This window comes from Triturus cristatus, chromosome 4_2, assembly GCF_964204655.1.
Source record: "Triturus cristatus chromosome 4_2, aTriCri1.1, whole genome shotgun sequence".
NCBI lineage: Eukaryota > Metazoa > Chordata > Amphibia > Caudata > Salamandridae > Triturus > Triturus cristatus.
Window position 1 is genome coordinate 941093164 of NC_140586.1, and position 72089 is coordinate 941165252.

Genomic DNA, 72089 nt, shown 5'->3' on the forward strand with positions numbered 1-72089 from the left:
TGTGCAGTGGCGGCAGGAAGCAAACCCGCGCTATTCTGGTTTTTGCCCCAGCTCCTGTCACTCGAGTTACTGAAGGTTGACCTCAATGAGTTGTTTGAGGACATTGATCCATCATCAGACAGAGTGTCTGCATCTGTGGTCTGGTAGTCATCTTTGGTGTAGGGGTAGATTTTCTCACTATCAAATTTTTTCACGTCCTTTTGTAATTTGGATATTTTCTGCTGGAGCAGGTAGTCGCAATGGTCATTCATCTCAGTGTTGATCTCCATCAGGCGGGATTTAAATGCTGATATGCTAATCCCTGCTTTCAGGCCATCTTCGGCTATCTTGATCTTGATGATTAGTGCCTCGGAGAGGCGCTTCGCCGTGCTAATGATCGGGATGAGCCAGACCCGGGTACATTTCCACGCGATCTGGCTCCATTCTCTACTGAACACTGGGTCATTAAGGAAGATGCGTGGCACAGTCCGGATTATCAGGCCATTAGGTGCCCCATTGGCTCTGAGATATTCCGTCATCACCTGGCCATGTAAAGCCACTTTGACTTGGGCTTTCTTTAGAGAGGCCAAGGAATTCCAATCCCCCTGGAGGCTGTTACCCACCATATTCCCATCTGTGTCTAAAAGTGATGGGGTTTTGAGGATCTAGCTGTGAGACAATCCAATCACCTTATCCATGTCATAGTCCGTGATAGTACTGTCGGCTTCGCGGGTCATCAAAATAATTCCAGCTCTGTCTATGGGGTTATGCATCCCCTGACTGCATCTCCCCTCGGCCTCGTCCTCCTCTTCCACGTCCTCTATACCCTCGGCCCCTCTCCGTTTTTCTCAGGACACTCATCCCGCCAATGTCTCTCCTTTTTACAATATACATATTGGTTAATCCCAAGGGGTGCACTGGAAGGGCCACCCCTATTGGACCGGGGTAGCCGCTGGTCTGACCCAACCCTCTTCTTCTGCCCCTCACAACCTGCTGCAACAACACTCTCGTCTTCAGATCCTTTGCCTTTTTCTCCACCTTCTCTTTCTCTTCATTTTCTCTATGCTCATAATACTGAGCCATACTCAAAATCACGGACGGGGATGATGTCGTCCAAGTACTTTCCGACGCCCGCAACCGTGATGCGATCTCGGGAAGCAAATTAGTGATGAATCTGTTAACAAACAAACGAATGCGACCCTTCTGGGACAAGTCCTGACCACTAAAATCTAGGAACACCCCTTCGAATCTAGTAAAGAAATCCGACACACTCTCCTCCTTTTTCTGGCGGCACACAGTCAACTTATCCCAATCCACCTTCTTCGGCAGGATAAGGGAGTGCATGTAAGTTATAATACGACCCGGTAAGGCCAGTAGCTCCACCTTCAGCTTGTCGCCGGGCTTGTGCTCCTTATCCCATGTCCTGATCTCATCCCATGTTCCCCCCAACTCCAGAGTATGATCCTGCGTATAGACCTGCTGCCATATATCTACCAGCACCAGCAGGCCGAAAAATAACTCTATGTCCGTCCATCACCACCCCCTTTTGTACCGCTTTGTTCGCCATAAGTTGGCAGGGTATGCTCAGACGTGAGTCCCTTGCTCACTTTGCCACTGGATTTAAGCAAGCCTGGCTGAAGACGGCTGAAATGCCAGAAACCGGTCCTAGGAAGCTTGTTTCCGGTCCAGGGAAGGCATGGCTCGGCAGTTCGGGCTGGACTGTTCCCATGAGGCACAGGGTCAGACTGATTTGCATATGGCCATGTCTGAACTGGGTGGCAGAGTGGGCTAAAGAACGGTGATGGATCAAACCCAGATCTGTGGACTGGGTGTGAGTGTTTGATTGGTTCTGATGCTCCGTCCATCACCACCCCCTTTTGTACCGCTTTGTTCGCCATAAGTTGGCAGGGTATGCTCAGACGTGAGTCCCTTGCTCACTTTGCCACTGGATTTAAGCAAGCCTGGCTGAAGACGGCTGAAATGCCAGAAACCGGTCCTAGGAAGCTTGTTTCCGGTCCAGGGAAGGCATGGCTTGGCAGTTCGGGCTGGACTGTTCCCATGAGGCACAGGGTCAGACTGATTTGCATATGGCCATGTCTGAACTGGGTGGCAGAGTGGGCTAAAGAACGGTGATGGATCAAACCCAGATCTGTGGACTGGGTGTGAGTGTTTGATTGGTTCTGATGCTCCGTCCATCACCACCCCCTTTTGTATCACAGTGGAGGAGGCCGCCTCCGTCAACTCTTTATAATACGTGGTGGGGCTTTTACAGGGATCTGGCAACTGGCTTTTTAAAGATAGGACCTCACTCCTCTTCCAAGGAGTATAGATCCACTGTTCCTGGAACCGAGCATCCACCAGTGGCCTAATTATTGTGTGCGTGGAGTTGTGCAGTTCTGGAATTTCAGGATGGTAAATGGAATGGACTTCCCTCATAGGGTGCTGCGCCCCTATCGGCGGAACCTTCTGGAGCAGTCTGCTTCAGTACCCCACTAATGTTGTCACATCGCTAAAGACTTAATTCGGAGCCATACCTGTCTCATACACCCTGTCTCTTATGTCATAAATAATCTGCGGTGCAACACCTTGAAAGCGCTGCTCCCACAACCCTATCAGTGTGGCCGACATGTGCTTGAGAGCCAGCTGCTTTACAAACGGCTCATAATCTTTCATCACACTCCACACATCTTCCACGGTATAAATCACATTCTGAGCCCACTGGGTGGCTTGATTCTCCACCATTGTCTTTTCCTCATCACCCACCGCAGAACCCACCAGAACTCTCTCCATGCGGTCCCTTCAAGCATCCCCCTCTCAGGCGTTTCCACATGCGGCAGAGTTGGGGGCATCGTACCCAAAGGGGAGGGGACGGAAGCAGAAACAGGCATCATGGAGGGGGCAGTGCTGTAGGGGTAAAAGGGAGTGCAGGAACGCTGGAGCTGATAGGCAGGACAGGAGTGTGAACGGCTCCCAACCCCGTCACTTGCAGATGCGTAGGAGCGTTAAGGGGGGGTCGGGCCGTGGCAGTGGAGCCAGACACCGAGGCATCAGAGGGGGCGACACTAGGTGCCGAAGACTGGGACGAAGGGACTGTGGGGTATATCCGCTGAGGGGCATAGGGGGCGGAGGGCGAGCATCCAATAACTCCTCAACAAAATCATCCCCTTCCTGTCGCAACATAGCATTTATCAATCTGTAAGCGGAACTTCCTGTCTGCACAGTCTATTCCTTTCTCTACTCTCTCCCTCTTTTAGACCACTGCTTTCTGCGTAATAGTCTGCGTCTGCCTCCTCTGGGCCTCGTTCTCTGTTTTCATACGTCGCTGCTTCGCTTCCTTCTGCCACACTCTCAGAGAAACAAACATCGACTGCCTGCTCTTCTTAGCGAACAATTTGTCTTGCAAGAAATTAAATTTTTGTTCATCAAACGAACCAGTAAGTGGCCATTGTAGCTTGGCATTGTCCCTCGTATATTTATGCCACAATGTGCAAAACATTATAGGGCCAATACCATGCTTGACGTATACGTCAAAATTGGAGATCCCTCCGGAGGTGCAGGTTGTCTCTCTTCCAGTCGAGCATCAGTGGAACAACATTGACACCCAAAACACCCAAACTTACTCAAACAAGGCATCTTAATACCGTTCATTCTCGATTGTGCCAGACTTGCAATGACTGAAAATTTCTTTAGATTTCAAGATAATATTTATCTTCAAATCTCGGGCAGTATTTTTGCTCCTTCGTTAGCTAATCTGTATGTGCATCTTTTTGAACAGAATCACGTGGCTTGTCCACCATAACCCATACAGAGAACGGATATTGCTGTGGAAGCGATACATAGACGATATCCTGGTGGTCTTCCGTGGCACTACACCAGATATCACAGCTTTCCATCAGTGGTTAAATCAACAACATACTTTTCTCAAATTCACAGTGGAATACAGTAAGAAATGTTTACCTTTTCTGGATATCTCTATATATCCATGTAACGGCCACCTTGGTAGTGAACTATACAAGAAACCAATGGCCAGAAACTCACTTTTGACCTTTGAAAGTCATCATCCAAAGGCTCTGCGAGAAAACTTGCCAGTCGGACAGTTTCTCCGTATCCGGAGAAATTGTTCCGAACTGACAAATTTTAAAAGACATGCGAGAAATCTGTCAACACAACTAAAAGCACGTGGTTACCCTCAACATCTGGTTAAAAAAGCATGGAAGAGAGCCTCCAACAATAACCGAGAGGCCCTTCTAGATTTGCCAACAAAGAAACCCACATTGACTAGACTTACTTTTGTTCACACTTTTTGTACCTATACTAATCAGGTACAGAAAACAATACGCAAACATTGGCGTATTTTACAAATTGGATCAGAGGCGGTGCCATCTCCACTCTTTTCTTTTAAAAGAGGCAATAGCATACGTGGCAGCCTGGTACACACGAGACCCAAGAAAACAACAACAAGAGCCCACACTTTGTGGAATTTACCTGCAGCGCAGGGCCATTTTGCCTGTGGATCTTGCTCGGTATGTGCACAAACTCAACAGACTAAACAAGTGGATATAGGCACTGGGAGACCATGGCTCCTAAAAAAGCACACAAATTGCAATTCAGAGAAGGTCATTTGCATGATCACATGTCCCTGTCATCTTCGATATGTAGGGATGACGACGCGCAAAATCAAACTGTGCATCAATGAACATAAAAGCACCATTCGGTGCAAAAAACAATCCACAAAATTGACCAATCATTTCCTTATAAATAGACATGTGACAGAAGACCTGAAGTGGGTAGTGCTGGAACAACCGTATATCCCTTCACACATTACTGACATTACACGTTTCCTTTTTCAGAAAGAACAAAAATGGATTTACAAACTCAAGAGTGATACACAGGGATTGAATGATGATATACTCTGGGTAGCATTATAGGTTCATACTAATGCATTTTGTTTTGCATAGAGAATTCAGTGGTGGGGACAAGATAAATCACTAGGAGGGCTAGGACTGTTCCATAAAGGGGCCCATTACATACAAGAAAGTGAGGCTCTTACAAACGAACCACAGAGGATGGTATTTTGGCCCCCCTAGGTGTCCTGACTGTTGTTTGTATTTTTGTCTGAGTCAGAACGCTTAGGACGCGTGCGAACCATTTCGTTCATCTACAACATGAGGTGTCACCTTGCAAATACAAAGAAGCCCTTAACATATGCAGAACAGCGCCTGAGTTTCACTCGAGATACTCAACACTGATAACAATAAGTGGCACTATAAATGAAAAAGTCAGCCCCCATTATTTGTACATTAGTGAGCTGAGTTAGAACCCCTCTTTTTGCCCACTATCTTTAGCCCACACTGAAATTCAGTGGAAAACACTACAACTCCCATGATGCTCGGGCGCTCGGTTATGACTTAAGGAATTGAACGCGACAGAGCGTGTGTATTTAGACCATCGCGCTATGCGCGTCGGCGCCTCCCCATCCTGCCGAGTTAAGTACCGGGGTACCGACGGACAGGTTACTGTACTAATGTACTAATGTTAATGAGAGGCTTAATAGAATTCTGTTATCACTAAGTAGCGTGTAACCTTCGAACTGCTTGACAAACAAGTAAGGAAGACGGTGCTGTAGACTACGTATAGTGCCGGTACTCGACCGTTGTAAAGGACTGGTTGAATTTTATGTGTCTGGTAATAGGCATTTTCCTGTTTAGCGATCACTAAATGCCTACTATTATGCGGCTTTTCAATACCAGTCGGAGCAATAAAAGTAGCGATCTCTCTTAACTTCCGAGTTTTGGGCTTTAAAATCTGTCAATGTGTGCCTAGTGATATATACAAGCAAAGTATTGGTGTGCTAAGACGTCTTCAGCCCTAATAAAAGGCAGAGAAAACTGATTTCTTGTGTATAGATTTAGAAGGAAATTGGTTCACATGAAGAATTGGCAAACATTGAATTGAGAGCTCGCGCAATTGGATTTCATTAATCCACATGTGCAAGCGGATGGTGCAAGATATGTACGATATTTATCTATTTGTTATCCATTTTAAAGACATATAATATGTTTTATACCCGTTCGTTTTCACATAGAGCGGGGCCTCATTTCCTCCGAGCGGATGCCGAGTGAGGCGAGGAGAGCTCCCGTACATTGACGGGTATGCGTTTTTTTCCCCTTGTGTTTCTGTTTTCTCATGGGTTTTTTCATTGAACATGGAACACTGATATAAATCATAAGAGTTACATTTAGACCCATGGTGATAGACAGTAAGTAAAGATGAAGTAGAGTGATGCTTATGTTTGGGCACTGATTGTTTCCCCTTTCCCCTTCTCTGTAGGGAATGGACTAACACTACTGATAAAATTGTCAGAGCGGTGTGTGAAAAAGTCAGCAACCCAAGTAGGTTGTATAATTTCATTTCTAGTTGTGTTTTTTACTTTTTGGATTACACATATGTATAGCAGTAGCATAAATTCATAGGTCCTGACGAAAGCCAGATTAGCATATAATCACATGGCTGAAACATGTAGACCCTCCTTGAGCTGGACTTGAGCGGTTATTCTTTCAAAACTGCTCCTGCACTGGTTTTAGTTTCGTCACCTGAACAGAACCAATAAAGTACCATTTCTGTTCCGGTAGATGATTTTAAGATTCACTTTTTTGTTTGTTGCACTCCTTCCCTCGCTACTACCCACATTATCAAGAACCTTGGTTGATACAACATCTCAAAGTGAAGATACGGTTCACGTCGGTCCTTTCATTGTGTGGCCCTGTTCTAATAGAGGGCACGTGTAAGGCTACTAAATCCCAAATGATGTCGGTGGCTACCTAAGTGGCTGATGGGATTTATTTTCACTTGTTGTAGTATCTAACTACTTCATCCTGATTTTGTTGGTCTGACCCTAGGTTTCCCGTTTTGTGGTTATAATCTTAATATAAGACACATGCAGTGTCCCCAATGGACAGAAAAAGTCCCGACCAACAAAACGGTCTGAATACCAAACCAAAGCTGTCCGAAAACCACATTCCACAGTCCAGAAACTGCACCAGATTCGGAAAGACAGGCCCCACTAGCCCCAGACCTTTTCAAAGAGTCAGCCAAATTTCTGATTGGTCTGGCAGAGTGTTTGGAAACACCCTGTGTCTTTTAAGGGTCCGCAAATCCACCAGGTTCAAGCAAGACAGTCCAAAGACAATACCAGCACTCAGCCCCACCGGCTAGTGTCGTTCAGACAATACCAGGACACAGCCCCACCGGCTAGTGTCGCTCAGACAATACCAGGACACAGCCCCACCCTTGGCTAGTGTCGTTCAGACAATACCAGGAATTAGCCCCACTGACTAGTGTCGTTTAGACAGAATCAGGACACAGCCCCACTGGACACTATTGTTCCGGTCATTACACATGTCTGTAATACTATATTGACCTCCGGGAGCTACCCTGATTGCCTCAAAAATACGCTGGTTACACCCCTGTTAAAGAAACCTAGTTTAGACAAGGAGGAGCTTAAGAACTATAGGCCCATAGCTAGTCTTCCTTTCCTAGCTAAAGTGGCAGAAAAAGCTATGAACCAGCAGCTCTCGGAGCACATAGAGAAACATCAGCTACTGGACGATACACAGTACGGCTTCCGTAAATACAATGGTACGGAAACCGCCCTCATCAAGGCAGCCGATGACATCAGAATCCTCCGTGACCAGGGTGGGATAGCATTATTAGTACTGCTCGACCTCTCGGCAGCCTTCGACACGGTCGACCATAAGATCCTGGTGGACCGTGTCGGGAGGATGGGCATTCACCATACGGCGAGAGATCTGCTCTCCTCATTCCTGGCCGATAGAACACAGGTGGTTACATTGGGGCCATATCAATCAGCCAAGCTGTCACTTCCGTGTGGGGTTCCTCAAGGCTCATCCTCGAGTCCGACACTATTTAACATCTATGTGTCGGACCTTGCTGGCATAATCAAAGCATTCGGGATGAGCCTAACCTCATACGCAGATGACACGCAACTGGTGTTGGCCATCAAGGGTGAAGGGATGGAAGTAGCAGAGCGCTTCCAAAATGCTATGAGCACGATCGGAGAGTGGATGGCAGGTAACTGCCTTAAGCTTAACTCCGATAAAACGGAGGTGGTCATTTTTGGATCCCTTTCTCCAACTTGGCCCGCCCCTTGGTGGCCCCCAGCCTTCGGCACCCCACCCAGCCCGTCTCCCAAGGTCAGGAATTTGGGTGTCATTTTTGATGACCATCTTAACTTCATGGCACATGCACATAAAGTAGCAGCCACAGCCCACTACAAACTGAAAATGATAAGGAAGATTATCCCATTCCTCCCAGATTCTGCTGCCAAAACTCTGGTCAGCTCCTTGGTTCTCTCATCCCTGGATTACTGTAATGCACTTTTCCTAAATGCTCAAACTAGAGTTACAAAAAAATTACAAACAATACAGAATGCGGCAGCACGTATCCTGTCTAGAACACCCAAGTTTGCACCCATTTCTAATACCATCAGGACATATCATTGGCTGACGATTAATAACAGGATCAAGTTCAAATCCCTTTGTATAGTCTATAAGGTACTCCACGATCAAGGTCCTCGCCCTCTTAAGGACCAGCTTATATTCTATCGACCGACCAGACAACTCAGATCTACGACTCTCAACCAACTAGTGGTCCCCCGATCAAAAACAGTTTCCTGGGGTGATCGTCGCTTCTCAGTTGCGGCACCCAAGATCTGGAATATGTTGCCACAACAGATTAGAACTAGCCCTTCACTTTTTCAGTTTCGTAAGAATCTGAAAACCTGGCTGTTTAACCAGTAAAATTTGTCCTGGTCCTTCCTCTGATGGGGAGAGTCAGCTGCTTAGTCAAGCGCCGAGACGTCCACGGGTATTCGTTCGCGCTCAATAAATGTCAAAAATAAATAAATAAATAGTGTCGTTCAGAAGTGGCGCCACATTGTACCGATAATCAAATCACTAACCTGGTGCACTCAGGTTGATTCAGATTATTCTCCACTGCTGACTCTTCAGACCAAACAGTCAGTCTCCAAGGTTTTTGCCTTCTCAGGACCCCAGCCGGTGGCCACTAGCCGAGGATCCGCCCAATCGGAAGGGCGGGGCAGCTGCGAGAACTAAGCTCGGTCTTATGTATGTGGCCCTGATCCGCCCAACCGACCAGACACCACCCTGGCCCCTGTGACCCGGTTATGGATGAGGGGGCCACTGTTTCTGGGGGTCCCTGTTCGGTCACCAACTGAAAGAAGTGGCCCTTAGGGGCCACCCGGGTTACTAAGAACCACCTGCTATGCCTTCCCAGGAATGAAGAGTTAGTCTGACAGTAGAGAATATAAACAGGCTTTATTATCAGTTCTCTGCAAAGAGAGCCCCAGTCAGACCTGCACCCTAAGATGGACACTGAGGGGACTGCTTCCCAACGGGTTACAGTAGGTAAAGAACCTTCCCAGCCATTTCCAACCCTGCCCACCGTGGAAAAGTACTGGCTCGAGCTGGACCTGAAGAATAGGGGCACAGAGAGATGTGCTACTACTTGCCGGATGGGTACACCTTATTGGCGACTCAAGGTTACCGTGCTGGGCCTCAGCGTCTTTAAACATGGGAGCAGAGCTACACGCGCAGATTGGTATTTGAAGGAAGAACAACTTATTCATTAGCAAGTCGAGAAACAACCTTAGGCAGAAAAAAGTGAAATACAGTGTTCTGCTGAGGCAAGCAATTCTGGATACATGGGCCTAATGCGGGTGCAGCCTAGGCAGTCTAATAAGGATTACAAAATGGAGTCACACTTGCTAACTGAGACCTGCACATTACGGGGATAACTCAGCGGGTTGCATACAAACGTGGCAGAGGCTACTAACTTAGCTACATAATGCTAATCTAATGTAGCACAGTGCAAGGATATCACAGCTAAGGAATTTTTCAGACTAACAGAGCCCAAACAATGCATTAACAATGAGGCTTTCCTCTCTGCACTTAAGGAAGTGCCACAGAAACGAGCATAATGTGTGAAAACCTTCTTCCACTTCAGCCACGAGAGAGGAGGAACTCCTGGAGATGTCAAAAAGAAGGGAGGCCATTAAAGATAATGGGGTAACCCAGTAACCCTCAGAACCTGGGTAAGTATGCTAAAGAAAAACAGTGGTCTCCGATTACAGGATTAATAATTAGCAAAAACAACTGTCCTAAAGGAAATAACAGATACTGTTAGTCATGTACTCTAAACCAAATAAAAAGGTAAATGAATACAATAGTACCTGACCTCACTAGCCATGCTCGAGGGGGCAAAGGTAAGTTTAGTCTCCGGTGATGATTAACACTGGAATTTGATGCAAGGTGTTTTGCTGAATCAGTCTCAGAAGGTGACCAGATGCACAGAAGTGGCTTGAAGTGCAAAATGCCCACAATGTAGAGTTAGGTACCGCTCTACTCTCTGCGGACAGAGCTGCATCCCACTCGACTGTCTGTGGACAGAGCTGTGTCCCACTCTACTGTCTGTGGACAGAGACATGTCCCACTCTACTCTCTGCCGAAGGAGCTGCATCCCACTCTACTCTCTGCCGACGGAGCTGCGTCCCACTCTACTCTCTGCGGATAGAGCTGCAACCCATTCTACTCTCTGCGGACAGAGCTGCGTCCCACTCTACTCTCTGCGGACAGAGCTGCATCCCACTCTACTCTCTACAGACAGAGCTGCATCCCGCTCTACTCACTGCGGACAGAGCTGTGTCCCACTCTACTCTCTGCGGACGGAGCTGCCTCCCACTCTACTCTCTGCGGACAGAGCTGTGTACCACTTTACTCTCTGCGAACAGAGCTGCATCCCACTCTACTCTCTGCGGACAGAGCTGTGTCCCACGGGAAACAGGGTTTACTACACAACAGACACAACGCGTTACTTTACAACGTGGTCGTTACAACAACCATGTTGTTACCACGCGTGTCATTACAACGCAAGTTGTTACAACGACCTGCTCTTGGGGGCGTGCAACACCAGGGAATGTGTTGGATTCTAAATCCAACACCTTACCTGCTGTTGTGCAAACTGGAGTAGGAATGGTAATTAATACTATTCCTAAGTCCAGCACGCCCCCTAGAGCAACAACTTGCGTTGTAATGACACACGAGGTTACAACGCGGTCGTTGTAACGACCGCATTGTAAAGTACTGCGTTGTAAAGGCACGCATTGTAACGTGCTATATTCGTGTCCCACTCTACTGTCTGCGGAGAGAGCTGTGTACCACTCTACTCTCTGCGGATAGAGTTCTGTCCCATTCACCTCTGGGAAAAGTCCCTTTTACTGCAGCACATTGTATAACTATATGTTATTGCCCAGTGTAGCATGTGTTCCATCTATATTCTGTATGTTTCCCGTGTTAATCATCATAACCTAATACACAGGTTGTTATCAGTGCTTAATTTGAGTTAGTCGTTGCAGGTAAGGCACATCACACTAATGTTTGTTGGAATTAAACTTCTTTTTCCTCATTATAGTCTGCCCCACATCAAGACGGTGAAAGACACACAGGGGATAGAAAGAAAAAAAAGCCTAGAGAAAAACCCAGAAAATATGAGGTAGAAAGCAGAAACCTGCTAGAGTAGGATAAAGAGGCCGAGAGTGTCTGGTGGTGGATTAAAGAGGCATCGGGTGGAATCAAGAGTAAGATAGAGAGGCGGAGAGTGTCTGGTGGTGGATTAAAGAGGCATCGGGTGGAATCAAGAGTAAGATAAAGAGGCCGAGAGTGTCTGGTGGTGGATTGAAGAGGCATCGGGTGGAATCAAGATTAAGATAAAGAGGCGGAGAGTGTCAGGTGGTGGATTAAAGAGGCATCAGGTGGAATCAAGACTACACTGTGTTGGTATTCAGCACCCGATACTCAGTAGTGTCGGCTGCACCACTTTTACAAAGTAAGCACTAGTTCTTGTTAACGAAACCCAGGTTATTATCAAGCCTGCTGCTTATTTTACCATGCCCCTCTTTTCTCTCTCTGCTTTTCATTTCAAATCTCCCACAGTGCTCCCTCTCATTTCTCTCCCTTGCTACTTCCTTCTTGTCTCGTGTCTTTTTTTCCTTTTTTTATATATATATCCTGCACCTCGCACTCTTCTCCTCTTTCTCTCATTTCAAATCATCGTAAATTACTCAAATTCACTATTGCTTTATCAGCACGGCACAAGTCGGGGGTCGGCAGAGTTTGATGGGGTCCCCCCACTGTTATCTAGAAAAGGGACTCAGTTCCACCTAGCTTCTTAGCCTGCGACTGGGAATTGTTACTTTGTGCCCCAGCACTGCAGACACAGGCCTCAGAGTGTTTGTAACTATCCTTCCCACTAGCAGCGTCCCCTTTATTTATTTGTGTGAGCGGCGCAAGGGAGGAACAGAGAACTTGACAAAATTAGCCCTTCTATTGCTTAATACACTGTAAATGTGAAACACTTTGGGGTTTAGGGGCTGCATAAAGAACAACGTCAGGAAACAAACGCAAATTAAAAGCACATTTTATTTATTCGCTGAAAACGGTTTAAAAATGTAATTTCCAAGTTCCACATATCTGTTTAAAAATATTTACACTTTCAGTCATTTCTGAGTTTAGTTACAAACTGATAGTGGGAAAAACACATGATGTATAAAAACTGAATCCAAAAACTTCTTACATTATTTTATGTTTCTTGTTTTTAAAACAGGCCATCGACCTTTCATGTGAAAATTATTATAAGGGCCTGACATCACTTCTTGTGGCGTCACTACATGTGACGTCATTGTGATTTGCATGTGATAATGGGCTCATTCACTATTTTCCTTACTTGTGCCCCGTTTATTGACATGACATGGGTCTATAGCAATTAAAAATAAATATATAAATTCACAGGTGTTCAGCCCGTTTCGCTGGTGATGTCATACATCGACATGTATTCGGCTGCTTCTTCTATTTTTAGGTGAATACAAATCACCTGCCGTTCCCCCTCCTTCCATTTCTCTTTCTTTTTTCTCCCCATTTCTTTGTCTCTCTCGCTTTATCTCTCCTCCTCTCTATCTCCCACACACTCCTGTTAGCTTTAGCTTCATGAATCTCACTGCCACTTCTGGCATTCATACGACAAATCCTTCAGAACATTTGAGACCAAGGGACAATCAGTGTGGAAGACGAGTTGCTGGTAGTGCAACGGATTGTCCTGGCACATATTTTGATGTGGGATTTTGCTATTTCACCACATTCTTTAACCAGAGTCTGCTGCTTACAGTCGCTCAATTCTGGTAAAAAGTAGAGTTTGGCAAGTCACAAAATGAATAGGGAGAGCCAAGTCGGAGAGGAGCCACGAGTCACACTTAGTTATATGGCCCGAGCCACAAGCTGATCCATCAACCGAAAACGGTGTGTAAAAAAATGCAGCACACGTTACTTAAAAACAAGGTATATGCTCTTTTATATCTAAACATAGGTTATTTCTTGAACACCTGTGCTTCGCTTTAGTTCATTACATATACTGCAGTGGCATTTGTTAATAGTAATACATACATTTTACCAATGAAGCTTCCATCTCCAGAGCCCTGACAACATGCCCACTCTGGGTGTGTTGGGTTTATAGGTTTTATCACTAATCCGACAAGTTAGCTGAAAATACCGTTGTTAGTCCCAGTATTGTTCAGTGTTGCTTTTACAGGAAGTGCGATCAGGTGCGATTGAATTTTTTTCTTTGTATCTCTTCTTCATCAAATAAAAATCTTTTCTTTTAATCCACATTGTGCTCGCCTCCCACTGTGTATCCTGGTGCATCATGTTGCTTTGCTTTGTGTACGGAAGTGAACAATCTCTGGAAACAAACACTTTTATAACTCTGCAAATACTGTTATCTGTTTTTCTTCTTTACTGCTAGTCGGGTCTTCTATCAAAAGCCCTTCACACTTTCAGCGCCCTTCTATGTTTTCTCCTTGTGTGTTTGCTGATGACTTTGTAGCTCTGATAATCGACTAAAGATCTTCCCACATTCATTGCACTTGAATGGTTTCTCTCCTGTGTGAGTTCGCCGATGATACCTTAATGCTGAAAAGAAGCGAAAACTACTGTCACATTCACTACAATGATAGGGTTTTTCCCCCGTGTGTGTTCGCTGATGACTCTGAAGTTGTGATAACCGACTAAAGCACTTTGTACATTCACTGCACTTGAATGGTTTTTCTCCTGTGTGAGTTCGCTGATGACACCTTAATGCAGAAGAGCTGTGAAAACTACTGTCACATTCGCTACAATGATAGGGTTTTTCCCCTGTGTGTATTCGCTGATGAATTTGTAGGTATGATAACTGACTAAAGCTCTTCACACATTCACTGCACTTGAATGGTTTTTCCCCTGTGTGTGTTCGCTGATGAATTTGTAGGTATGATAACTGACTAAAGCACTTTGCACATTCAGTGCACTTGGCTGTTTTTTCCCTTGTGTGTGTTTGATTATGTGTTCGAAGTTGTGATAACTGACTAAAGCACTTTGCACAATCACTGCACTTGAATGGTTTTTCCCCTGTGTGTATTCGCTGATGTGCTTGGAGGTTTGATAAGCGACTAAAGCACTTTGCACATTCACTGCACTTGAATGGTTTTTCCGCTGTGTGTGTTCGCTGATGACTTTGTAGGCTTGATAAATGACTAAAGCACTTTTCACATTCACTGCACTTGAATGGTTTTTCCGCTGTGTGTGTTCGCTGATGACTTTGTAGGCTTGATAACTGACTAAAGCACTTTGCACATTCACTGCACTGGTATGGTTTTTCCCCTGTGTGTGTTCGCTGATGACTTTGTAGGTTTTGTAATAGACTAAAGCTCTTCCCACATTCACTGCATTTAAATGGCTTTTCTCCTGTGTGTGTTCGCATATGATTTTGCAGGAGTGATGGCGTTCTAAAGCACTTTGCACATTCACTGCACTTGAATTGCTTTTCCCCCGTGTGTATTTGCTGATGACTTTTTAGGTCTGATAACTGACTAAAGCACTTTGCACATTCACTGCACTTGAATGGCTTTTCCCCTGTGTGTCTTCTCTGGTGTCTTTGAAGGCTTGATAACTGACAAAAGCTCTTCACACATTCATAGCAATGATAGGGTTTTTCCCCCGTGTGTGTTCGCTGATGACTTAGTAGGTCTGATAATCGACTATAGCTCTTCACACATTCACTGCATTTAAATGGCTTTTCCCCCGTGTGTGTTCGCTGATGACTCTGAAGACATGATAACTGACTAAAGCACTTTGCACATTCACTGCACTTGAATGGCTTTTCTCCTGTGTGTGTTCGCTGATGTCTTCGAAGGCTCGATAACACACTAAAGCACTTTGCACATTCAGTGCACTTGAATGGTTTTTCCCCCGTGTGTGTTCGCTGATGACATTGAAGCACATATAATAGACTAAAGCTCTTTACACATTCATTGCACTTGAATGGTTTTTCCCCTGTGTGTATTCGCTGATGAATTTGGAGGTTTGATAAGTGACTAAAGCTCTTTACACATTCACTGCACTTGAATGGCTTTTCTCCTGTGTGAGATTGCTGATGACTTTGAAGGCTTGATAACTGACTAAAGCTCTTCACACATTCACTGCACTTGAATGGCTTTTCCCCTGTGTGTGTTCGCTGGTGTCTTTGTAGTTGTGATAAGTGACTAAAGCTCTTCACACATTCACTGCACTTGAATGGCTTTTCCCCTGTGTGTGTTTGCTGATGTCTCCGAAGGCTTGATAACTCACTAAAGTACTTTGCACATTCAGTGCACTTGAATGTTTTTACCCCCATGTGTGTTCGCTGATGACTTTGAAGCACTGATAATCGACTAAAGCTCTTTACACATTCATTCCACTTGAATGTTTTTTCCCCTGTGTGTGTTCGCTGATGAATTTGGAGGTTTGATAAGTGACTAAGGCTCTTTACACATCCACTGCACTTGTAAGGTTTTTGTCCTGTGTTCGTGTGCTGATGAAGCTTGAGTAGTGATGACAAACTAAAGCTCTCGCTGCAGGTGTATGATTCTTCTTTCTTGGTTAGTGTCTGTGGGTCGGGTATATATTTGTCTACATCCCATGTGGCATTTTACACATTTGATTTCAGTTTTAACAATAGCCACCAAATATTTGCCACACTCCTAATACGTAGAAGGTGTCTTTGTAGGCGATTGTGCCTTTAGATTGGATTATGGCTATGCGCGCTTGTGGGTAAAGATGTATCTTCCTTCTGGCCGGTGCAAATTGGGACAGTCTATTGTATTGTAGATAGAAGAACTCCTCTTTCCTTTACCCGTCAGTTGTCCGGATCCGCTCTGTTGTGCTCTTCTCTAGTTACTGTGGTTTGGCCAGAAAGAGTTTACAATTCACCTAGAGCACGGAATGATGGCTTGTCATCATATTAGAAAACAGAGCACTGCGGTAATCATATCATACCAATCCCATGATCAAAGTTGGTATGTGACACTTGTTTATACAGGAGGCGGTTTGTTATTGTTGTTGCCTTAATTTTTCTAAGGTCATTTCTTCATCTTGTGGTATGGAGGTGCACAGCTCAGCCTCTTACAATCACTGAACTGCCCTTGATGCTTCATACGGGATCTGTCAGTTTGTGTGCGGGTTCCTCTGTCGCCGACTGCACTGATGTTTCGCTGAATACTGTAGCTTATTATTTCTGCTATTGTTGAAGATTTACAGCATAAGCTTCTTCATTGATGGTCATTTCATACATTCAAGGATGGTTTTCTGTTGGATGTAAAGATACTTAACATTACTTCCTTGAAACATAATGGAATGAGAATTCACAATGTTTAACTGGTTGTAAAAGACATTTCGGGGGAGATTTACCAAATCTCCGCGCAATGCAGCGCAGCATCTCCCCGTGCGAGGCTGTGCTGCGTTGCGCGACTGGGAGGGAGCAGGAGAGCACTATATTTTCAGAGATATGGCTCTCTCCTTCCCTTTCCCTTGCGCCGGCACTGATTACAGCGGCCCTGGCCATACACACACAGCACCAGAGCGCTCGGGTGTGTGTGTGTGCGAGTCCAGCATACGTTTTGTACAGGAAGGACACCCTTCCTGTACAAAATACTATGCCTAGACACAATGGAACACTTTTCCCATTTTGTATACGTGTTGCACAGTGCAGTACGCATGCAAAGTTAGAAAAGGAAGGAGAAATGAAAGCATTTCTCCTTCCTTGCGCCTAGTTTAAAAGGGCGCAGTTTTCTCACGCTAAACCCAATCTACTGTATGTGGTAAATTGGGTTTAGCGTGAGAAACCTTGGGTGGTTGCACGGGAACGCCCATGCGCCCCCCTTGGCAGGCCCCCATGGTGTGAAGTAATGCGCAGCAGTGCTATGCGCAGTGTCACATTACTTTTACGTTATTTGCTGGAAAGAAAATTAGGAAAAAAGGATTTTGTGCTGTTTTATGCCACTTTTGTGATGCAAACACAGCGCAAAATCTTCGTAAATCTCCCCCTTCTTCTTTACCGCCTTTAAAACTTAGCAAGGAATATTTCATCATACACAGATATTTAACCAAAAGTTCTGTTGATCAGGTGACATCTTATTAATGTCTGAAAAGGAGGTGATTTACCAGTGTTTACAGAGTAACTTAGCAAAGTAAGGGCGCTCACGGAGCACCCAAGTGCTAGAGGTATAGCTTAAGATAGACGCGTATGGTCAAGATTTCATTTAAACAACAATAGATTTTAGAAAAAGAGAAAGATCAGGCTGGGCTGCAAAATGTCCAGTAACTCTTTACGAAGTATACAACAAAAGTAACTCCAGTCACACACTTCTTCTCGTTCCTTTCCTATTCACTTAAGATCATCTCAAATACCAAACTCCTGTCTTTACCTTGCTGTTCATAAGCCACCTTTGACACTGTCAATAGCTACCTTGATTCAAGCATTTCTGGTTTCTTCCAACCTGGAAGACTGGAATATTATTGTGAGTTGAGGGGGGTTTCCTATCGCCATAACATCTGTCCATCTCCCTGAAACTGGTGAAGCTTACAGCACCCGGTTCTGGCCCTGAAAGACAACTTTAAAAAGCAAGTCTTTAGTTCTTCCTACAGTAGCTATAGTTCTGTAAGATGCAGCTCCTTCCGGGGCTTTTGTGTAAAACAGAACAAGGGGTTCACTGTAAGGCTCATCCTTTACATTATGAGCACAGATAAGGCAAACAAACGTTGATTCATATAATATAATATTCAACAATATCAGTCATTTAGTACTTATAGAGAATCCATCACAACCAATAATTTACCTGACATATCCCCGCAGCAGATGTGTGCATATTACTCTTTTTTCCCCCCTTTTCCACCATTACATAGCATCAGGCATGATGTTGTCCGTTTGGGGCCCAGGATGCCACTTTGTGACTGGATAGGCATTTGGCCGAGCGGGAGGAGGTGTGAGTTATCCACAGGTGATGCAGCAGTTCTACCTTTTAGGAATTTGTCCAACAGATTATTGCCTCAAAACTAGGGGTGGTTGAAGAATTCCGCTCTGCCGGCAGACGTCGTAAAGTTTTGCCCACTCCGTTACAAAAAACTCCACAAAGTGATGCAGAACGGAGTTTTTTTTCCTCAAGCGGTTCGCCAACGGTAAGGTGATGAGCGCTTGTGAGAAAATATAACGCACTAGACCTCCTCCTGGCGAGATTTCTCATTGCGGCAAGTTGCGGCAGGTCGCGACCACTCGAGTGTAGAAATCTGCCATCCTCGTTGATGAAGCTGCCACTTGATTAGAGTGTCAATTAGAGCGGCAGAAAGCAGCAGCACCCTCTGGCGTGACGTGTAGTGCCGTTCGTGCTGATTTTACAGTGCGTGAAAAACTCCTGGCACAAAAAATCAGTGAGAGTAGTGCAACTTAGAAACTCTGACACTAGCGTAAGTCCGCAGAGTGCGGCAGGGTTTCCTTGGCACTTCATGGAGTTCAGCGGAGTAAAACTCTGCGAACTACACCAAGGCCTAATCAAAATGTGACAGATATCCTGTCTGTCTTATTATAATTGCCACAGGATGTAATGCATTTTTAATGGGGCGGGCAGGATACCTGTCACATGTGTGATGGAGTAAACCATTTGCTGAAATCTAAATCAGGCCTTTGGTGTACATTGTGTCCAGTGTGGCTAGCTGGGCTTGAAGGATCTTGTGGTTTGTGGGTCTCTCACTGCTTTGAAGTCACCGCCAGGCAGGACTTCTGACAGCCGCACCTTTTGCAGATCTTCCTTCCTAGGCAGGACTTCTGTCAGCTGCGCCTTGTGCAGATCTTTCTTCCAGGCATGACTTCTGTCAGCTGTGCCTTGTGTGGATCTTCCTTCCAGACAGCGACTTCTGTCAGCTGTGCCTTGTGTGGATCTTCCTTCCAGGGAGGGGCTTCTGCCAGCTGCGCCTTGTGCAGATCTTCCTTCCAGGCTGCGGCTTCTGCCAGCTGCGCCGTGTGCAGATCTTCCTTCCAGGCTGCGGCTTCTGTCAGCTGCGCCTTGTGCAGATCTTCCTTTCAGGCTGCGGCTTCTGTCAGCTGCGCCGTGTGCAGATCTTCCTTCCCGGCAGGGGCTTCTGCCAGCTGTGCCTTGTGAACATCTTCCTTCCAGGCAGGACTTCTGTCAGCTGTGCTTTGTGCAGATCTTCCTTCCCGGCAGGGGCTTCTGCCAGCTGTGCCTTGTGCAGATCTTCATTCCAGGCAGGGGCTTCTGTCAGCTGTGCCTTGTGCAGATCTTCATTCCAGGCAGGGGCTTCTGTCAGCTGTGCCTTGTGCAGATCTTCATTCCAGGCAGGGGCTTCTGTCAGCTGTGGCTTGTGCAGATCTTCATTCCAGGCAGGGGCTTCTGTCAGCTGCGCCTTGTGCAGATCTTCCTTCTAGACAGGACGTCTGTCAGCTGCGCCTTGTGCAGATCTTCCTTCCAGGCAGGACTTCTGTCAGCTGTACCCTGTGCAGATCTTCCTCCCAGGCCGGACCTCTGTCAGCTGCGCCTTGTGCAGATCTTCCTCCCAGGCCGGACCTCTGTCAGCTGTGCCTTGTGCAGATCTTCCTTCCAGGCAGGACTTCTGTCAGCTGCGCCTTGTGCAGATCTTTCTTCCAGGCAGGACTTCTCTCAGCTTTGCCCTGTGCAGATCTTTCTTCTGGACAGGGATTCTGTCAGCGGTGCCTTGTGCAGATCTTCCTTCCAGGCAAGGCTTCCGTCAGCTGTGCATTGTGCAAATCTTCCTTCCGGACATGGCTAGTGTCGCTTGCACCTTGTGCAGATCTTCCTTCCAGGCAGGACTTCTGTCAACTGTGCCTTGTGCAGATTTTCCTTCCAGGCAGGACTTCTGTCTGCTGCGCCTTGTGCAGATCTTCATTCCAGGCAGGGGCTTCTGCCAGCTGCGCCTTGTGCAGATCTTCATTCCAGGCAGGGACTTCTGCCAGCTGTGCCTTGTGCAGATCTTCCTTCGATGCAGGGGCTTCTGTCAGCTGCGCCTTGTGCAGATCTTCATTCCAGAGGAGGGGCTTCTGTCAGCTGTGCCTTGTGCAGATCTTCCTTTCAGACAGGGGTTCTGTCAGCTGCGCCTTGTACAGATCTTCCTTCTAGGCAGGACTTCTGTCAGTCGTGCCTTGTACAGATCTTCCTTCCAGGCAGGACTTCTGTCAGTCGTGCCTTGTACAGATCTTCCTTCCAGGCAGGACGTCTCTCAGCTGCGCCTTGTGCAGATCTTCCTTCCAGGCAGGACGTCTGTCAGCCGTGCCTTGTGCAGATCTTCATTCCAGGGAGGGGCTTCTGTCAGCTGCGCCTTGTGCAGATCTTCATTCCAGGGAGGGGCTTCTGTCAGCTGTGCCTTGTGCAGATCTTCCTTTCAGACAGGGGCTTCTGTCAGCTGTGCCTTGTACAGATCTTCCTTCTAGGCAGGACTTCCGTCAGTCGTGCCTTGTACAGATCTTCCTTCTAGGCAGGACTTCTGTCAGTCGTGCCTTGTACAGATCTTCCTTCAAGGGAGGACGTCTCTCAGCTGTGCCTTGTACAGATCTTCCTTCTAGGCAGGACTTCTGTCAGTCGTGCCTTGTGCAGATCTTCCTTCCAGGCAGGACGTCTGTCAGCTGCGCCTTGTGCAGATCTTCATTCCAGGGAGGGGCTTCAGTCAGCTGTGCCTTGTGCAGATCTTCCTTCTAGACAGGACGTCTGTCAGCTGTGCCATGTGCAGATCTTCCTTTCAGACAGGGGCTTCTGTCAGCTGTGCCTTGTGTAGATCTTCCCTCCCGGCAGGACTTCAGTCAGCTGCTCCTTGTGCAGATCTTCTTTCCAGGCAAAACTTCTGTCAACTGTGCCTTGTGCTGATCTTCCATCCGGGCAGGACTTCTGTCAGCTGCGCCTTGTGCAGATCTTCCTTTGATGCAGGGGCTTCTGTCAGCTGTGCCTCGTGCAGATCTTCCTTCGATGCAGGGGCTTCTTTCAGCTGTGCCCTGTGCAGATCTTCCTTCCAGGGAGGGGCTTCAGTCAGCTGTGCCTTGTGCAGATCTTCCTTCCAGGGAGGGGCTTCAGTCAGCTGCGCCTTGTGCAGATCTTCATTCCAGACAGGACTTCTGTCAGCTGCGCCTTGTGCAGATCTTCATTCCAGACAGGACTTCAGTCAGCTGTGCCTTGTGCAGATCTTCCTTCCAGGGAGGGGCTTCAGTCAGCTGTGCCTTGTACAGATCTTCATTCCAGACAGGACGTCTCTCAGCTGTGCCTTGTCCAGATCTTCCTTCCAGGCAGGACGTCTCTCAGCTGTGCCTTGTACAGATCTTCCTTCCAGGCAGGACGTCTCTCAGCTGTGCCTTGTACAGATCTTCCTTCCAGGCAGGACGTCTCTCAGCTGTGCCTTGTACAGATCTTCCTTCCAGGGAGGACGTCTCTCAGCTGTGCCTTGTACAGATCTTCCTTCCGGGCAGGACTTCTGTCAGTCGTGCCTTGTACAGATCTTCCTTCCAGGCAGGACCTCTGTCAGCTGTGCCTTGTGCAGATTTTTGATTTCCCTGTATTACACAAGCATGTAGTTTTGGGATGTATCTGGCTCCCCTGCCGCCACACTGAAATGGTGGATTGTTATGACTTTTGTTTAAGTGTTGTTCGCTTTTGACACCATTTCTTTTGTTTGTCTCTGTTACCAGTAGCTGATACTTCACCAGGGAGCGTGTGAAGGTCGTATGGGTTGCTGGACCCTAATTAGGTTTATATGTTGCCCTCACATTATTTTTTAAACTTGCTAATATTGTGCAGAGTAGTACTTTCGTTTCGTACATGCCTCTCCAGCACCCCCCGGAGGTTGTGCTACAAAGACAGATCTAGGGCGCACCGAAGTTGCGCCTAAGGCAAGCTCGTCCAAGCCCGTACAGGCTTAGACTGTGCTTAGCGCCGGCTTTTCTGTTGGTTTCACCCCCCATCCAGCTGTTCATATCCGCTACTCATGGGATGAGCTGCTCGCTTTTAAACCTTTAGGTAAGCCTGGTTTAGACCCTACTTTCATTCAGTCTAATACTATCGGCGAGAATAGTTGCCTAGATTGTAAGATCACTCTGAGCACCTCCAGAATTGTCGCACTTAGCTCTCCTACACCGCATGTTTTTAGGTTACCCACTCCTCAAATGAAAATCAGAGGCATGTTTATTAATGCATGGTCTCTAACAGAGAGTGCATTCTATTTTGCGGACTGTCTAGAAGCTTGTGCACTGGATTTTGCTTTCATCACTGAGAGATGCTTCATCCGACCCAGATCTAATTGTTGCGACACCTCCGGTTTTTCCAATTTCAGGCTTGATCATTTGGGGAAAGGGGCGGTGGGTTAACAATCATTTACAGGGATAACCTCAATGCCTCTTTTGAGACATTACCGGCCGCATCGGATTATGAAGCACTTGCATATAAATTTGCTCTTTCTAATCGTTACTCCTTAAATGGGGTACTTATTTACCGACCCACAGACCCTAGGACAGCCTTCTTAAATAGTAACAATCAGCTCTAGGACATTAAATCAAATTCCCTCGATTTCACTCTACTCGGTGACTTCAATTTCCATCTTGAAAATTCTACGGATAAAGATAGTATCGATCTCTCAGACCCTGGGGCAAGTCTCAGTCTCACCCCATTAGTGACGGCTCGGACACACTCAGCCGGTCACTCATTAGATGGTATTTTCTCAGACAATCCCTCTCTTCAAGTCTCTACTGCGGTCCACTTCTCTGGTCAGACCATCGTGCAGTTATGCTTCAACTGAATTTGGAACCGAATGTTCTCACTGTTCATCCTCAGCCTCTGCGGTCTTTATGCTGCTCGTGGCATAAAATGACCCCTGAACTATTGATGGCACAGCTCACTCAATCTATGCCTGAGATTACTGAAGATTTAGATGCAGTCACGAAATGTATATCGTCAGTGGATTGACTCCAGTCTCCATTCGCTTGCTCCATTTAAAAATCAGAAAAATAATAGATTTTTTCCCTCCGAACCTTGGTTGGACGAGAACCTTAGAGCTCACAAACAAGCCTGCAGAAGGCTAGAAAGGAAACTGCGCATCCACTATGATCCCTGTGATAAAATCCCATACAAGCAGGCCATTCAGGCCTACCAGGATATAATCTTTTAAGCAAAATCCAGCTACTGTGTCGTCAAAATTAAATCTTCTTTAAACATCCCCAAAGAACTGTTTGTGACAGTGGTAAAACCGAGCAAGCTTCCTGAACCTAAAAACATTACAGCCGACCAATCCTTCTGCAATTTGTTAGCAACTTTTTTTGAAGATAAGGTCAAAGCTACCTATAATACGTATTCGCACAAGCATCCTCCCTGTGGTGTAACCAATAAGAACGACACAGGCATAAAACTTGTACTGATGGCTACCACCCCCTCAGACCTCATCAGAACAACATGAAACAGGCCAGCAAAGGAGTTGGGATCAGGTAGTGTCTGGTACTGGTGGATACCACCTCCCCGACTCGATCAGAACAACAGAAAATACGGCTGACCCCCACCTCACTCTATGACACGGGGAGCCCATCCCTCAGTCGGAGATACTTTTCTGCTATCTTTTAATCTTCTTTCGGAAGATCAAGTTCAATCATTATTTAGCCAAATTAAATGTGGCTCTCCCTTGGATCCCGGCCCTCCCAAAATTCTTCACTTTTTACCTGATGCCGTGTTTAGGCACCTCGGGGACATCCTCAAAAGGATGCTCACGTCTGGATATTTTCCTAAGGAATAGAGGACGGCCTCCGTTCTGCCTCTCCTAAAAAAGCCCAACGTAGTCAGTAGCGATAGAAATAATTACAGGCCTAGCTTGCGTCTTCCCTTCCCTGCAAAGGTGGTGGCGAAGGCTGCGAACTCTGAGGTTTCACATTTTATTAATAATAATTCACTTCTGGATGCCACCCAATTTGACTTTAGAAGCCAACACATGGGCTATCTCTGATTACTGCCTCAGAAGAGATACGGCAAACTCTTGACACTGGTGGAAATGCTGCCCTGATCCTATCGAACTCTCTGCAGCTTTCAACAGTTAACCAAAGCCTTCTTCACTTTAGGGATCAGGGGCAAGGCCCTCAAGCTCGTTAAATCTTTCCTTTCAGATAGAGAGCAATTTGTTGGTCTCAATGGCTTCAAGTCTCGCTCTTTCTGTTGACCGCGTGCGGTTCCGCAGGGCTCTGCCCTTAGTTCGACCCTTTATAACTTAAACATAACCCCTTTGGCTAACCGTATCGAATCAATGGGATCCTCTGCTGATGACACTCCCATTGTGGGGTCTGTGGCCAGCAGCCCGGATGACACTGCAGCGCGCTCCCATGAGTGTACGCTACAAGTCGGGAGCGGGATGTCAAAAACTGAACTCGGGTAAAATCCAGGTTCTGCTTTTTTTACCTTTATCCCTTCTGACTTACGGAAATCTCTGATCTCTACACTTATTCTTGCTAAAATAGATTATCATAGCGGATTTATTCACCAACATTCAGAAAAGATTCTAAAATAAAGTTCAGATCGTCCAAAATGCAGCCACTCTGCTGCTTATGGCAATACCCAAACGCCAATCAGTTTCTCATGTTCTTCCTTTACTTCACTGGCTTCCTATAAACAAGCATTTACAATGCAATAGGTCTCGCAATGACATTGTTTTGAGCTATTGGCATTGTTGTTATTATTATTTTTTACTTCCCTTCGTGAAGCATTAATCAAGTAATGGCGTTTGTAAATGACAATGTCTTTTACCCCCTGTTGACCCCCGCAAAGCTCATCAGCAAGTGCCCGTCATAAAAAGGAATATCTGACAATCGCATCTTAAACATTATGCAACAATTCTATAGTTTCACCGCGGTTCTAAATTAAATTGTAAAATAAAATGTATATTCTCATAATATTAGCACATTGAATGCATTCAAATAAGATGTTATTCTTATATTTCTCAGATCGCTTTGAATATTTTTGTCTAGTCCACTATTTTCCTCTGAGATATAACCCTGATACATTGGTTGGGCTGGCACACACGAAGTGGGGGGGGATGGGGGCTGACGCCCTTTGATCCCAATGGGTAGACGAGACCTAAAAAGCAGGGTGACCTCGGCGAAGTGGGGCTGTGTGTCTGTTTCCTGTTCCGAGGGAGGAGGTGGGAAGCCTGCTTAGAATGTGAGAAGAGCTAGCGCTGCTTCAAGTACAGCAGCTGTGATCAGACCTGTGTGTGCCAGCGCGTGACATGACAGCAGCCTTCCTCCGAAGTACGGAGCCGTTGAACAGCAGGAAGGTAAAGGGGGACGTTCGGTTCCATGCCCATCCTATCCTTGCCCTCGATGCTGATCCTACCAACACATTTCATGGCCTCTGTGACAGGCTCTTAAATAACTATGCCGAATTAACTTTTTTTTAAACGTTTGACGATTGTAAAGTTGAAAATAGGCAATACTACGTGGTCTTTGGGCTTTTTTTGTTGCAGTTTTAATTAGCGCAAACTCAACCCGAAGATATTAGAGCACTTTACATTAGCACCAGTTGCGTTACAGACAAACACATTCATTTTTAGGCATGGAGTGATTTGCCCAAAATCACAGCCTAAGCATAAGCCTCCTGCCAGACTCGAACCCGGTTCACTCAGCTTCAAAGTCGGAGGTTCGTGGAAATCACACCCAACATATTATAAAGCGTCAGCGTGCCCTGCTCCACTTCGTCTAGAAATTACACTTCGTATTATCGCTCTTTTGGGCTGTGTTATGGTTACTCCGATATTTGGATTTATTTTAAGCAATGGTGCGGTCTTCAAGAGTGTGCTTCCCGCCATGTGTTCTTGCATAGCGCTCTAGGCGGGCTGTCTGTGAGAGAAACATGACATTCTTTGAGCGGCGGGAGGGGTGCGAGAGCCCTCATTGTCTGCCTTTAGACAGTTGGCTTGTTGTGTGTTCAGCCAGTGAGCCAGAGGGGTTTAAGTGCACTGTATACGAGCCACCCAAGTTACCCCCGGGCTAAAAGGAAGTGTGAGGGAAAAACCAGCAGCAGCTGAGGCATGTTACCGAGCAGTGAGTGCAGCGCGCAGCTGTAGCCATGTGGAGGATCATGTAATTTTTTTTTATTATTAGGGCATTAATTTAGATTTGATCTCAATGGCACGAAGCACCATTTTGTGATGTGACCGGAATGTGGTGAGATGCAATGCTTTTTGATGACTGCGCGCCCATTAGCAGAACTGAGGTCAGTGGCAGGCACGTAATGCGATGTAGCACTTGCGTGCGCTCCCATAATCTATGCATGGGGTTTTTTGTATTTAAAAATTTCTAATAAATGTGCTGGTGTAGTAGCAGTATTATTTCCCTACAATATCGGCAGTCTTCAAGTATGTCATCAGCACGGACACAAAAAACAATGTTACGCGATGGAACCTGGTTTAGAGACATTAAAGCATCAGTGTGTACAGAACAGCTACAGATATCCGCTGATACTCCTTTGAAATCTTCTGGAAAGTATTTAGCCAAAGACATCTGTGGCTTCGCGCATATTAGTACATTAACTTCTGATGGATACATCTGCCTGTGGATTCCTCACCTTATGAATATCCCCTGCGCCAGCATTCCACGGAAACTTTTTTCCTAGCTCTGCACGCCGATGAGGACGTCACAATACCACGACTCCACACGCGACTCTGTGTGACGTCACTGGAGCCATAAGAGAGCCTCGTCGGCATGATGACGTCAGTTCCTTTTTTCCGCACTGTCGACACGTAATGGTTTTTCTGTCTCTCTCCATATTGTTGAGATACATTGTAGTGTGATTCTTCTGTAAACTGTTGCTTTTAGGATGTCGTCTTCGAGGAAGTCTGGATTCAAGCCATGTAGAGAGTGTGGGGGTCACATGTCCCTGACTGACCCCCATGAAGACTGTTTATGGTGTTTGTCGTCTGATCACGACGTGGAGGATTGTTCCAGCTGCAGGAAGATGAATCCTAAGCTCTTAAAGAACGAGAAGCAAAGCTCTTTATGGCTAAGGCGAAGAAGGAAGGAAGAGGTTGGAAAAGGGCTAAGTCGAAGTCGTCGGCTTCGCACTCTTCGAAGTTGAGGAAACACAAAAAGAGGAGAAGACATGGATCTCGGCGCCGTTCATCGAAGAGTAAGGCTTCAAGGTCACCTTCGCCGGCTCCTCAACGTCATCGAAAAGACTTTGTGTCTCCTTCGCCTTCTCCTTCTCCTCGTGCGACTCCGGAGAGATCCCCTTCTTCTAAGGGCACTCCAGCGCAGTCTTCGGCGCCGAGGGGTTCGCCGGATTTAGAAGAATTACGACTCCAGATTGCTTCGACTCCTGCTTCTCCTGTGCATGAGGTCGATCCTGTGGCTCCGGTGGATTCAGCTGGTCCAGTTCCGGAGGTTTCTCGTTTGGATTCTGAGTCGAATCCTTATCCACAGTTTCCTACTCAGGTTCAGATCCGACACATTTTTTAAATGCAATGTACGGAGGATTTACTAGAGCAGCCTTCCCCTCCGGAGCACCTTCGGGTCCCGTGGGTCCGCTGCCCTTGAACTTGGTGTGCCTCAGCACTATGCCCAGCCACCCTTTGTGCCTTTCATGCCGACGGCGCAATAATGGCAGTTTCCGGCTCCGAGGGCTTCAACGCCATTCATTGAGTCCCCGGTGTCGTCTGGTGGACCTTCCTCTCGGCTTCGTGCGGCACCGATCCCGCCTTAGGAACCTCCTTCAACGCCGGCTCCAGAGATGTCGGCACCGCATGCGGCACCGCCAATGCCAATTCCTAGGCTTCGATCGAGGAGAGAGGCGCAAAGACTGCTGGAGGAGGAGCAGTATCAAAGGCAGGAAGTGGAAGAAGGTGAAATAGAGGAATCAGGGGATAATTTTGAAGGCATACAGGACGCAAGTGGGCTGGACACTTCTCCTGAGTGGGAGCTTTCATCCGTAAGGGCTTCTCCGCCTCAAGAGGTAGCCCCATACCATAATGTAATAAGAAAGGCGGCTGAGATTTTGGACTTACAGTTACCAACAGCTGAATATAAGCCAAATTTGCTCACTGAGGTTCTTCATTCGCCTTCATTGATAGTTGAACCTTTGTTACCTTTTAATGAATCCTTGACTGATCCAATTCTGGAGGTATGGTGGAAACCACTCTCTTCTCCTGCGGTGTCTAAACCAGTGGCAAGAGGATATAGAACTGCTCCAGGGGAAACTCTTGTTATGTCTTCTCATCCTTCTCCAGAAAGGTTGGTGGTGCAGGCGTCCTGCTCTAAACAGTCTTCGGGTGCTTTTCCCCAGGCTCTTGCTGACAGGGACTCTAATAAACTGAAGCAGTCAGCTACGAAAGTCTTTTCATCTTCAAGCATGGCTCTGAAGTCTACCAATGCTACCCTTTTGTTGAGACGTTATATTCATGCCTTGATGGACTCGGCTAAGCAATTGGCACCCAAGTTGCCCTATGAGGAGATGGGAAATTTTATGGAGGTTCTTACTGATGCTCAGGCTACTGCTAGATTGGTAATTCAATCTGGCCTGGATACGGCAGATTCTGTGGCCAGAGTTATGGGTTCTTCCATTGCTACCAGGAGGGAGGCCTGGCTTAAATCCTCTGTTTTTTCTCTGAATGTTCAAGCTTCTCTGGTTGATTTGCTTTTTGATGGGTCAAAGTTCTTCGGGGAGAAGGCTGATTCTGCACTTCAGAAGTTTAAAGATAGCAGGGCCACGGCAAAATCCTTAGGATTTCAATCCTAGTCAAGAGGATTTACTTATAAAAAGTATCATGATTTTGAAAGGTCTTCCTTTCGCAACTTGTGTCAGCCACAACAACAGCAACAGCAAAATCCGCTCTAGAAGTCCTATATGTAAATTGTAAATTGATACTTGTATAGCGCACTACTCACCCGCAAAGGTCTCAAGGCGCTTGTACGAATACCGCTGTGGAACCCATCCTGGCTTTCCCTGTGAGGCGTCCACTCCTGGGCACCCCCAAGGTGGAGGCCAGGCATCCTTAGCGTTGTGGGGGCCGTTGTGGAGATTAAGCAAGCTACAGAGGAAGAACCAGAGGACGCCAACGTGGTTCTGCCCGTAATCTCTCCTCCTCCTCTTCTACCTCCCCTGCTCCCCCTGGTAACGCAGGAAAGCAGCCCTAGATCCCCCATCCTGGATCATGTAGGCCCTGTAGGGGGTCGGTTGTCTCATTTTCTTCAGGGGTGGAAATCGGTCACATCAGGCCTTTGGGTTTTAAACCTTGTAGAGAATGGGTACGCCCTTCCCTTTCGGGAATTTCCTCCACCTTTCCCTCCTTGCCAGGGTTCTTGTTCAGAGGACCATTTAATTCTCCTTCAGAAGGAAGTCCTTGTGCCTTTACAAAAAGCTGCGATAGAGGTGGTTCCAGAGCGGGAGAGGGGCCAGGGATGCTACTCCCGGTATTTCCTGATCCCCAAGAAAGATGGCAGGTTACGTCCCATCCTGGACCTCAGGATCTTGAATTTTTACCCCAGACAGGAGAAATTCAAGATGCGGACCCTTGCGTAGGTTCTTTTGGCGCTGCAGCAAGAGGACTGGATGGTGTCGATTGATTTACAGGATGCGTATTTTCACATTCCCATCCTGATGTCGCACAGGAAGTATCTCCGTTTTACGGTGGGGTCGCAGCACTATCAGTTTGCGGTCCTGCTGTTTGGTCTTACTACTGCACCTCGGGTCTTCACGAAGGTGATGACAGAGGTGGTGGCTCATCTCAGAAGGTCTGGATTCCAGTGTTCCTTTATCTGGACGACGTGGTCCTCAAAGTGAGGTTGCCAGAGATTGTGCTTCATCATCTGCATGTAGCAACTCAACTGTTGTTCAACTTGGGCTTTTCAATAAATGTGCCCAAATCTCACCTGGTGCCCTCTCAGTGCAACCTGTTAATAGGGGCGGTACTGGATACTTCTGTGTTTCAAGCTTTTCCTCCTCCTCAAATAATTCTCGACATTCAGGAGATGATTCCTTTGTTTCACAATGGAGCGGTTGTTCCAGTCCTGAAGGTCCTTTGCCTGCTCTGTCTGTTCGATTCCTGCATACTGTTGGTCAGTCATGCACGCTGGCACATGAGGGTGCTCCAGTGGTGCCTACGCAGGCAGTGGTATCAACACAACGGAGATATCAAGGAGTCAGTCAGGATCTCCAGAGAAGCTGCAGCGGAGCTGACTTGGTGGAGTGTGCAGGGCAACCTGACTCAAGGAAACCCTTTCAGTCTCCTCCTCCAGTGGCTACAGTGATCACGGATGCCTCCACTCTGGGGTGGGGCGCTCATCTGAAGGATCTGGAGGTCAAAGGTCTTTGGTCTCCAGAGGAAAGGTTGCTTCAGATTAACCTCCTGGAATTGCAGGCCATACGTTTGGTTCCAAAGGCTTTCCATTCTTCCCTTTGCGGTCAGTCGGTTCAGGTCCTGATGGACAACACTACCGTCTCTGTCGAGAGGCTCTGCAACTCTGGTCCCTGGCACAGAACCATCAGATTTGTGTGTTTGCAAATCATCTGGCCAGTGTGCTAAATGTTCGTGCGGACAGTCTCAGTCGGCATTACTCAGCCGATCACGAGCTGAGGCTTCATCCGGAGGTGGTTCATCACATCTTTCAGATGTGGGAGACTCCTCGGTTGGACCTGTTTGCCACCCACAAGAACGTGCAATGCCCGTTGTTCTGCAGTCTTCAGTATCCGGTGCAGGAAGCGTTGGGGGGGGATGCGTTTCAATTGAATTGGAGTTCTCAACTTCTTCACGCTTTTCCTCCCATACCCTTGAGTCCTTGGGTTCTGAGGAAGATTCGCCACGAACAGGCCCAAGTCTTATTAATCGACCCCGGATTGGCCAAGAAGGGTGTGGTACACAGATCTACTTCACCTCTCATCGCACCCGGCGCTCCGTCTCCCTCTCAGGGCAGACCTCCTCTTGCAGTCGCAGGGGCAGGTTATACACCCCCACCTCCAGAGCCTTCACCTTCATGCCTGGAGCTTGAATGGGGAAACCGGAGTTCTTTCTCTCTCCCACCCGATGTAGTGGATGTTATCTTATCGTCTAGGCGACACTCCACTAAGTCAATTTACTCTTATAGATGGTCAAGATTTGTTAAATGGTGTGGAGAAAGTTCCATTGATCCTTTAAAGGCCCATTTGTCGAATGTTCTTGAGTTTTCACTTTTCTTGGCTCAGCAGGGATGTGCTGTGGCCACTGTTAAGGGATATTTATTGGCTCTTTCGGCCTTTCTTTGTTTGCTGGATCAGCCATCCTTATTTAAATCTCCCATAGTTTTGAGGTTTATTAAAGGCCTCACTAATAGGTTTCCGCCTTCACCTTTTGCGATGCCTCAATGGGATTTGAACCTTGTTTTAACTTTCTTGATGGGTTCCCCGTTTGAACCCTTACATAGTTGTCTTTTGAGGCTTTTGTCTTTTAAGACGGTCTTTCTTGTGGCTATTCCCTCAGCAAGGAGGGTGAGTGAGCTTCAGGCTCTTAGTTCGAAATCCCCGTTTTTAACCATACATGCTGAAAGGATGGTCCTCAGGACCAGGGCTGCTTTTCTGCCTAAGGTGGTCACTCCCTTCCATCTAGGGCAGTCCATTACCCTTCCTGTATTCTATCCACCCCTCACCCTTCCAAGGAGGAGGAGAGACTTCACCACCTGGATCCTAAAAGAGCAGTGAGCTTTTATTTGGACAAAACTAAACACTGGCGAGTGGACGATCAGCTCTTTGTGGGCTACTTTGGACGCATGAATGGCAAGGCAGTGCACAAGCGCACTTTATCCAGATGGATCATCTTGTGCATCAAAATCTGCTACGCCCTGGCTGGTAAGGAACCTCCAGAAGGCATTAGAGCTCATTCCACCAGGACCATGTCGTCTACTTCTGCTTTGGCCAGAGTTGTACCTGTAGCGGACATTTGTAAGGCAGCGACTTGGGACTCTCTCCTCACTTTCGCAAAGCATTATTGCTTGGACTCCAAAATGAGGGGGGAGAGCCACTTTGCATGCTCTGTCCTGCAGGACTTTTTGGTATAGAAAGGTGGACACCCTCCTCCGGGAGTGGGACTGCTGTGGAAATCTATTCATAAGGTGAGGAATCTACAGGCAGATGTATCCATCAGAAGAACAAGTTACTTACCTTCGGTAACGCTTTTTCTGGTGGATACAGTATCCGCCTGTGGATTTCTCACTGACCCACCCTCCTCTCCGATGTCCACCCTTATATACCATTAAAAGTGTTTTTGTTTAACTTGATTGTTTACATTTCATGGTTCTTTTTGCATTGTATGATTAATAGGAAATGCTTTTGCTCTTTGGCTTTCCTTTTGAATTTACACTATGTGTAGTTATTGAAGATTGTTTACTGTGTATACTTTGAGTATGTTGTCGGTTCACCCTTTTGCCTCGGTGGCATGGAAAAAATGGGTGGAACGGACGTCATCACGCCGACGAGGCTCTCTTATGGCTCCGGTGACGTCACACGGAGTCACGTGCGGAGCCGTGGTATTGTGATGTCCTCGACGGCGTGCAGAGCTAAGAAAAAAGTTTGCATGGAATGCTGACGCAGGGGATATTCATAAGGTGCGGAATCCACAGGCAGACACTGTATCCACCAGAAAAAGTGTTACCGAAGGTAAGTAACTTGTTCTTTACTCCCAACAAGAGCTTTCACAATTTTTTTTTAATATAATACATGCACAATGCAAAAACAAGATTTCCCAAAAATAAGAAAGTGAAAGCGCGCCATGCGCTTTGTGCCTTCTTGTAGTGGGAACCAGCACTCGCCATTGCGGGAAGGCAGGGGGCTATCTGTTTTCACTCAGCCACGTGTTTATATGTGCATCGCGCTTTCACTTTCACTTTAAGTGAAAGCACCATGCAAAAATAAACACAGGGCTGAGTAAAAACAGATAGCCCCCATAAAGATAACAAATTGCTTTGCGACTGCAGTAAAGTAGACAAGCCTGTCCGGATGGGCTGGATGAAAGGGCAAAAGGGTAGCGGCTACAAAACCCCGTTTCCAATGGCAGGCCACCGTTTAGCATAAACGGTGACGCATGCCTTCTCAAATCTCCTCTCTTACTATAGCTGTTGCCGAGCGAGCAGCGCATGCGCTGCAACGCTAGGCAAGAACTAAAAAAGGATTGAGTTCAAATCTTCATGCATTGCATTCAAGGCACTGCATAACTCCAGTCCAGAATACCTTAGTCAACGCTTCCACTAGTACGTCACTAAATGATCACTGCCCATATCTTATACATCCAATCTCATTATACCTAAAGTCAGAAGGGCTCCTTGGGGATGCAGAAACTTTGTAGCCTGTACAGCTAGGTTGTGGAATTCTATGCCACCTGATCTCAAGAAAAACATCAGACCTGCTCTTGTTCCGTAAACCTGCCGTTCCAACCAGAAGCTCTTCTTGACTGAAGCTTCCAGTTCAATCTATCTTTTGGCTTGTTTTCTTCTTCTTCTTCATCTGATTATCCAGCGCCTAGACACCTTTGGGTAGCAGAGCGCTCTACAAATCTAAATTTCATTTAATTTCATCTTCCTTCCAGGCAGGACATCTGTCAGCTGTGCCTTGTGCAGATCTTCCTTCCAGGCAGGACGTCTGTCAGCTGTGCCTTGTGCAGATCTTCCTTCCAGGCAGGACGTCTGTCAGCGTGTGCCTTGTGCAGATCTTCCTTCCAGGCAGGACGTCTGTCAGCTGCGCCGTGTGCAGATCTTCCTTCCAGGCAGGACGTCTGTCAGCTGTGCCTTGTGCAGATCTTCCTTCCAGGCAGGACGTCTGTCAGCTGTGCCTTGTGCAGATCTTCCTTCCAGGCAGGACGTCTGTCAGCTGTGCCTTGTGCAGATCTTCCTTCCAGGCAGGACGTCTGTCAGCTGTGCCTTGTGCAGATCTTCCTTCCAGGCAGGACGTCTGTCAGCGTGTGCCTTGTGCAGATCTTCCTTCCAGGCAGGACGTCTGTCAGCTGCGCCGTGTGCAGATCTTCCTTCCAGGCAGGACGTCTGTCAGCTGTGCCTTGTGCAGATCTTCCTTCCAGGCAGGACGTCTGTCAGCTGTGCCTTGTGCAGATCTTCCTTCCAGGCAGGACGTCTGTCAGCTGTGCCTTGTGCAGATCTTCCTTCCAGGCAGGACGTCTGTCAGCTGTGCCTTGTGCAGATCTTCCTTCCAGGCAGGACGTCTGTCAGCTGCTCCGTGTGCAGATCTTCCTTCCAAGCAGGACCTCGGTCAGCTGCTCCATGTACAGATCTTACTTTCAGGCTGCGGCTTCTGTCAGCGGTGCCTTGTGCAGATCTTCCTTCCAGGTGGGACCTCGGTCAGCTGTGCCTTGTGCAGATCTTCCTTCCACAGGTGCACCATATGCAGATCTTCCTTCCAGACAAGGGCTTCTTTCCTTAATGATCAGTTCAAAGGTCGTGAGAGGTAGAACTAGTCTAGGTCATCCTTATTATTGCGGTTCTACTAGTCATGCCACAGAGCTCGAGCTCTGAGATGAAGGAGAGTCTGGATTTTCTGAGCTCCGTAGAGCATTGAGACATTCCTACCACATCCACCACACACTACAAGACTCCAAGAGTTAACGCTACAAGTGCTGCTCCAAGGTTTAATTCAACCACTGTATCTGAACATCCCCTGGCAAATTCCAAATAGAGAATAAACATCCAGCCTGCACCAGCAGAGTGCAGAAAGCTTTTCAAAACTTTGAGGTACATGGACTTTCTCTATCTGTCGTAAATGAAGATGTTAAACCTTGGTAACATCTATCCCCTTTGGACAAGGTCCTCCATTTTGCTATCAGAATGTAACTCATCCTGCGCAGGCACAAACCCTCAAGTCCGTATTGCATGAAGCTGGGTGGTTCTCACCCAAAAGAGGGCCCTCCACAAATTGCTGACATTTTATTACACCCCCTGGACAGCCGTGGCAACACACAGACCAACTTCACCCCCTCAGGGCTCACCAGTCCATCTGCAAGTATCAAGACTCAGATCTTTCAACCTTCTCTGTTACCGTCTTTGGAATGGCCAGAGTCTGAGATTCGTGGAACCTCCACACTCAGTGAGCTCAGTTTTGCCTTGTAAAACCATCTCATGAGAGTGGAAGAAAAGAACAATAAGTGACACGCACTGCACAGAAGTGTAAATAAATCTACCATTATCATTCCATGTACCATTGTCCTACTGCTGTTTCGACATGGATGTTATGCCGTCTATCACAGCAGCTTCTTCGTTAAAAATGTTACTCAACAGTTTGTTTTCCATCATACCTACTTACCTATGTACTGTTTCTGATCTTACAACATCTCTGGCAGACATGTTGTGCTGTCTGTTGCTACATAAATAGGAAATAGATTGCTACTGCAGGAAGAGTGCAGTGTCCTTGCAGTCAGATGCACTTGATTGGAATGAAAGGTACCATGTTTGTTAGAAAAGCTGCAACTATTAGAATAATAACATACCAAAAGCAGAGCATGCAATGCAAAAACACAGACCAGGTACTAGAAAAACGTGACTCAAACAATGCAATAACGCAGGCCAGACACTAGGAACACGTGATGCAAACAATGCAATAACACAGTCCAGGCACAAGGAGAATCTGATGCAAACAATGCAATAACACAGGCCAGGCACAAGGAGAATCTGATGCAAACAATGCAATAACACAGGCCAGGCACTCGGAGACTCTGACGCAAACAATGCAATAACACACACCAGGCACTCGGAGACTCCGATGCAAACAATGCAATAACACAGGCCAGGCACTCGGAGACTCCGATGCAAACAATGCAATAACACGGGCCAGGCACTAGGAGAATCTGACGAAACAATACAATAAGACAGGCCGGGCACTAGGCGAATCTGATGCAAACAATGCAATAACACAGGCCAGGCACTAGGTGAATCTGACGCAAACAATGCAATAACACAGACCAGGCACTAGGTGAATCTGACGCAAACAATGCAATAACACAGGCCAGGCACTAGGAGAATCTGACGAAACAATACAATAAGACAGGCCGGGCACTAGGCGAATCTGATGCAAACAATGCAATAACACAGGCCAGGCACTAGGTGAATCTGACGCAAACAATGCAATAACACAGACCAGGCACTAGGTGAATCTGACGCAAACAATGCAATAACACAGGCCAGGCACTAGGAGACTCTGACGCAAACAATGCAATAACACAGACCAGGCACTAGGAGACTCCGATGCAAACAATGCAATAACACAGGCCAGGCACTAGATGAATCTGATGCAAACAATGCAATAACACAGGCCAGGCACTAGGAGAATCTGACGAAACAATACAATAATACAGACCAGGCACTAGGAGAATCTAATGCAAACAATGCATTAACACAGGCCAAGGCACTAGGGATGATGCAAACAATGCAATACCACAGGCCAGGTACTAGGATTGATGCAGTCAATGCAATAACACAGGTGAGGCATTCGGAGAATCTGATGCAAAAAATGCAATAACACAGGCCAGGCACCAATGGGATTGCACCCAGTGGAGTTACTAACAAAGTGTTCAGTGTACACCAGCAGGAAAAGTTCTATTCTGTCAGAAAGTTCTCTTGAGAGGTGAGCATGTACTAGGTGGCAGGATTCAGGGTACTGTGTGGACAAGAGGGTGGGAGGGCAAAGACTAGTTTCATATAGACCGAAGCATGGGCAAAATGAGCAATATTTCAAGGAAGTATTGCCATATAGTAAATTATGCAGTCAGTTTTTTTTTTTGAATCACTGACGGAATATTGACGGACAGAAAATCGACCTAAAAAAATATCGACACCCAATCTACATTAAGGTACGTACAAAAATATCGAAACACAATTATCGATGTAAAAAATATCGTTGTTAAAAATATTTGTTTTTTTTAAAGTTAAAAATATAATGTAAAATAACTAAATATTATTTATAATTAAAAGAAACATACTTAAAAATCTTTTTAAATATTTAAAAATAACTAGTATATATAATGTAAAAATAAACTAAATATATACATGTAATATATATGATATATATACTTACTTGATAACATTAATTAATAATTATTTTCATAACTTCTAAATTGTTAAAACAATTTTTAAAAATTATAAATACATATATACACATACAACTATAATTGAAATAAACAAACACAAATATATATAACAAATAAAAAAACTTACAATAAGTTTTAATATTAAAAAAATAATGATATACTACAATAAATAAAACACTACAAATAATATTAAATAGTGCAGGAAATAAAATTACTATTCTAACTACAAACAATGCAACAGTAGAGTAAATGTTGGATAGTGTAGGGGTAAAAATTACAATTCCTAATACAGTTATTGCAACAGTAGGGAAAATATTGGAAAGCGTAACTGTAAAAATTACTATTCCCACTCCAGTGAGTGCAACAGTAGGGAAAATATTGGATAGCTTAACTATAAAAATTACTATTCCTACTCCAGTGAGTGCAACAGTAGGGAAAGTGTTGGATAGCGTAGAAATTAAAATTACTATTTCCACTCCCAAAAGTGCAACAGTAGAGAAAGTGTTGGATAGCGTACGGGTTAAAATTACTATTCCTACTCCAGTGAGTGCAACGGTAGGGAAAATGTTGGATAGCGTAGGGGTACAAATTACTATTCCCACTCCAATGAGTGCAACAGTAGGGAAAGTGTTGGATAGCGTAGAAATTAAAATGACTATTCCCACTCCCATGAATGCAACAGTAGAGAAATTGTGGAATAGCGTAAGGGTTAAAATTACTATTCCCACTCCAGTAAGTGCAACAGTAGGGAAAGTGGTGGATAGCGTAGGTGTTAATTTTACACACTTATAATTTAAATATTTTAATAAAAATAATAACATTCTAAAAACGTCATTAAAATTTTTTATAAAGAAATATCAATAAAAGAAATATTTACGTAGTTAACATTAAATTACATCTCACTCTATTCCCCTATAAATACACTACACATAAAAAAGAACAACATTATTTTAAGTAACAATTAATTAAAAATAATGAATTAGTAATTAATTATCAATAATGTAATATTAATTTAAAAATAATAATTACTTAACTAAAATACATTACTTCCAAATATATTCCTCTATAAACCAACACCACACTACACATAAAAAATAACACCATTTTTGTATCAATTAATAAAAAAATATTTACCAATTATTAATTATTTAACAATAAGCTAATAAATAATAATTAAAACAAATAATTACTTAATTATAATAAATTAGTTCCCACCCTATTTCCATATAAACACACAACATGATTCACATAAACAATTAACAAAATTAATATAATTAACAATTAATCAATTAATAAAAATAATTACCATTTATTAAATAAACAATGTGATTATCAATAACAATAAAATAACTAATTATTTATAATTAATAAAATTATTAATTAATATATTTATTAAACATGGCAATTATTAATTAATAATACATTAAGAATAAATACAATTACATACAAATATTAATTACTTAATTATAATTAAATTACTTCCCACCCTATTACCCTATAAACCTACAAACTGCAACAGAACTAAAACACAATATTTTATTACAATTAATTTATATTTAATAAAAAGTCATATTTAATATAATTTAATTACTTCCCACCCTATTCCCCTATACACCCACAACCCACTCCAATACTAAAACGCAAATTTTTATTAAAATGAATTTATATTTAATAACAATTATCATTTAATTTAATATAATTAAATTACTTCCCACCCTATTCCCCTATAAACCCACAACCCGCTCTAATACTAAAACGCAACATTTTATTAAAATTAATTTATATTTAATAAAAAATATTATTTAATTTAATATAAATAAATGACTTCCCTCCCTATTCCCCTGTAAACCCACAACCCGCTCTAATACTAAAATGCAAAATTTACCTGCAAATTTTGAAATATTTTCTAAACATTTCATACATGTATTTAAGAATAAATAAAATACATTACAAAAAATATTAAACACATACATATGAAATACATACTAAAATACATAACACTAATATAAATGTCGATATTATTAACAACTATATTTTTGCTAACGATATTACTTACATCAATATTACTGACATCGATATTACTTACATCGATATTAAATAAAACGATATTCCTTACCTTAAGGTCGATATTGTGGTCACCGATATTCTTGCTCTCGATATTCTGTATCTACAATATAAAAAACTCGATATTAAGGTAGGTCGATATTACAACATCGATATATTGACTGTGCACCGTATTTTTTGGGCCAGGTATGGGATATTACGTACCAAGTGGTGTCAGAGAGATTATAATCTTTCCTACAAGGGTCATCTGCTTTACAAAGAATTTCAATACGAGGAGAGACTCTAAAAAGCAGCGACGGAGCATGCAGTGAGAGGAGAGAATGCAGATTGTCACTAACGTTATGGAACAGCACACAACTTTAGAGGCTACGTAGATACAATGGAGAAACCTGAAATGGGCTTTGCACCTCACATGAATCCAGTACACAAAAGTGCCTTTACAAACAGACCAAACATCCTTGGTGGGTCAGAGGGAAGAAGGAGGGGCTCAGAACACAAACATAGAAGGAAGAGCTAGTAGGTGTTCAGGGACACGTTACTGGAAACTGACTACTCTAGTTAGTAGTGTCATGGACTGGTTGTGGGGAAGGTAGTCCCCTACAACAAGCAGCTTTTGCTCCACGGCTAAAAGAAAAGGTCTCAACCTTCTTACATGAAAATATTGGTGGGAAGGCACTTATAAATATGCTCAATACATCTAGCAAATGAGGTAAAAAAATCCTTGACACAACCCTTAACAAGGTGGGCAATTCAGTGGTGTGTGCCCACATCACCACTAGACATAACATCTAATCCCGGCTTTACCACTTTACCTAAAGACAGTGGAAATAGACACCAAAGGTTACTTCTCGACAGGGCCACTATACAGGTCCCTATCCTGGGATTGTAGTCCCTCGGCCTCTCCCTCACAATCTCCACCACCCCACGTGTGGTTTATTGCACTAGGAAACTGTGCAACAAGGAGACTGTGTTTAACCCTGACCTACAAATTGAGCTTCAGTAATCACTCAGTAAATGTATGCCTCTCCCCCATTTATGTCCAAGATCGGGGGTGTTTACAACCATCCTAAAGTTGTAAGTAAAACTGTGCCTTTAAAAATGGGCCCTGACAGTGGTGATGCATCTTTAACTAAAGATTCATTGCTGCAGCTCCTGGACTGTGGTGATGCGTCTTTAACTACAGATTCCTTGCTTGTGGCTCCTGGATTGTGGTGATGCGTCTTTAACTACAGATTCCTTTCCTGCGGCTCCTGGACTGTGGTGATGCCTCTTTAACTACAGATTCCTTCCTGCAGCTCCTGGACTGTGGTGATGCCTCTTTAACTACAGATTTCTTTCCTGCGGCTCCTGGACTGTGGTGATGCGTCTTTAACTACAGATTCCTTCCTGCGGCTCCTGGACTGTGGTGATGCATCTTGAACTACAGATTTCTTTCCTGCGGCTCCTGGACTGTGGTGATGCGTCTTTAACTACAGATTTCTTTCCTGCGGCTCCTGGACTGTGGTGATGCATCTTTAACTACAGATTCCTTCATGCGGCTCCTGGACTGTGGTGATGCACCTTTAACTACAGATTCCTTCCTGCGGCTCCTGCACTGTGGTGAACACCGTCCACTCCGGATCCCCAGAAGACCCCTGCCCATACCACATCTTCAACAGAGTCAGCAGCACCATCGCACCCCAGCTCCCGAAAACCATCAACATCTCCTTCGAGACAGCAACCTTCCCGGAGAGCTGGAAGTACGCAGAGATCAACGCCTTACTCAAGAAACCCAAGGCGGACCCCAAGGACCTCAAGAACTTCCGACCCATCTCCCTGCTCCCGTTCCCTGCGAAGGTCATTGAAAAAGCCATCAACAAACAACTGATCAGCTTCCTCGAAGAGAACAACATCCTGGACCCATCCCAGTCCGGGTTCCGCAGCAACCACAGCACCAAAACTGCCCTCATCGCCGCCACCGACGACATCAGGACCCTGCTCGACAACAGAGAAACCGCGGCCCTCATCCTTCTGGACCTGTCAGCCGCCTTCGACACAGTCTGCCACCGCACACTAAGAGCACCCCTCTATGACGCCGGAATCCAAGAGAAGGCCCTGGACTGGACCACCTCCTTCCTCTCCGGCAGAACTCAGAGCGTCCGCCTCCCCCCTTCCGCTCCGAAGCCACCGATGTCATCTGCGGCGTACCCCAAGGCTCATCCCTAAGCCCAACATTGTTCAACATTCTATATGGCACCGCTAGCCCACGTCGCCCGACAGCACGACCTAAACATCATCTCCTATGCCAACGACACCCAGCGGATACTCTCCCTCACCAATGAACCCCACACCGCAAAAACCAACCTCCACGAAGGAATGAAGGCGGTCACCGACTGGATGAGAAACAGCTGACTGAAGCTGAACTCGGACAAGACGGAGGTCCTCATCCTCGGATCTACCCTCTCAGCCTGGGACAACTCCTGGTGGCCGACTGCACTAGGAGCACCCCCTACACCCACCGACCATGCACGCAACCTAGGGGTCATCCTCGACTCCACCCTCTCCATGACGAAGCAGGTCAACACCGTCTCCTCCTCCTGCTTCAACACCCTCCGCATGCTTTGCAGGATCTTCAAGTGGATCCCCACCGAAACTAGGTCGGTCACCCAGGCCCTCGTCAGCAGTAGTCTGGACTACGGCAACGCACTCTACGCAGGAGCCCTGGCCAAACTCCTGAAACGGCTCCAACGCATCCAGAACGCCTCCGCACGCCTGATCCTCTACATCCCTCGCCACAGCCACATCACACCCCACCTGAGAGACCTGCACTGGCTCCCCATCAACAAGAGGATAACCTTCAAGCTCCTCACCCACGCACACAAGGCACTCCACGACACCGGACCAGTGTACCTCAACAGCTGACTTAGCCTCTACACCCCCACGCGCAGCTCCGCTCCGTAGACCTTGCCCTCGTCACCGTCCACCCGCATCCGAAGAGAGACCGCCGGCAGCAGATCATTCTCACACCTCGCCGCCAAGACGTGGAACACCCTCCCCATCCGCCTACGGCTGACCGAAGACCTCCTAACCTTCAGGAGACTCTGGCTCTTCGAACAGTAGCAGTGTTCCCCCCTAGCGCCTTGAGACCCTCACGGGTATGTAGTGCGCTGTACAAATGCTATGATTGATTGATTGGTGATGCATCTTTAACTACAGATTCCTTCCTGCGGCTCCTGGACCGTGGTGATGCATCTTTAACTACAGATTCCTTTCCTGCGGCTCCTGGACTGGGGTGATGCATCTTTAACTAAAGATTCCTTCCTGCGGCTCCTGGAATGTTGCTGATACGTTGCCAGGAGTGTTGTTGAGGCGTTGCCAGGAGTGTTGTTGTTGTGTTGCCAGGAGTGTTGCCAGTATTGTTCCCAGCAGTTACTTTCCTGGTGCCGTTGAGTGAGTGGTGAATAAATCTTACCTTACCTTAGCCTACCGATGACACGAAAGTTTGATTACCACATAGACATCGCCTCTGGGGGGTACACATCGGCCACTCTCATGGACTATTCACCAGAATATAAGTTGGCCAAGTAATAAACTTTGGAAAAAGTAGTTCTGCGTTCATCAGACTTAAACTGTTTAGTAGTAGGCAAATCCTACTATTTCTGTGCCTCTGTCCCCTGATCTGACAATGTGTGCACCTCGAAGGAGGCAAGACTGAAGAAATAAACAGCAAAGGCACGTTCCCAGCACAAACCACCAGCATGGATTTCATTCACTCGTTCAGAGCTGCTTAACTGCAGGTCTCCGCGCTCCATATCAGCATCTCTAAAGGCAAACACTGTCGAAGTAAAAGGAAAGGGAGAGCCCGTATGACACTCTAGAGCATAGGCCGCTCACTAGAAAACGACGACGAAGGACAGGACTCTAATAGGATAAACCGATCCAACTCAAATATGAGGTCAACATATTATTTATCGCCTTAATGGTGCAAAAGACACTGGAATGAAATCAATACTATTTGAATAATCAATGTTCGATTTAGAATAGAGGCCTTGCTGTGCTGCAATACAAGAAATCACCGGCAACAATAGCTATTCTCAAGACAAAATGTTCTTATTTCAAGTTTAGCTGCATATTTTACAAGAAGGGGACAAAGCGACAACTGATAGACAACATTATAAAGCTTACCAACTTGTCTTATTAAGGTTACTGGTGCTTTTAGAACAACACAAAGGTTAAGGAAAAGCAGAAGTATCAAGGTAGACAGTGTCTATGTCTGCAATGGCGGACAATAAACCCTTATTAATAGTGACCACATAACAACCGTCTCCAGGTAGGAGCGCCTAATTACAAAAGACTTGCTAATACAGTGAACGACTACAGTGCATCAAACTGTGACTGTGACATTGGTCTATCCAAACATTTGAGTTCTGCGTTTGTTCTTCTTGTTAGGTTTGGATCCTGGAAGATAAAGGTTGATGGGTTTCGGGCTTGTGCTTTATGCACACTTCAGGACTTCGCAGAACGAATGTCACCCAAACATCACACCATGTTGAGGAGGCCATTGGGGTGAGAGTTGGTCGCGTAAAATGGAGCGCCACGATAAAAGAACTGTTCGAAGAAGCACTGGGGTTACCAGCTTCTCAAAAGGGCATGTCCTCTGTTTAGATAGCTCTCCAGAGGGCCAGAGACCTGGATGGGGCCATCAATGTAAGCAATGGCCCGGAGCCGCCATGGCTAATTTGTAACTCCTGGGTCTGTTTGTTTGAGTGGTGGCGGCAAAGATGCGTAGCATGCTGATATGGTTGGGTTGGGTTGCGAACACGATCCACAAACTGGCATGTGGACACTCACTACGGGATCCTTGCTGCCCGGCAGTTCCTGCCAACCAGCAACAAACAAGCAGGACTTGCATAGCTGAGCTGTCTGCGCCCTCCAGGCTGTTCCAGTTGTGCTGGCATCACCCAGCTGCACTAGATGAGTGCGGACAATGGAGCAGACCACCCGAGGGCGCGACAAACCTGGAGGTTCCCGGTGACAAAGAGTAATTATTTTTAAGATTACTGTAAGGTTGTTACCAGTACATCTGGAATGCAGTATTTTCATAAGAACCTAAAAAAAAGGTTAACACTAGCTACAGTATGATTGCGGTTACTAAAAATTTAACATCTGATAGCACGGTAAGCATTTACACGATCTCTCTTTTTGCTAAATATGCTCAACTGATCTGATACTCTCTACAGCCCATCCTATAATTTGTGTAGCGTATTTATATGTTGTTTAATTCTTTCTTTAAACTATTGGCTTTCCTACTCAAAGTGCTGTCTCTCACAGGCAGGGATGTCATAGCACTGTAAATATACAAGTCACTATTCCCTAGTGCACCAACCAGGATTCAAATTAGCGACCCTCCAGTTTGAGACAAAGACTCAGAAATTATAACACTAAGCAATTGACCACTTCATACAGAATAGTTTAACTAGCAATTTCTCTTCATTTTAGATGTGTATATTATATTACAATTCCTCCCACTCTGCCCTGATTGGCAGGACCCTCATACAGCTCAAAGTTCTGCTGCAGTATATTCTGATTTTACAAATGAAGGCTAAAATAAATAAATGTAAATATCAGAGGCCAATTGTTTTAGGGGAAGACAACAATATAGACTGGCTGAGCCCTGCTGGGTCACCCTATCCCCCACCTTGGCCAAGGCGCGTGCACCCTTGCCTTGAGAGACGGAACTGCAAGTGACTCTGGTATCCTGATTTTATTTTGGCCTCAGCAGGCAGAAGATACTGCGTGCGCACTGCATGACTAGGCCCAAAATTGACCCGAAGACCCAGAGCCTGGATCTGGGGACGCAGAAGGACACTAAAATCACACAGTTGGTGGGGCAAAGACTACGGTCTGTGTCCCTGGCTATGTACAGTGAGTAGTGGTGGCAGTGTACCATGTTCTTGAAGGTCACCAGCTGAACAGGCCATTTTTCCTGTGAGAGGGTGGCTGTGATGCCTACAGGGCATTGAATAAAGTTCCATTCATGTGTCATGACCAGACCCTGCATTGGCATCCCCGTTTGAATTTTGAGACTTGTATTTATAATATAAGGTAGCAGGGCTCTATATTGTGTACACATGTGTATGTATGTTGTTACCAGTCGCATCCATGTTCGATTCCCCATTATCTAACATGGCACAAGATGGGCCATATTGTCAGCGATCCAGATGAGAAGGGTGTAACTTTGGACACACGGGTGGAGGGATGGAGTCAGGAACGCCTTTGAGAAGGTTCACGCGGACTGTGCTCGTGTTGTACGTATTCCCGCATGGAGGCAGCATCATCACCACCTGCCGTGAGCAGCAATCACACAGCACAAAGCCCTTGTTTGTGCTGCAGAAGAAAATGGACGATAAAATGCAACCAGGGAAACCAGTAAACCCAGACAGGGAATAAGCATTCAGGGTCTGAAAATAACACAGAAAAGTGGGTCGCAAACATATCGGCTTTGTTGTAACTGAAGTTGCTTAACTGCCCGACAAGAAGAGCCGCTGTTTCAAGATAAGTATCCCTGATCGTGACTCCCCCGTAGGCGAGGGCACATTGCCTGGTTTCTGCAAGTCTTCCGGGATGAAACTATTGCCTCGGGCAGTGGCCCTGTGAGCTGCCTGTCTGACGAGAGGGAAGAGGAGAGAGCCTCGTCCGGAAGAAGTCTGCCGGCCCTTTGAGGAGGACCAGCAGCAGAGCCCGTTGTGAGGAACGGCCCAGAAGGAACAGAGGAAATGTGGCAGAGTGCCGAGAAGTCCTGTGAAGCGCCCAGGGTCCCCCAGCCTCCCTGACTGAGCAAGTCTGTGTAGAGGTTGTGTCTCTCTTGCCAGTGTCAACTGCCAAATAAAAAAAACTGATTCGGAGAGCGCAGAGGGGAAGATGCAGACAACCACTGCTGACTCTACCGTCGTTGCGCTTCTGCGATAACATCAGCACCTCAGACCCAAGAAGGAGATCCTTCCACTGTGACTACTCGACCTTCCGCCATGACTACTGGGGCAGACATCGCAACGTGTTTTCACCGAGACACTGTCACACCAGCGAGCTGCCCATGGAGAGGAAATCAAAGGGACAGTGATGGGTTGTCCTTTTGCCCCAGAGCTGGCCGTGTTATTCACGGCCAAATTTGAGGAGAAGTTTATCTATGATAACAATCAGTTCCCAGGGCCTGTGTTCTTTCCCCAAAACTAACCCAATGGGCATCTCTGGCCACAGGTCAGCCCCTGGTAAATGGTACCACAGGTACCCAGGGCACTGTGACCAGGGAAGACCTCTAAGGGCTGCAGCACTTATTGTGCCACCCTTAGAGGCCCTGTGCCTCTACACACACACACTGCCTTTGCAGGCTGCGCGTTTTGATGCAGAACAAAGTGAAGAGTCGACATGGCACACATCCCTGTGTGCCATGCATACAACCCACTGCCATGGCCTAGATCAGCCACCCCTCCAGCTGGGTGCACTATGCCAGTGGTGAGGGGACAGGTGAATGAGCCCTGTACGCCTACAGTGCCAAAGTCCATTCATGGGCATTGTAAGTACAGTGCTGCCATTAAGAGTATATGGTGCTGGGAGTTTGTCAATACGAACTCCACAACACCATAATGGCTACACAGAAACCTGGGAAGTTTGGTATCAAACTTCTCAGCACATTAAACCCACACTGATGCCAGTACCTCATGTATTTTTATCTGAAGTGTTTTAGTACGCCAACTTATATTTTGTACTCGGGGATTAAAATTGGAACTGTTTATAAGGAGTCACATATATATTCTCCTTTTTACGTACAAAGGAAATAACATGAGTTGTATTTTTTTATATTAAAGCTATTATGTGGAATTTCTTTCTTGGTGGTATAAATGTATAATTAACTGATCTTGTGTAGATGTGATTGAGTAGAGTGGATTGAATGGTGGCTATACCTATTTGATGATACTTTTGATTCCAAGAGGATATTTTATTTTCTACTCTTCAATAAAGACCAGATCTCCAGAGGACTGCGGACCCGTCTAGAAAACCTCTAACTGCAATGATTTCGAACAATTGAACTCTGGAGTTCCGTCATCTGACCTTCTCAACTCTCAACCCACCTCCAGGCCTGGCCACCGTGACTATAAACCTGTCAATTTATAAAGATGTGTTTTCTTCTTGGTTTCAGTGTCTAAAAGGTGTCAGCCCAGTATGGTTATGGTATGCCTCTCCTGGAGTTCACGGGCCTAAGGGTTCGTTCCTGGTATAAAGAACAGGTGACAGAGGGCGCCCCAGCCCAGTGCCCCAGGCGATCTGAATGGCGTCTGAGTTGAGCCCATTTACGTAAACTCAGGCCATAGGCTGTGTGTCCAGCAGCTTCATGAGTGATCTCAAACTCCCTGAGCCTAAATGTCTCAATCATAAAAGGCTATTCCAGGGTGTCAAACACCTTATCGGCATCACCAGCCTTCATGTGTGTGTTTTCCCGATGCAGCACTGCGAATACCGGCCGTAGGTGAACCGCTGTGGATTTATGTGGGACAAATCCCGACTGTACCGGGGAGACTATTTCCTCTAGTAGGAAGGATAGCCGAATCACATCACCTCAGGCAGGAATTTACAATCACAGTGAAGCAGTGACAGAGGGCGATAAGAGGTACACTTAGCAGGGTCTTTTCCAGGCTTGGGGGGGCCCTGATATGATTGTGTCACTTATAGACGGCAGCGACACACCTCCCTCCAATGCCTCGGCATACACCTCCAGCAGATATAAGTCCGGTATTTATTTCTAAGCTTTGTAAAACTCTACACCTGACCTTCAGATCCCGGAGCCTTTCCTCCTCCTAGGGCATCTATAGCTGCAACGATGTGTTGCCCAGAGATCGATGGCTTATGACATAATGTGAGAGCCAATTTATATAGCGCTGCACAGCTAGTTCGGGAAAGAAGTGTCCTAGCGCTAATATGAGCACATAAGTATCAAAATCCCACAGCCCCTGAACATGAACAGAAAGGTTTTGATTTGTTTCCTGAAAGAACTCATGTTTTCTTGGGCACACAGGGCAGGTGGAAGGGCATTCCATTCCAGGTAACTGCAGTCACCACAGGCAGAGAGCAGCCATGTATTCTGTTCTTCGTAAACTTAGAGACTTTTCGCCGCAAAGCATGATGGGATCTCACCACTCGGCCAGCTGATACCAGGCAAAAAGCGAGGACATATAAGAATGAACCCCCTGATTGTAGAGCATTTATGACATAAAGTGCTTTATATTGACATCTTTTCAGGACAGGAAGCCGGTGCAATTTGACCAGTTTGTTGGAGATCGACCTTGATTTTATTAACCTCAGAACCAGCCCAACTGCTGTTTTTGTAGCAGCAACAATCTATGAAGGCGATATTCAGATATGCCTACGTATAAAGAGATGCAGGAATCCATTCTCAATAGGATCAGAACCAGTACCAGGTCCCTCCTAGATGAAGCAGGGATGAATGGAAGTATTATTCTGATAACTTTCAGCAGTCAGAAGCCTGGAGAGCAGGTGATTTTAATGTATCCTTTTAGGGACAGATGCAAGTCCACCCAAACTCCCAAGTTGCTGACCTGATGGAAAGGGGTGGACAGAGCTCCCAACGACACCGGCCTCCACCCTTTGTGCCACGAGGCTCCGGACCCAAATACCACTATTTCCGTTCTTTTCACTGTTTAGCGCCAGGGAGTTTGAGCTCATCCAATCAGCGACTTCCTGGCGGCAGTTCCTGAAATTACTGGCCATTTTATCTGTATTTAATTCTAATCTAATGATTTGTGTACATTCGAGTAGAGGTGATATCGAATGGCTCGATCAGGCGTATTTTCTTCTAATCTAATGATTTCAGATTCATCGAGTAGAGGTGATATCGCTTATCGAATGACTTGATCAGGTGTATTTTCTTCTAATCTAATGATCTGTATATCATCGAGTAGAGGTGATATCGAATGACTCGATCAGGCTGGCTAAGTGGACCATGTAAAGATTGAAAAGATTGTGGCTCATAACCAGCCGGGGGGGGCCGGGAAGGGGGAATTGTCTTAGGGGTTGATCTGAAGTTAGCTGATGCCACCGCTTGGGTCAGATCTTTCAAAAAGGATAAGAACCAAGCAGGTAAGACCCACCATCTGCAATCTCTGTAGTAAAGTGGAGTGTGAGATGGTGTCAAAGGCTGCAGACAGATCTAATCTGGTCAGAGCCCCCACCTCCATACATAATGTCTCTAACATCCCACGTGGCTTTAGCTAGCACGGTCTCTGCAGAGAGCTTTGTTAGAGCTCTGGATGGACTTTGTGCAGAAGTTGGTGGGACTCAAGTTATTTGGTGAGCTGCTTGTTCACCGTGGCCTTCGTTAGTTTGGTGAACATCAGGAACAGAGAGACAGGCGAATCCTTAGAGTTAGAACTGCTGTGACTACTGGAGCAGACATCTGGAAGTAATGTTGCCTAAAACACTCTAATTGGCTGCACGCTGGGGTGCAACGGAGGGCAAGAACAAGAAGGTTGGGCTTGGATGTGTCCCAGAGTAATTACCAGAGCCTGGGATGAACTCAAACATTCCACCCATCATTTTGCTTATTCATAAATACGCTAGGTGTGCCCAGATGTGGGTCCCGTTCTCGCTGCACCGCTGGAATCAAGCCGCACCCTACAGTCAAGGCCCAGATAGGTTGAAACCGGTCTTGGGTCGATTGTGTTCCGGTTCAGAAAGGATCTGGATTGGCTCTTCAGGCTGGACTGCTCCTATTGGAAGGAGTCTAAAGCTGATTTGCATATGTCTGCTTCCTGTTTGAGGTGGCATTGTGGGCCAACAACCAATTGATCTCCCTCTCCGGCTTGGCGAGGACCTGGACGTGAGCCGGAGTCTGGTGAGGACGAGGACGTGATCAGGGCCTGTTGAAGACCAGGACATGAGTCAGGGGCTTGTGAGGACCAGGACGTGAGCCTGAGCCTGGTGAGGACCAGGATGTGAGCCGGAGTCTAGTGAGGACCAGGAAGTGAGCAGGGGCCTGGTATGGACCAGGACGTGAGTCGGAGCCTGGTGAGGACCAGGATGTGAGCCGCAGCCTGGTGAGGACCAGGATGTGAGCCGCAGCCTGGTGAGGACCAGGATGTGAGCCGGAGCCTGGTGAGGACCAGGATGTGAGCCGGAGCCTGGTGAGGACCAGGATGTGAGCCGGAGCCTGGTGAGGACCAGGATGTGATCAGTGCCTTGTGAGGACCAGGAAGTGAGCTGGGGCCTTGTGAGGACCAGGACATGTGTCGGAACCTGGTAGGGACCAGGACGTGAGCCGGAGTCTAGTGAGGATGAGGATGTGAGCCAGAGTCTAGTGAGGATGAGGATGTGAGCCAGAGTCTAGTGAGGATGAGGATGTGAGCCAGAGTCTAGTGAGGATGAGGATGTGAGCCAGAGTCTAGTGAGGATGAGGATGTGAGCCAGAGTCTAGTGAGGATGAGGATGTGAGCCAGAGTCTAGTGAGGATGAGGATGAGGATGTGAGCCAGAGTCTATTGAGGATGAGGATGTGAGCCAGAGTCTAGTGAGGATGAGGATGTGATCAGGGCCTGGTGAAGACCAAGATGTGTACTGGGGCCTTGTGAGGACCAGGACATGAGCTGGGGCATTGTGAGGACCAGGACATTAGCTGGGACCTTGGGAGGACCAGCACGTGAGCCAGGGCCTGGTGGACCAGGACGTGAGCCAGGGCCTGGTGGACCAGGACGTGAGCCAGGGCCTGGTGGACCAGGACGTGAGCCAGGGCCTGGTGGACCAGGACGTGAGCCAGGGCCTTGTGAGGACCAGGACGTGAGCCAGGGCCTTGTGAGGACCAGGACGTGAGCCAGGGCCTTGTGAGGACCAGGACGTGAGCCAGGGCCTTGTGAGGACCAGGACGTGAGCCAGGGCCTTGTGAGGACCAGGACGTGAGCCAGGGCCTTGTGAGGACCAGGACGTGAGCCAGGGCCTTGTGAGGACCAGGACGTGAGCCAGGGCCTTGTGAGGACCAGGACGTGAGCCAGGGCCTTGTGAGGACCAGGACGTGAGCCAGGGCCTTGTGAGGACCAGGACGTGAGCCAGGGCCTTGTGAGGACCAGGACGTGAGCCTGGGCCTGGTATGGACCAGGACGTGAGCAGGGGTTTGGTGGATCAGGACGTGAGCCAGGGCTTTGTGAGGACCAGGACGTGAGCCAGGGCCTTGTGAGTACCAGGACATGAGCCAGGGCCTTGTGAGTACCAGGACATGAGCCGGTGGTTTGTGTGGGCCAAGATGTGAGCTGGGGCCTTGTGCGGACCAGAATGTGAGCCGGGGCCTGGTGGACCAGGACGTGAGCCAAGGCCTTGTGAGGACCAGGACGTGAGCTGGGGCCTGGTGGACCAGGACGTGAGCCGGGCCTTGTGAGGAGCAGGACGTGAGCGTGGGTCTGGTGGACAAACACGTGAGCCGGGCCTTGTGAGGAGCAGGACGTGAGCGTGGGCCTAGTGGACAAAGACGTGAGCCGGGGTCTGGTGGACCAGGATGTGAGCCGGGGCCTTGTGAGGACCAGGACGTGAGCTGGAGCCTGGTGGACCAGGACATGAGCCGGGGCCTTGTGAGGACCAGGACGTGAGCTTGGGCATGGTGGACCAGGACGTGAGCCGGGACCTGATGGACCAGGATGTGACCCGGGGCCTTGTGAGTACCAGGACGTGTGCTGGGGCATTGTGAGGACCATGACGTGAGCCGGGGCCTTGTGAGGACCAGGACGTGAGCCGGGGCCTTGTGAGGACCAGGACGTGAGCCGGGGCCTTGTGAGGACCAGGACGTGAGTCGGGGCCTTGTGTGGACCAGGACGTGAGCCGGGGCCTTGTGTGGACCAGGACGTGAGCCGGGGCCTTGTGTGGACCAGGACGTGAGCCGGGGCCTTGTGTGGACCAGGACGTGAGCCGGGGCCTTGTGTGGACCAGGACGTGAGCCGGGGCCTTGTGTGGACCAGGACGTAAGCCAGGGTCTGGTGGACCAGGACGTGAGCCGGGGCCTTGTGAGGACCAGGTCGTGAGCCAGGGCCTTGTGTGGAGCAGGACATGAGCCGGGGCCTGGTGAAACAGGACGTGAGCTGGAGCCTGGTGGACCAGGACGTGAGCGGGGGCCGTGTGAGGAGCAGGACGTGAGCGTGGGCCTGGTGGACAAAGACGTGAGCCGTGGTCTCGTGGACCAGGATGTGAGCCAAGGCCTTGTGAGGACCAGGACGTGAGCTGGGGCCTGGTGGACCAGGATGTGAGCCGGGCCTTGTGAGGAGCAGGACGTGAGCATGGGCCTGGTGGACGAAGACGTGAGCCGGGGTCTGGTGGACCAGGATGTGAGCCGGGGTCTTGTGAGGACCAGGACGTGAGTTGGAGCCTGGTGGACCAGGATGTGAGCCGGGGCCTTGTGAGGACCAGGACGTGAGCTTGGGCCTGGTGGACCAGAACGTGAGCCGGGGCCTGATGGACCAGGACGTGAGCCGGGGCCTTGTGAGGACCAGGACGTGAGCCAGGGCCTTGTGAGGACCAGGACGTGAGCCAGGGCCTGGTGAGGACCAAGACGTGAGCCAGGGCCTTGTGAGGACCAGGACGTGAGCTGGGGCCTTGTGAGGATCAGGACGTAAGCCAGGGCCTTGTGAGGATCAGGACGTGAGCCAGGGCCTTGTGTGGAGCAGGACATGAGCCGGGGCCTGGTGAAACAGGACGTGAGCTGGAGCCTGGTGGACCAGGACGTGATCGGGGGCCTTGTGAGGAGCAGGACGTGAGCGTGGGCCTGGTGGACGAAGACGTGAGCCGTGGTCTGGTGGACCAGGATGTGAGCTGGAGCCTGGTGGACCAGGACGTGAGCCGGGGCCTTGTGAGGACCAGGACGTGAGCTTGGGCCTGGTGGACCAGGACGTGAGCCGGGCCTTGTGAGGAGCAGGACGTGAGCGTGGGCCTGGTGGACAAAGACGTGAGCCGGGATCTGGTGGACCAGGATGTGAGCTGGAGCCTGGTGGACCAGGACGTGAGCCAGGGCCTTGTGAGGACCAGGACGTGAGGTTGGGCCTGGTGGACCAGGACGTGAGCCGGGACCTGATGGACCAGGACGTGACCCGGGGCCTTGTGAGTACCAGGACGTGTGCTGGGGCATTGTGAGGACCATGACGTGAGCCGGGGCCTTGTGAGGACCAGGACGTGAGCCGGGACCTTGTGAGGACCAGGACGTGAGACGGGGCCTTGTGTGGACCATGACGTGTGCCGGGGCCTTGTGTGGACCAGGACGTGAGCCGGGGCCTTGTGTGGACCAGGACGTGAGCCGGGGCCTAGTGAGGACCAGCACGTGAGCCAGAGGCTTGTGTGGACCAGGACATGAGCCGGGGCCTGGTGGCCAGGATACGGAGCCCGCTCTCGCTCCCTTTGAGAGGCAAGACTAAACATCTGGTTTGTCCTCTCTTGCAGGACTAGGGAAGGGTCAGTTCAGAGATCCAAGGACACCAGAGACGGGGGCGCTGGACTTGCACCCCCTGTTTTTCATTGTATTTCTCCATGAAACAGATAAAACTGAGTGAAATCTCCTTGAGAGAGATTCATATTATCACAGATCTCACTGGACTCACAATCTGCAGAAAGAGGCCGAGAAAGGAAGCCCTTGCACATTAACTGTTCTACTCTTCTCTGCCACGATGCCCCGGGAGGCGCCAAATATTTCTGTAGAGTGGTACCCGAAAATTCATGCCTGTACTTTCATGTAATACGTAAGTGCATTCTGGGAGTTTTAGTCTTGGTTAATTCACTAAAGACAGTGGTTTAAAAAATAAACTCCATGAATCGAGGAAATGTGTGCCTTTGTCAGGAGCCATCTGGGGCTCTCTGGTAACGCCGGATACATTTCAAAAACTCGGATTATGAGCTCTTAAAATAAAATTAATTGCCTGGAAAGGAGCATCTCTGGGCGGTGAGAGCAGCGGCTGAGGCGGTCCACACTCTTCATACCAAGAGGACAGGACAGGCCTCACCTCCTACCCCTACAGGGCAGGTTTCATCCCAGCAGAGGACAGGCCTCCACTCCTCTGCATCCTCCTGGACAGGCCTCAACCACTCTGCATCCCCCTGGACAGGCTTCACCTCCTCTGCACCCCTCCCGGATACGCCTCACCTCCTCTGCACCACCAGCCCAGGACAGGCACCACCTCCTCTGCACCCCTGGACTGGCCTCACCTGCTCTTAACTCCCTGGACAGGACATGCTTCACCTCCTCTGAACCCTGGACAGGCCTCACCTGCTCTGCTTCCCCTGGACAGGCATCTCCCCAGCACCCCTCAGGACAGGCCTCACCTCCTCTGCACCCCGGGACAGGCCTCACCTCCTCTGCACCCCAGGATAGGCCTCGCCTCCTCTGCATCCTCCTGGACAGGCCTCAACCACTCTGCATCCCCCTGGACAGGCTTCACCTCCTCTGCACCCCTCCCGGATACGCCTCACCTCCTCTGCACCACCAGCCCAGGACAGGCACCACCCCCTCTGCACCCCTGGACTGGCCTCACCTCCCCTGCACCCCCGTGGAACAGGCCTCAACTCTCCTGCACCCGCTTTGCAGGCCTCATCACCTCTGCACCCCTGGACTGGCCTCACCTCCCCTGCACCCCCGCGGAACAGGCCTCAACTCTCCTGCACCCGCTTTGCAGGCCTCATCACCTCTGCACCCCTGGACTGGCCTCACCTCCCCTGCACCCCCGCGGAACAGGCCTCAACTCTCCTGCACCCGCTTTGCAGGCCTCATCACCTCTGCACCCCTGGACAGGCCTCACCTCCTCTGCTCCCTCTCTACAGGTCTCACCTCATGTGCACCCCTGGGCAGGCCTCACCTTCTTTGCAACCCCCCCCTGAAAAGGACATGCCTCCCCTCCCTTGCACCCTTTGGACAAGCCTCACCTTCTCTGTACCCCCCCCCGGACAGGCCTCACCTTCTCTGCAACCCCTGGACAGGCCTCACCTCCTGTGCACCCCTGGACAGGCCTCACCTCCTTTGCACCACTGGACAGGCCTCACCTCCTCTGCACCCCCAGCCCAGGACATGCCTCACCTCCTCTGCACCCCTGGACAGGCCTCACCTGCTCTTAACCCCCTGGATAGGACATGCCTCACCTCCTCTGCTCCCCCTTGGACAGGCCTCACCTCCTGTGCACCCCAGTGCACGCCTGACCTCCTCTGCACCCCCCTGGGACAGGCCTCACCTCCTCTGCACCCCCTGGGACAGGCCTCACCTCCTCTGCACCCCCTGGGCCAGGCCTCACCTCCTCTGCACCCCCTGGGCCAGGCCTCACCTCCTCTGCACCCCCTGGGCCAGGCCTCACCTCCTCTGCACCCCTGGACAGGCCTCTCCTCCTCTGCACACCTGGACAGGCCTCTCCTCCTCTGCACACCTGGACAGGCCTCTCCTCCTCTGCACACCTGGACAGGCCTCTCCTCCTCTCATCACCCTGGACAGGCCTCACCTCCTCTACACCCGTGGACAGGCCTCACCTCCTTTGCAGGTCCTGGACAGGCCTCACCTCCTCTGACCCCTGGACAGGCCTCTCGGTGCTTCTCACAGGAGCTCTCGGTGAAGGATTCTCATTAAGGACAGAGGAGCCCAGAGTTCATTCCACCCCATACAGCGCCTCTGACTCCGCCCTGAGCCTCGAGGCGCTATGCACAGGCCCCGAAGAGAGACACTGCTCCCCTTGACCTGCCCAGAGGCGCCGGGGGCAGGACTGTGGGCGGCTCCGACTGAGGCGCTACACACGAGGCACGTGTTCATCCCTCAGAATGAGGGAAATGTCCTGATCCATTTCGCATCTTCCAGCTCCGGTACCTGGTTCCGGTGATGCTGCCGCCCCCGCCCCGGTCGATTATCCGTCTCCAAACAGGTGACCTAGGACAGTTTCCTGCCAGCCTGCCCTGTCTCAGCCTGAAGCTCCCCGAGGTGAGCGCCTCGTGAGAGATGACTGCATGAATCCAGACACAGACTGCAGAGGGTCACACAGCGCGTCCGGGTCAGCAGTTTGAGGCTCCGCCCCGGATCTGAATGTGTCTGCTGTGACCCGTGAGAGAACCCTCTTTATTTCTATTCTCATTTCTTCTAGTTTCGTTTTCAGTGTGTAAAAGCGAAGCAGCGCCACACACAGCAAAGCAGAAGGAAACACAACACAGGCGCTATCTGCAGGCACTATGAGAACCCCCCCTGTACCGAGGCACCACCCCGTGGCCACTTGTCTTCTATGAAGGACACGTGTGTAGCGCTTAGAAAGAAGAGTTATTATAGCTCCCAGCTCCTGGCGCTAAAGAACCCGCACTAGGCGCTTTAGTGCAGGCTGGTGGAGCAGAAAGCGCGGGTTTGTTGCTGCCCTGAACGGCAAGCTTTTAAAATACTTATCTCTTTGGTGGTGTATTTGGCGTCTTCTCTCCACTGTCCCTAAACTGTAGCGTCTAACCCTGTCCATTCCTGTGTCAAGGCGCGTGTGCATCTGCAGACACGAGTGTGCACTTCAGACACAAACATTATAGATGGACACAGAGGATCTTATATGTCACAGTGTGCACGTGCGGACCAGAGCTCGTATTTATGACAGTGTGTGCACGAGCGGACCAGAGGTCGCACTTATGACAGTGTGTGCACGTGCGGACCAGAGGTCGTATTTATGACAGTGTGTGCACGTGCGGACCAGAGGTCGTATTTATGACAGTGTGTGCACGAGCGGACCAGAGGTCGCACTTATGACAGTGTGTGCACTTGTGAACAAGAGGTCGTACTTATGACAGTGTGTGCACGTATGAACCAGAGCTCGTACTTATGACAGTGTGTGCACGTGCGAACCAGAGGTCGTACTTATGACATTGTGTGCACGTGCGAACCAGAGGTCGTACTTATGACAGTGTGTGCACGTGCGGACCAGAGGTCGTACTTGTGACAGTGTGTCTAAGTGTGAACCAGAGGTCGTACTTATGACAGTGTGTCCACGTGTGAACCAGAGGTCGTACTTATGACAGTGTGCATGTGCGAACCAGAGGTCATACTTATGACAGTGTGTGCACGTGCAAACCAGAGGTCGTACTTATGACAGTGTGTGCACGTGCGGACCAGAGGTCGTACTTATGACAGTGTGTGCACGTGTAAACCAGAGGTCGTACTTATGACAGTGTGTGCACGTGTGAACCAGACCTCGTACTTATGACAGTGTGTCCACATGTGAACCAGAGGTCGTACTTATGACAGTGTGTGCACGTGCGAACCAGAGCTCGTACTTACGACAGTGTGTGCACGTATGAACCAGAGGTCGTACTTATGACTGTGTGCACGTGCGAACCAGAGGTCGTACTTATGACAGTGTGTGCACTTGTGAACCAGAGGTCGTATTTATGACAGTGTGTGCACGTGTGAACCAGAGCTCGTACTTATGACAGTGTGTGCACGTATGAACCAGAGGTCGTACTTATGACAGTGTGTGCACGTGCGAACCAGAGGTCGTACTTATGACAGTGTGTGCACGTGTGAACCAGAGCTCGTACTTACGACAGTGTGTGCACGTATGAACCAGAGGTCGTACTTATGACAGTGTGTGCACGTGCGAACCAGAGGTCGTCCTTATGACAGTGTGTGCACGTGCAGACCATAGGTCGTACTTATGACAGTGTGTGCACGTGCAGACCAGAGGTCGTACTTATGACAGTGTGTGCACGTATGAACCAGAGGTCGTACTTATGACAGTGTGTGCACGTGCGAACCAGAGGTCGTACTTATGACAGTGTGTGCACGTGTGAACCAGAGCTCGTACTTACAACAGTGTGTGCACGTATGAACCAGAGGTCGTACTTATGACAGTATGTGCACGTGCGAACCAGAGGTTGTACTTACGACAGTGTGTGCACGTATGAACCAGAGGTCGTACTTATGACAGTGCGTGCACGTGCGAACCTGAGGTCATCCTTATGACAGTGTGTGCACGTGCAGACCAGAGGTTGTACTTATGACAGCGTGTGCACATGCGGACCAGAGGTCGTACTTATGACAGTGTGTGCACGTGCGAACCAGAGGTCGTACTTATGACAGTGTGTGCACGTGCGGACCAGAGCTCTTACTTATGACATTGTGTGCACGTGTGAACCAGAGCTCGTACTTATGACAGTGTGTGCACGTGTGAACCAGAGCTCGTACTTGTTAGAAATGGGATCTCTGGTTGGCTAGGGCTTGCGCCAAAGCCAGGCAGAAAACACCACTCTAGTCAGGGCTGGGGAGTTACACGCCAAAGATAACCCCTGCTCACCCCCTTGGTAGCTTGGCACGAGCAGTCAGGCTTATCCCGGAGGCAATGTGTAAAGCGTTTGCGCGCGCACACAGCAACAACACCCTAGGCCCACCACAAAAGAAACTCCACACAAGGTTATATATAAAAATAGCCTTTGTATTATAATAAACACATTAGATGATAATCACATAATTTACACTGTGCCAACTGGCACTGGGCAGAATTTTACAAGGGACTATTTACACGGGACAGGGCCACATGGACCACTGTCAGAATCAGCACAAATCACCAATTGCAAATGTAGAACATATACTAACTGTAACACACATTATCACTGTAGAGCACAACCAGTAACTACTGGCGCAATAATGACCCGAGCGTCATCACACTAGAATCAGGTATAAGACCTATCCTGCATCCATCACAGGGGCATAAACACATTATGCAATTTCTCATTAGTCTAACGCATTAGACCTGGCCACCTAAGTATAACTACACTAGGGGCGTACATCACACAGGGAAGTATTATCTCCCTAACATCAACCTAAACAGGTAAAACAACCTCCTAGGCAGAAATCCTATCTAGAGGTATAAAACACAGGGTGCGCAAAACATACTACACACAGTACATTTCCTAACACCCCAATCACATTAGTATCTAAAGCACAATAACACCTAAATCACATTAGGGTCCAGGTTGCGCCAGAACCTAAACGTAGCAGCTGCCCACTACCTGCTGGGCAGCTGGGGACAAGAACAGGGCCTAAACGCTGCAGCTGGCACTAAGTGCTACGCAGCTGTGGAAGGCAAATAGGAGGCATGGGCTCTCAATGGCCCCTGAACAATATGCCAAAACGTTGGAGCCATCTGGCTCAGAAAATAACATGTCCTCATGGAGCGCACGGGCTCCTGAAAGTCATCCGCGCCTACCGTTGGAGCCATCTAGGCTCTGAGATCACTAACAACTTGGCCCCCGTGTTGGAGCCACTCAGGCTCTGTACAAACCTGCCAAAATGCTGGAGCCACCGGGGCTCTGAAAACAACTATGCCCCTTTGGAGCCACCGGGGCTCAGAAGATACACCTACCCCCTATGGAGCGGCCCTCTGCCATGTGGGGCCGCTCAGGCAGTAGGCACCGGCGCCTCGGTCCCCTCTTCCCCCCCCAGCCCTCGTCACTCACCGGCTGGGGCGGAGGTAGGACTTTTACTCCTCTCGCGGCGCGGGGCTTCCCTCACTCCTGAGAGCCCCGCGCTGCAGTCTTCACCCGGGCCCCCTCCTGAGACCCGGGACTTTACCTATCGGCTCGCGAAGGCGGGGTGGGCTCCCGCCCTCCTTGAATGATGCCGCCACGCTTCACCACGCTTCACCCGGTCCCCCATCTCGGGACCGGGACTTACAGGTTGGAGCCCTCGCGGCTCCTGCCATGTCTCCTTTTCCAGGGCCTGCAACTCTCGCGCCGCTTCCGCCCCAGCCGCTGGCTCCGCCCACATCACAGGCAGACTTGCCTGACTTCCGGGCGGCCGCGGCTGGGCAGCGGCGGCGATTCTAACTCTGGCAAAATGAGGGGTGGGCTCCCTCCGTCATAATAATGTACAGCGGGGTGGGCACCCGCTTCGGCAGAGTATAAAGCGGGGTAGGCTCCCGCTGAGGGGAAATTACTCCCAAAAGGCGGGGTGGGCACCCGCTGCTATTATGAGGAGAACAAGCGGCATGAGTGCGGGGTGGGCACCCGCGAGAGGCACCACGATGCGGGGGAATCCCTACGTCGGGATTCCCTCAGAAGATCGCAGCCCAGCATTGCAAAGAAAAGGCACAGGCTCCCTCTCAAATCCAAGGGGGCCAATTTAAGGTTAAAGCGCTCCCAGGCGCTAGAAGGATGCAAAGGTCCTGGGGCAAGAGAAATAACTCCAAAAAGGTCCCAGGAGTCCCTCAGGCATCCAGGGGCTGGGCAGGGCCCAGGGAGGCAAGCCTTCCCCTGGGCCCCAGCAGCAACACGCCCCTGGCAGATTCAAATTTTATACAAACAAGGGAACCCGAAAAATGGCTAAGGACCACGGGTATCAATTATATATGTAGAAAACAATGGTCCTGAGCAGACACTAAATTTTACATAAAATTAAATATAGACCACAATGGGTTACTATACACATCCGATGTCCAGCCGGACAGGGGATTTTTATTTTTCAGATACTAAAGGATATGGTCAAGGATAATGAAAACACTACATTTATCGTGGGGCACAATCCTGCACCCTACAGCATGGGGAACGTGCGGGGGGAAAAAAGGAATAACAATGCAGACAGTTTAGGACAAACAACAGTTACAGGCAAAGACTGAGAGCCGTTGCAACTTGCAGGCATAAATGAAGTTGTAGCAAGTTTGACAAAATAGAGACCACAACGAGTAAGCACAATGGATATTTGTGGCACTATTTTTAAAGAGTCGACGTTTCGATCCCAAGCTCATTGATTAACGGGATCATCTTCAGGACTAAATTTATAACATTTGCCTGGTTTTTAACGCCTGTCAGAGTAAAGAAAACAAAGAAAATAGCTTGTGTGAACAAGGGAAATCTTAGAACATATTAAGATTACTCGAAAGTTATAGCATGTCAGAAGGTCAAGGTTATCAATTGTGCACATGGAGTTGTGGTTAAAACGATCGTGCTCGGGCCTATTCCGGTCAAGTGAGTGGGGATTTGTTTGTGAGTGTGCTATGGCAAGCAGGATTTAATAAGTGACATTCAATGGGGGAATGATGAATGACTGGAGGTGTTTGGAAGTTTAAGGCATCGGCGGGCTACCTAGTTTCTACGTAAAAATGGTTTAAAAACTAGAACCACGTGAGTTATTAAAGGTGTGTGAATGTGCATTCCGATCGTGAGCGGCATGGGGGACAGTCGTATTTATTGAAAAATAAGAACCGGTATTGGGAGGACGTGAAGTTAGGAGAAACACGTAACCGGGGGTGTTAACCATTACGGAATGGCGCGTGACTCAGTGAGAAAAGTAAGTGTAACATGTATGCTTACCCCAATTGAGGACATAGGGGTATCACATATGGCAGGTCAGAGTGGAAACTGACAATGAAGAACAGCGTTGTTGCTTTTGGTTTGGTCGCTGTGAAAAAAGTTACATTGCAGTTGGATTTGGTGTGTCATAATCGATGTGGGGTTGGGATGTAAATGAGTCTAGGGCACATACCTTGCAGTTAAGGTTTCTATAAAACTTAGTGGGCGCTGGAGCGTGCTGCTCCTTGCCTGGATCGGCTGTTGGGTAGTTAGACTGTGGTGCAGATGGGCCACATTTCAATGCGCCAAGGTATTGCTTCAATATACTAATACGTTACAGTCCAAGCTTGAGGGAATTGAAAATAAGGGGAGGTTTTAGTCAAAGGCTGCCTAAGTGAGGAAAAATCCTTAAAACAGTCAATTACATCGGGGTGAGGGGTTGTCTTACCTGTGGAGAGACACAGCAATGGAGATCTCTGTCCTCAGCAACAATGTGCTGTGTAGTAACCGGCTCAAGGCACTGGGCGCTGGTGCTTAGTGCTCTCATTTAAATAGAGCGGGAAACCACTGAAGGACCTCAGAGGGGTGCCAAAAGGGAGGAAGGACTATGGATGGGTGATAGCTGTGTGTAACAGCGGTGGCCATCTTGGGTGAGTGAAAAACCAAGTGCGGTTAGTGTGAAGTGCAATGCAAGGGCGTGCGTAAGTGTCAATGTGTGACAAAAAAGGAGTAATTTACGCATTAACTTACTACAGTTATTTACAGAACATGCTTGGGACAATGGCCTGCACAATTGGAAGTAAAATTTGAACATGTACTGACGAATGTGGTATATACAGTTGAAAGTCACAGTTTGTGGCATATACAGGTACAAGTCAGGGTTAAGAATTTTCTCAAGAGATCAACCAGAACAACCAATTACAATCCAAGGTGTTGCAGTATGGTATTAGTCAATTCATAAGAGTGTAGTCCAGTCCTCATTCCTATTCAGGCCATTTTTGATTGTATCAAAAAGGATTATTGCTTTTAGTTCTTCACGGTTTAACAAATGGGTCATGTTGCCTCCTCTCTGTGGCAATTTGAGTACCTTCAGAATCGTCCAGCGGATGTCATCTTCGTTGTGTTTGGCATCCGTGAAATGTTCCACCAGTGGTGCGTTGGGTGTGTTACACCTGATACGACTTCTGTGCTGTCCAATTCTTGTCTTTACTTTTTGTGTAGTCTGGCCAATGTACAGTTTCATGCAAGGACAATGTATTAAATAGATAACATTGCAGGTATTGCAATTAGAGAAGGCATTCGAATTAACTGTAATGTTATTGGCAGTGAAACTTTTGCCTTCAATCGTAAAATCACAAACATTACAACCACCACATTTGAAATGTCCTAGGATAGGAGAAAGACCCCAAAAAGAATCAAGTGTTACATGGGGGACAGTGGTGGGAAGAGCTGCTCTTACCAAGTGATCTTTCAAATTTCTGCTTTTACGGAAAGCGAATAGCGGTCTTTCAATGCTAAGACTACCTGCATTAATGACTGGCCAGTGCTGAATTATAGACTTTCTTATTTGGTTGGATACTGGTGAAAAGGTAGTGACGCAGGCTATTCTTTCCAGTTCACGTTTGGGTTTGGGAGTCAGAAGTACATCACGAGGGCAGTACCATGCCCTTTTGGATGCATTTTTTACTATCCTCTTGGGGTAACCACGATCCTTCAGTTTAGATGAGAGAGTGGCTGCCTCTCTGAAGTAGTCTGCTTTGGAAGAGCAGTTGCGCCTGATTCTCAGAAATTGAGAATATGGAAGTGAATCCCTCAGGGCCCTGGGGTGGTTACTTCCGTAACTGAGCAGCGTGTTCCGCTCAGTGGGTTTTCTGTACAGGCGTGTGAGCAATTCGCCTTCAGAGTGGAAGATTGTCAGGTCAAGAAAGGCAATGGCAGATTTATCAGTGGAGATCGTAAACGATAGGCCTGAGCAGTTGTTATTTAACCAATGAAGGAATTGTTGTAGTGCACTGATATCATGTCTCCAAATGATAAAAATGTCGTCAATATATCTTCGCCATAGGCAAATGCCTGGGAGGAATGGATTTGTGTCAGTGAGAATGGAACCCATCTCCAATTGGTCCATGAACAGAATCGCTAAGTTGGGGGCAAAAATTGCGCCCATAGAAGTCCCTTTGATTTGTTGGTAATACAGGTTATCAAAAGTGAAAAAATTTCTTGTCAAACAGATTTCTAACAGTTGTAAAATGAATAGTGTTGGAACAGTATGGGGGCGGGGGCGGGAGTCAAGTGTTTTTTGTATTACCAATAGAGCCGCTGTCTGGGGAATGTTGGTATACAGGGACTCTACGTCCATGGTGCATAGTGTATCTGATGTGGGGTCGAATGGATGGTGTTCGATAAGGTTTATCATAGCCATGCTATCTCTCACATAGCAGGCAGTGACAGGTACACATTCTTTGATGAAGAAATCTACGTAAGAACCAAGAGGCTCAAGGATTGAGCCGCAGGCTGACACAATTGGGCGTCCAGGAGGGTTGGTAGAATTTTTGTGGACTTTGGGAAGGGTATAGATGACCGGTGTGCGTGGTGATTTCACATTTAAGAAAATGAATTCTTTTTTGCTTAAAAAGCCCTGACTGACAGCTTCAGTTGTAAGTTTCAAGATAAGGGCCTGAATTTCCTTGGTAGGGTTGCCTGGGAGTCTCTGGTAGTGTTCAGTATTGCCCAATTGGCGTAGGATTTCTGTTGTGTAAGTGTCTCTCTCCTGGAGCACTATGCCGCCACCTTTGTCGGCACTCTTTATCACCAGGGTTTCATTGGTTTTGAGCGTATTAATCGCTTGTTTCTCTTGGAGAGTAATGTTATAAGGTATAAATCTTTTTTTGCTCTCCAGATTGGCCAGATCTTTAAGTACTAACTTCTCAAAAGTCAGAATCTCCACCGGTAACATACTAGCAGTGGGTGAAAATGTAGATGGGGGACGGAAAGGGGTATTAGCAGTGTTGGTAGGGGATGGGTGGAGTTGAAAAAAGGCTTTAAGGCGGATCCGTCTAAAAAATCTGAGGAGTTCCGTTTGTAGCTCCATAAAGTTGGGACGGATAGTAGGTACAAACGAGAGCCCTTTCTTAAGCAAGGAAAGTTCAGACTCTGTTAATATTTGTTTGGACAAGTTGAAAATAGGAATGACATCCGTCATTGCTGTGGTATCGATGGGGGACTCTACCATTTGTAATAGTTGTTGCGTGTTTTGCGTTCCCCTGGTGGGTTGTACCACCGTTGAGTTTTCTTCGCTTTCCCTCATTGTGGTGTGTCTACTTGGCCTCTGCCTAAAAAATTGTCAGAATGAGCTCCTCCTCGTCTTGTTGAGCTTGATCCTTCTGCTTGATCTGAGCTATCTGACGAGTCGGCAGAGGTATCTGAAAAGCCTACCAGGTTTTGGCGCCTGTTGAATCGACCCCACGGTCTACTATGTTGAAGGTTAGAGTAGAATCTATTGTTGTAAAAATCTTTTTGGAGATGGGGTAGGTGTTTTCTATATTGTATATGTTGGAAAGGCGTTCGCCGGAGGGGGGTTCGATACCCGTCTTGCCCACCCCTTTGACCCACCTCTCCCCAAGTAGGCCGAACCAGGCGCGCACACCCTGAGCTTACACTACGGACAGAGGGACACCACACGTACTCTTTGTAGGACGATAGGTTATTTTATCGAAGGTTTCAAGGGATCTTTATGATCAGCGGTACAAGAGACTACAAATCAGTGGTAGGGGACTGGGGGTAGCGGGACAGTCTTTGAAAGTAGTGTCTCTGCAAAGTACCCTGCGGATAGCTCACAATCCTCGAGCTGGAGGGTGTTGTTTCTCTGGGCGATCTCTTGCCAATTCGTCCTCGAGGGGAGAGCCGCGAGTCACTCAGCAGGCACAGGTAGTCGGAGTTCGGGAGCCGCGATCTTGTCCGCAGGGCTCAGGTGGTTCGAGAGTCGGGGGCCGCGAGTCACTCAGCAGGCCCAGGTGGTTCGGAGGTCGGGAGCCGCGATCTCGTCAGCAGGGCTCAGATGGTTCGATAGCTGGGGGCCGCGAGTCACTCAGCAGGCCCAGGCGGTTCGGTATTCAGGAGCCGCGACAGCGTCAGCAGGCTTCGATGGTTCCAGGTCTTCTCTGCCATTCGTCCCTCCGGCACCCCTTGTTATACTCCCCCTGCCCTTTGAAGTCCGGAGTCCTCGCAGAGGGGGGCCTTGAGTGACTGAGGGGGTTTGGCGGGATTTCCTGCCGCTCGTTCCTTTGGTCTTTTCAGGTGGGTCTGGGAGGGACCCCAGACGCTCGGCGGGCGAGGCGCCTGCTCCCCAGGGGCCTGGTGGCCGATCGAGTCCTCCCGGGGGAAGGCGACCCGAGGTGTGACTGGGCTGGCGCCTCTTGGTCTGGCTCGGGGGGTCCCGCTCCCTCGGGCGGACATGCGTGGTAGGTTGTCGAGTCTGTCGGGGGCTCGGGCCGGCCCTCGGGTCTGTGTGGCTGGGGCGGCCGGAGTCGGAGATGTCGTGTCTTGAGGGTGGTTGCAGGTTGGCTGGATGATCGGGAGGGCATACGCCGTGAGGCCGGTCTCACACGCGTCCCCCCCAGCTGAAAGGCGCGGAGAACTACCCATCCACTGGGGGGTTCTCTTCGCCGAAGCGGAAGAACCGGGACAGGCCATCGGCGTTGGCATGATCCGTCCCGGGGCGATGCTCGACAGTGAAGTCCATCCCCTGGAGGGAGATTGACCATCGTAATAGCTTAGGGTTCTCTCCCCTCATCTGCATCAGCCACCGCAAGGGCCGGTGGTCCGTCTGCACTCGGAAGTGGGTTCCGAACAAGTAGGGCCGTAATTTCTTGAGGGCCCAAACTACGGCGAAGGTCTCCCGCTCTATGGTACTCCAACGCTGTTCTCGAGGCAGCAGCCTTCGGCTGATGAAGGCTATGGGTTGATCGATGCCCTTGTCGTTGAACTGCGAGAGGACGGCTCCGATGCCGTGTTCAGAGGCGTCGGTCTGGACCACAAACTCTTGGGAGTAGTCGGGGGCCTTGAGTACTGGTGCGGTGCACATGGCGGTTTTCAAGGCGTCGAACGCCTGTTGGCACGGGGGAGTCCACTGCACCTTCTTCGGGAGCTTTTTGGAGGTCAACTCCGTGAGAGGCCCTGCGAGGCTACCGTAGTTTTTAATGAACCTCCGGTAGTATCCTGTGAGGCCCAGGAAGGCCCGGACTTCTGTCTGAGTGGTGGGGGGCTCCCAGGACTTGATGGCGTCGATCTTCGGTTGGAGGGGGGCGACCTGCCCGCTGCCCACCTGATGCCCCAGGTAGACCACGGAGCCTTGCCCGAGCTGGCATTTGCTGGCCTTCACTGTTAGGCCGGCTTGGCGCAGGGCCAGCAGTACTTGCCGGAGGTGCTGGAGATGCTCGTGCCATCGAGAGCTGAATACGGCTATGTCGTCAAGGTATGCTGCGCTGAACTCCTCGAGTCCGGCCAGGACCTTGTTTACCAACCGTTGGAAGGTTGCCGGGGCATTTTTCATCCCGAACGGCATGACCCTGAAGCGGTAGTGTCCATCGGGCGTGGAGAAGGCGGAGCGTTCTTTTGCTCCCTCTGTGAGCGCAATCTGCCAGTAACCGCATGTCAGGTCGAAGGTGCTGAGGAAACGAGCGGCCCCAAGGCGGTCGATGAGCTCGTCGGCGCGGGGGATAGGATGAGCGTCCGCTCGGGTGACCGCATTGAGCCCCCGGTAGTCCACACAAAATCTTAGTTCGGGGGCGACCCCAGGGGCGGCCGCTTTCGGGACCAGGACTACCGGGCTGGCCCAGGGGCTATCGGAGGGCTCGATCACTCCAAGGGTTAGCATCTTCTGTACTTCGGTCTTGATGCAGGTGCGGACCCGGTCAGGCACCCGGTAGGCTCGGTGTCTCACAGGTGGGCTGTCGCCGGTGTCCACGTCGTGGACACACCAGTCGGTGACTCTTGGGATGAGGGAGAAGAGGTCTGCGAATTGTCTGAGCAGCTGGCGACAGTCGTCGGCCTGTTGGGGAGTGAGGGTGGTCGACAGTTTCACTCCTTCCACGGAACCATCCAGTTCTTTAGCGCACAGGGGGTCAGGCAAGGGTTCAGTGTCTTCTTCCGCCCCATCATCGGTGGCCAGTAGCAAACTTAACTCCATTCTCACAAAGTGGGGCTTGAGACGGTTCACGTGGAGAACCCGGAGGGGGTTCCGTGGGGACTGTACATCGATCAGGTACGTGACCTGGCTCTTCCGCTCGATCACCTTGAAGGGGCCAGTCCATTTGTCCTGGAGGGCGCAGGGTTTCACCGGGGCCATGACCCAAACCTGCTGGCCCGGCTGGAACTCGACCAGAGTTGCGTTCTGGTCATACCAGCGCTTCATTTCTTCTTGACTGGCCTCGAGGTTGGCCTCTGCTAGTTCTCTGAACTTTCGGGTCTGGTTGCGGAGCGCCAGGATGTAGCGGAACACGTCAGGAGGGGTCCCCCGGGGGCTTGTCTCCCAGCCCTCTTTGACCAGGCTCAGGGGCCCCCGGACGGGGTGTCCGTATAGTAGTTCGAATGGGCTGAACCCCAGGGATTTTTGGGGAACTTCTCGGTACGCGAACAGGAGGCAAGGGAGGAGGACGTCCCATCTTCGGCGCAGGGGCTCCTCGAGGCCCAGGATCATCCCCTTCAGGGTTCGGTTGAAGCGTTCCACCAGGCCGTTGCCCTGGGGGTGGTAGGGGGTCGTGAACTTATATGTTACTCCGCACTGCTGCCACAGGGACTTCATGTAGCGGGATATGAAGTTAGTTCCGCGATCGCTCACAACCTCGCGAGGGAATCCGACACGGGAGAAGATCCCCATGAGAGCCCGGCCCACCACGTGAGCCGTCACAGTGCGGAGGGGAATGGCCTCGGGGTAGCGGGTGGCATGGTCCACCAGGACGAGGATGAATCTGTGGCCCTGGGCGGTCTTCGGATCCAGGGGTCCCACGATGTCGATGCCGACCCGCTCAAATGGGGTACTCACAACGGGGAAGGGTTGTAATGGAGCCTTGCGCTTTCCGCCACTTTTCCCACTGCCCGGGCACGTGAGGCAGGATTTACAGTGGACCTCTACATTTGCTCGCATCTTGGGCCAATAGAAGTGTGTAACTAATCGCTGATATGTTTTGTCTTGGCCTAAGTGTCCTGCCAAGGGTACATCGTGGGCCAGGCCCAAGAGGAGGCTCCGGAAGCGCAGGGGTACCACCAGTACTCGGGCTGCGCCTAGCTCGGCTGACTTTTGTTCACTGTATAGGAGGCCATTGTCCCAATAGACCCAGTGGGTTCCGGTCCGGTCACCGGCGGTCTGTGCTTCTGCTTGTTGTCGGAGTCCCACGAGGGAAGGGCAGGTGGCCTGTTCCTGGCAGAACTCCTCACGGGAGGGACCTCCCTCACAGCGCCACTGGGCCATCTCAGGCAGTTCTCCGAGCTCAGTCAGTGCCTCAGGGGCGGAGGGTTCCGGCCCTTCTCCCGGGTTAGTGTCTTCTTCTCCTTCCGAAGGAAGGTTGTCCGTTTCTGGTAGGGTGTCCCGGTTCTCGGGGACAGTGTTTGGTGGGAGGGCCTCACCGCCCTCGGAGAGTGGCAATCGCGCGGTCATGGAGTGCGTGGTGGCGCAGACCCATTCGGGTAGGCCCATCATCTCGAGATGGGCTCTTCGTTCCACTTGCCTCCACGGGGAACTCTCAAGGTCGTTGCCCAGGAGGCAGTCTACGGGCTGTGATGTTCGGACGGCTACCTTCAATTCTCCGGAGACTCCTCCCCACTCGAAAGGCACCAGAGCCATCTGGCAGAGGCTCTCGGAATTGTCGGAGGATATGACCGGACAGAGGGCACCGGGTAGGATCTGGTCTTCAGAGATTAGGTTGCGGTGGACCGCGGTGACACTTGCCCCGGTATCGCGGAGGCCCTCGACTCGGTGGCCGTTGATGGTCACCTGCTGTCGGTACTTCTTCGTGTTGGCGGGCAAGGGTGTCCCGGGGACCATTTCTCGATCACCAAGGGAGACCAGGGCCATGGCAGCTGGTTCCCACTCTTCGGAGTCCTCTATCTCTTCCCCTAGGGCCACGGAGGCCATCTGCCGGGCCGGGGGGTTGGTCGTTGCGGTTCGTTGATACTGGGGACACTGGGGGTCATTGGCGTAGTGTCCGGTCTGTTGGCAGCGGAAGCAGGTGATCCTGGTTCGTGGTCCTTGCCGCCCCGGGGCTCCGGTGCTGGCTGAGGACGGTGCTGGGCCTGCCGCTGGTGGGCTGCTGGGAGGGCTGTGCGGGGGCGCCCCTGGGAAGTCTCTCGGTTGGCCATGGTTTCCTCCGCCCCTCTGGCGAGGTGGTCCTTGACTGTGGCGACCGTAGTCTCCCACGGTCAGCCTCGGCGGCCAGCTTTCGAGGGTCGGTGAGTTTACTGTCCAGGAGATGTTGGCGCAGTTCTACAAAGCAGTTGGCCGCTAAATGTTCCCAGGCGATCAGATCAAACAGCTCTTCGAATGTGGAGACCTTGCTGCCCTTGATCCACCCATCCAAGGCCCGGCTGTAAAAGTTCACGTATTCTACCCAGTTGGTGCCCGGTATCTTTTTGCAATCGCGGAACCGTTGCCGGTACATCTCGGGGGTGAGTCCATACCGGCCCACGAGGGCTTCTTTCATGTGGCTGTAGGAGTTCATGACCGTGGAGGGTAGATCCAGCAGGGTATCTCTCCCTTCGCTTAAGAACCGGCCCCATAGCCCAGCCCCCCAATCCTTCTGCGGGACTCGGTGAGAGGTCATGGCGACTTCGTAGGCCTTAAACCACTGCTGGATATCGTCGTTTTTGTAATACTCCTTTACCACATCCTTGGGGATGTGGACTTTGGCTTCTACGGTGGGAGCGGATGGTAGACTCCCGGAAGGTCGTGACTCTTCGCTTTTAGCCCTCAACTCGATCTCTTTCAGGCTGCGTTCATGTTCCAGCTGGAGTTTCTTTTCGTCGTGCTCTCTTTGGCGTCTTTTTTCTTCGAGTTCCCCTTGTAGCCGTAACTGCTCGACGGCTAACTTTTTCTCGGCCAGTTTTAGTTCTCCCTCGATTTTCAGCTTGGCCAGTTCAAGTTCGTGGTTGCGGCCTCTCTCTCGGTCTGCTAGTTCCTCGGGGGACAGGTTCCCCTCTGGCCCGCTGTTTCTCACCGGGATGCTTTGTGGTTCATGGGCGGAGTCTCCTTCCGTTTGGGTCGGGGGCGCCCCCGTCTCGACCCAGGCCTTCAATACTTTTTGTAAGTCTTCCTTTGTGCTTAATCCGGTGGTAGCGATTCCAAGGTCTTTGCAAAATTGTTTTAATTCTCTATGCGTGTAATAGTCCAATTGATCCTCTCGGAACATCGAGCTAATTTCGGTACCTGCGGCACCCAGGGAGGTTTCTCCTTCCATCTCTGTTTGGTAGTGCGTCAGTCGTTCACTGCACGCTCTCTTTCGGTGTCGGCTCGGATCCCGTCGTCTGCCACCAAATGTTGGAAAGGCGTTCGCCGGAGGGGGGTTCTATACCCGTCTTGCCCACCCCTTTGACCCACCTCTCCCCAAGTAGGCCGAACCAGGCGCGCACACCCTGAGCTTACACTACGGACAGAGGGACACCACACGTACTCTTTGTAGGACGATAGGTTATTTTATCGAAGGTTTCAAGGGATCTTTATGATCCAAGGCGTAAGGAGTACATCAGCGGTACAAGAGACTACAAATCAGTGGTAGGGGACTGGGGGTAGCGGGACAGTCTTTGAAAGTAGTGTCTCTGCAAAGTACCCTGCGGATAGCTCACAATCCTCGAGCTGGAGGGTGTTGTTACTCTGGGCGATCTCTTGCCAATTCGTCCTCGAGGGGAGAGCCGTGAGTCACTCAGCAGGCACAGGTAGTTGGAGTTCGGGAGCCGCGATCTTGTCCGCAGGGCTCAGGTGGTTCGAGAGTCGGGGGCCGCGAGTCACTCAGCAGGCCCAGGTGGTTCGGAGGTCGGGAGCCGCGATCTCGTCAGCAGGGCTCAGATGGTTCGATAGCTGGGGGCCGCGAGTCACTCAGCAGGCCCAGGGGGTTCGGTATTCAGGAGCCGCGACAGCGTCAGCAGGCTTCGATGGTTCCAGGTCTTCTCTGCCATTCGTCCCTCCGGCACCCCTTGTTATACTCCCCCTGCCCTTTGAAGTCCGGAGTCCTCGCAGAGGGGGGCC

At 48.9% G+C, this 72089-nt stretch overlaps 1 protein-coding gene across 3 annotated transcripts; it reads right to left on the minus strand.

Annotated features, from left to right (window-relative positions):
• Positions 1–12475: 12475 nt before the first annotated feature.
• On the minus strand, positions 12476–56580 carry LOC146839004 (uncharacterized). Of its 3 annotated transcripts, none has more exons than XM_085603036.1 (3): positions 56084–56580; positions 39616–39666; positions 12476–16724 (listed from the first exon to the last, which is right to left on the minus strand). In XM_085603036.1, exon 3 carries the CDS (start codon positions 15772–15774, stop codon positions 13912–13914), a length of 1863 nt encoding a protein of 620 aa, XP_085459162.1. In that variant the 5' UTR covers positions 15775–16724; positions 39616–39666; positions 56084–56580; the 3' UTR covers positions 12476–13911. The 3 variants fall into 3 exon arrangements, with proteins under 3 accessions (XP_085459162.1, XP_085459161.1, XP_085459163.1); XM_085603035.1 differs by having other exon boundaries at positions 55915–56580; XM_085603037.1 differs by having other exon boundaries at positions 56415–56578.
• Positions 56581–72089: the final 15509 nt, after the last annotated feature.

Excerpts from the sequence above, each read along its gene's own strand:
- LOC146839004 (XM_085603036.1), bottom strand. The coding sequence starts at position 15,774 with ATGGGGGTAAAAACATTCAAGTGCACTGAATGTGCAAAGTACTTTAGT.